General features: G+C 45.0%; 1 protein-coding gene across 1 annotated transcript; it reads right to left on the bottom strand.

Annotated features, from left to right (window-relative positions):
• Positions 1-20,075: 20,075 nt before the first annotated feature.
• LOC120936086 (galactoside alpha-(1,2)-fucosyltransferase 2-like) lies at positions 20,076-35,324 on the bottom strand. Its single transcript, XM_040348196.1, has 2 exons — positions 34,983-35,324; positions 20,076-21,273 (listed from the first exon to the last, which is right to left on the bottom strand). The coding sequence occupies exon 2, from the start codon at positions 21,247-21,249 to the stop codon at positions 20,212-20,214; it is 1,038 nt and encodes a 345-aa protein (XP_040204130.1). The 5' UTR covers positions 21,250-21,273; positions 34,983-35,324; the 3' UTR covers positions 20,076-20,211.
• Between the last annotated feature and the right edge of the window lie 36,765 nt (positions 35,325-72,089).

Genomic DNA, 72,089 nt, shown 5'->3' with positions numbered 1-72,089 from the left:
ACTTTTACTTAACACGCAGTAACATGAGATTAGCAAAAGCAGCCCCAAGGGTAGCGCCAGTGGAATCGAACTTCCCCTTTATAGTGCCGTTGTACGTCACCGCGTTTGAGAACGACAAGATTTTGTCTTGAGAGTGTGTATGCAAAGAAAGCTTGACAAGATTCTCGACAAGCCTGACAAGATCCTCGAAGAGGAAAACAACGTTTTCTTTACGACGAGATTCTCGGTCGTGTGTACGAGGCCTCGGTCTCTAAGGTTCACTATTAAGTTTGCCCATCCTTTGCAGCTATAACAGCTTCAACTCTTCTGTGAAGGCTGTCCACACGGTTTAGCAGTGTGTCTATGGGAATGTTTGGTCATTCTTCAATTTGTGAGATCAGGCACTGATGTATGACAAGAAGGCCTGGCTCGCAGTCTCCGCTCTAATTCACTCCAAAGGTGTTCTATTGGTTTGAGGTCAGGACTCTGTGCAGGCCAGTCAAGCTCCTACACCCCAAACTTGCTTTTCCATGTCTTTATGGACCTTGCTTTGTGCACTGATCCAAATCATTTGGTAGAGGGAGGATTATGGTGCGGGGTTGTTTACAGGGGTTGGAGTTGGGCTCGGCCCCTTAGTTCCAGTGAAGGGAACTTTTGTGGCATCAGCATACCAAGATAATTTGGATAATTTCATGTTTCCAACTTTGTGGGAACAGTTTGGGGATGGCCCCTTCCTCTTCCAACATGACTGTGCACCAGTGCACAAAGCCAAGCAAGGTCCATAAAGACATGGATAAGCGAGTTTGGGGTGAAGGAACTTGACTGGCCTGCACAGAGTCCTGGCCTCAACCCGATAGAACACATTTCGGATGAATTAGAGAAGAGACTGCGAGCCGGGCCTTCTCATCGTACAACAGTGCCTGACCTCACAGATGCGCTTCTGTACGAATGGTCAAACATTCCCATAGACACACTCCTAAACCTTGTGGACAGCCTTCCCAGAAGAGTTGAAGCTGTTATAGCAGCAAAGGGAGGGCCAACTCAATATTGAACCCTATGGACTAAGACTGGGATACCATTAAAGTTAATTTGTGTGTAAAGGCAGGTGTGCCAATACTTTTGGTAATATAGTTTATATGGCGTTCTATAGCAAACACAGGTTACCTATAGTTGAGCTCACTTAAAACAAGCCTTGGTCACAAGCATTCCAAATTTAGTACAGTATATTCTTGGGCATATGAACTGTTTGGTCCAACAAGTAATGGTACTTACCATTAGAGCCAGTGCAATGTAAATTTAGAGGAAGGATTCAGAGAAATAGTTACTGTATTTATTGGCGTATAACATTCACTTTTTTTACCCTGAAAATAGAGAGTAAACTGTGCCTGCGTGTTATATGCAGGGGGCTGTGGAAAGTTTTTTTACTGAAATGTCACTTTTTAAAGTTAGGGTGCGTGTTATACGCCTGTGCATGTTATAGGTAGCTCTGAGTTCATCTGATCGTTTAAATTTGGGTCTCTGCTCTAGCTTGGCTGTACTGTAGGCTGTCCTGTTGTCCGGGGACTCACCCCCGAACGGCAGGTGGCAGCAGTGTGGTCAAGTGCTCTGAGTGCCACTCCTTAGCGGCCAGTTGGGGGTTGGCTGCCTCGCTGTGCATGCTGGGGAAGGGTATAAAGGGGGCAGACGCCATTGCCTCGAGGTTCTTCCTCGTGTTGCACCCACCATTGAGGTAGCCATTCCACGACACCCCCGCATATGGCCCTCCTGGCCGGGGTGTGCGTCGGCAGCAGTGTTCCTGGTTCTGGGACCACGTTGGCCCGGAGCAATTGATCCACTGTGTGGGCCCAGTAGTCGACTGGGTCCCCAATCTAGAGGGGGTCCCGAGCTGTCTGTCCAATTGGAGAAAGCTGACCGATGAGGAGTCTGTCTGAAGAATACCAAGCACGAGGCTGGTGTTCCAGGAGGGGCCTGTCCATTCATAGGGGACCACCTGAGTTCTGACAGGCTGGATGTTGGTCGTCTGTCAGTTGCTGATTTTGCAAAACTACCTGAACGAGATCCGGGTGCTGAATCTACTGAGAGAGGATTCCGGACCACAATTGTCTTCAATCTTATAGGAAGGTCTGTGGCAGAGACTTAATCCTAAGTTCGAGTGACACTCTGGCTGCCAAGCTGGTGAGAGAGGCCTGTCCAGGTGTGCTATACCCACTCCGGCTGGAGTGGCAAGGTAAAGTGTTGTTGGGAGCAGGACTGTTTCCTGTATTCAATTACACCTGAATCTGCTGTCTCCTATTTGCTATCCCTTCACCTTTCTACTGTTTAATCGTTTTTACCCAGCTGGGTAATAAAAGCACAGAAAAGACATGTGGACATTCCCTTTACTACAGCTCTCATCAAATACCCTAGACGGCAGAGATACAGAGGTAACATGCCACCCAAAACAATCCAGCCACTCCTTTGGGGGTAGTGCTGCACGTGGGGGCTCGTCCAGGATTGGCTGTTACCTCTGGCAACGGAATTGAGCAATTTATTCTGCCATTAAGAGCCTGGAATTGTCATGGTGTTGGACTGTGTTGGTGAAGAAGGGGTTAACTTCAGGTACTAAAAGTCTGGGCGCACGTGCAGCAGAGTGACGTGTGCCTGCAACGTGCCCAGAAAAGAACTCAATGTGGGAGGAGCTACCCACCCCTGCGTGAGACGTAGGGCGAGTTTGGCACCAAAGAACAGAGTGATTGCCCGCCCACGAGAGAGGATCGTGCAAGCATGTCTGTGCCCCCGATGCCGTTCGAGAGATTGAGGCCTCCAATGTCCTCTGTGGGAGTCAGCCCGACTCCTGTTGCCACCGGAGCTCCACTGACCGATACTGGAATCTGGATGGGGACGCAAGGGTGGTTCGTGCTGTTCACCAGTGGCTTGTCTTGTCTCCGATGTGCAGAGCTAGCCATCAGAATTCTGCATTTTGCTTGATGTAAAAAATGTGGATAATATTTGTTTCAAATTAAGCAACCAACAGAGTCGCCCCCGCGAATATCGGGTCGATTGGATCACTGGAACGGTGACCGTGGAGAAAGTCATTCCCTGGCCTGCACCTGTTGTTACTACTACTACGGCCACTATGTCGTCGGTCACCACACCAATGGTGTCCCCCGAAGTGAGTGACTGTGATGCTAAAGAGATTGTGCCTGCTGTGAAGTTGGATGCTGCCACCGAAAGCGTGTATGGTGGTGGTCCCTGCTTGGCTCGCTTTGGGAAAGATGGGCCCCGTGAAGGTCTCCCAAGGCTGTGGTCGAGGCCTACCTATGCGCAGACCTGAACCAGACTCCAGGGAGGATGTTACCCCTGTTGAGGCCAAGGCCAAGAACAAGGTCAGTAAGCCAAATGTTTCACGTGTTTGTTTGTTTGCCCGTGGAGGAGTACAACTGCTCCGATACCAGCTACCCTGCCTGTGGTAAAGAGAGCTCCAGATACTCTTGTTATGCCGGGGCTGGGACACCCCTGTACGCTGCAAAAGTTTGCCCGTCTTCAGCGGATCGTCATGAAGAAGGTGGCCCTGGATTATGAGTGGGAGTTCCCGTATGTGCCCACAGATCTCATGCAGGAGATCGAGTCAAAACAGGAAGAATGGTACGCAGATGCTATTTAGGACTACTTGAAGGTAGATAAGCCTTTCGATTAGCACCGATTGTGCCTTTATAAGTGCTCACCGCCTGCTGGAAAGTTGCCTGGAGGACTGGAGTTATGGCTGGCACATTTAACATGACAGAGTGGTCCTCAAGAGTCCCGGTAAAGTTGATCGGGTTTATTCGGTTACCACGCTGAATGAAAAGGGGGACATTATCACTTTGCCGGACCCTAGGTTTTATCTATAGACCCACACCTATAGTGTTTGTTTTTGCTTGAAGAAGTCCCGAACAGGAACAATATTTTCTTTTCTTTTTGTTTGCTGTGGTGTGACTGACTTTGGGGGGGGGGGGGGTGAAAATGTTAGTCAGTTAGACTAGGTTCCTGCTGACTCCATTACTGGAAAAAATGATTTTTCTTGCCAATATGTTCAACATCCTGGTACAGACTTTAGTGCACTTGCTTGACCGGAACGCTGCCACTCTCTGCTTAAAGAGACTTGTTTGGGGCCTTTTACAGTTGCCAATGCCTAGCACTTAGTTTTTTTTTTGCTCCTAGGGGCAGGAAGGAAGTTTCGCCTTTGTTTTAAAAGGTGCAGCCTCATTCACCCTTAGTGACTGTAAATAATGTAATATTTGTGTGTGTGTGTTCTCTTTTTTCTGTTTTTCAGGTCCATCTGTCAAGGCTGTCGGAGAATAGGCAGACTAGATAGTTAGACACATTAATATCAGGTGTATTATAATGTGAATCTAAAAAAGTTTTATATTTTTGTATCATTTTATCTTCTCTTTTCTTCTACTTTACTTTACTGTTAATCAGATCCAGCTAGGTGTTCAGGATTGAACACCATTTTTTTTTCTGACACTGAGGATAGTGTCTATTTGACAGGGGGGAGTGTGTAGCACCTGGCTACTTTCAGAGCGGGTGCTATGTTAAATTTAGGGGAACACTATGTTTAGTGTTCCGCCAATCATGGACGTCTTTTCATCCTCAGACAAGAGAACGTCCATGATAGGCGTAAAACTGAACACAGTGCCTATTTTCTGTGCTATAAACAAAAAAAGACCATTTTGAAAACATTTAACAAAAAATTATATATTTTTTTACTTTCTGCTTTAAAACATATCCAATAAAAATGTAAACAAATCTAATTTCTTTGTGAATTTAGGCCAATATGTACTCTGCTACATATTTTTGGTAAAAAAAAACAACAAACGTATTGATTGGTTTGCACTAATGTACTAATGACACTGGCTGGGAAGGGCTTAAACATCTAGCACAATAAAATATGTGCCTAACCAGTGTTTTTGTGCTTACAGTGTGCTACTTTCACTCAGGGATGTGCTGGATTTTAATCCCTACATTGCAGGGTAGCACATACCCACTAACAGGGCAGAGCTCTGCATTGTTTACATATGCAGAGCCCCGTCTAGTCCGTCCCCTCACCGATCAGTGGGTGCCGGTGTCCTGTCGATAAATGCCCCTCCTGACGAATAATGCCTGCCCGGTACTGCACATGCACAGCACTTGTGCAGTACTGAGCCGCCGAAAGCCTCAGAACTTCCGAATTGGCGATCAGCTGTAGACGGTATCTTTGCACTATAGCCGACATTGTGCCACACGCTCCTCCTGATGCTCATGCAAGTCTGCAAGGGGAGGATTTGTTCATGATGGTCGCGAGTAAGGGGTGGATGGCAACAGAAGGGGGTGTATTTTATAATGATAGGCAGTGCTGTTAACATGGGGGCATAATTTGTCATGAAACTCAAACACATCACCTAAACAAATATATCTCTGCTATTCTTCCTACGTGTGTTGCCCTTAACAAGTGTAGGAAGAATAGCAGAGATATATTTGTTTAGGAGATGTGTTTGATTTTTGTGACAAATTCCACCCCCCTCTTAACGGCACTGCTCAAAATTACAAAATATGCCCCCTTCTGTTGCCATCCACCCCTCACTCGCACCAATGATGAACAAGTCTGCCCCTTGCAGCCTTGCATGAGCAACGCAAGCGTATTCCAATGTTCGACAGCTTTCAGCCGATCCGTACTGCGGAAGCCCTGCACATGCGCAGTACAGGGTGGGCATTATTCAACAGGGGGCATTTCTCGTCAGAACACCGGTGGTCATCCAGTGGCTGGCACCCGCTGATCAGCTTTTGCTGTGACTAATTACAGCAGACGTGGTGCTCCCTACCCTGGAGTGAGGAATCATGCATATAAATGTGATTCTTCCCAGAGTGGCCAACCTGTATCAGTAAAGCTGCTGTAGGGTAGCCGGCAACTGGATACATTAAATGCATTACATACAATTTAAAAACAAGTTATGTTTTCACAAATATAATTTACAGATGTCACATATCTTTTAACTCCTATAGGAAGATAAAGTACTCTTTTTTTCAACATTTAGTTGTGAAATTTGTGATATGATCCCTGGGAATCAGACCTTGCTGGGAGAATTTTTGTTGGTTGGCTTTTCTCAAAATGTTCAGCTTTGCAGATTATTTTTCATTTCCTTATTTCTAATTTATATAATGATCACTGTGGGAAACAATGTTCTGATCTGTGCTGTTTTTATGGGCCCTAAATTGCACACTCCAATGTACTTCTTTCTCTGCAATCTATCAGTTCTAGACTTATGTTACTCATCCATCTTTATCCCACATATATTACTTGTGGTCCTTTCTCAGAAAAAAGCTGTTTCTGTTTTAATCTGCATGGTGCAAATGAACATTGGACATTTTCTGGGAAGTTCAGAGAGCCTACTGTTGGCAGTTATGGCATATGATCGCTACATTGCTATATGTTTCCCTTTGTATTATACCATCATTATGAACTGGAAGGTGTGTCAGAACCTTACAGTCATTGTGTGTTTAGGGGGGTTCTTTACATCAGTTGTCCCCAATATATCAAAGCCTCTGATCTTCTGTTCTGAAAACAAACTAGATCATTTTGGCTGTGAGATATTAGCGTTGCTTAAGATCGCATGTGGGAACCTTACCATCTTCAAACTAAGACTATTAATTATGAGTCTATTTGTCCTCCTAGCACCATTTGTGTTTATCGTGGCGTCTTACGTTCTCATCATTTCATCAATATTAAAAATTCAGTCTAATGATGGACGATCCAAAGCTTTTTCCACTTGTGCTTCTCACCTGACAGTTGTCTCCATGTTTTTTGGGACAACTATCACTATGTACATGGGACAGTCCAAGCACCTATCTTCTATGCTAAAATATATTGCTTTAATTTATGGCGTTATTACTCCTGTATTAAACCCTTTGATATACAGTTTAAGAAATAATGAAGTTAAAAAAGCAGTTGTGAAAATATTTAAAAGATAGTGGTTGTCTTTAAATATACAAAGTCCAATAATAAGATAAGAATTGAAGGTTTTTTTTTGTTACTATATATTCCACACAAAAATAAATATTGGGTTGACCTTTTCTGCTTAGTGAGCCCAGTTACTGTTCATGCTTTAGACAATACAATCCATTTTCATTTTTTCATGTTAAAAATGTACGTAGCTCCATCCATTTCCTGGTGGTTATCTGGGACACATATTCTTTTATCAGTCCACCTTCTATTTCTAGCTGCAATGTTCTTTAGGCCCCTTTCACACTGGGGCAGGAGGTGCGGTGCCGGTATAGCCCTGCTAAAAATAGCGCCGCTATACCGTCGGAATTCCTGCAGGATTCGGTGTGGTATTAACCCCCCGCTAGTGCCCAAAAAAGGGTTAATACCGCCAAGGCGCATTGCCGGCGGTATTACCGTGGTTTCCCATTGTTTTAAATGGGAAGGAGCGGTATACACACCGCTCCTCTCACCGCTCCAAAGATGCTGCTTGCAGGAGATTTTTTTCTCTCCCGCCAGCGCATCGCCTCAGTGTGAAAGCCTTCGGGCTTTCACATTGAGAATTCTGGGCAGGAGTTTTTCAGGCGCTATTTTTAGCGCTAAACCGCCTGAAAAACTCCTCAGTGTGAAAGGGGCCTTAGCGATGTTGAGAGAAGTGTGTTGTTTGGTACTAAAAGTTGTGTCCACAATGTTGAAATCTGGTCCTGATGAAATGTAAAATTTGCATAGGGGCCTGCCTAGAATTGGCAATATACAGTATCTCACAAAAGTGAGTACATCACTTTTTTTGTAACTAATTTATTATATCTTTTCATGTGACAACACTAAAGAAATGACACTTTACTACAATGTAAAGTAGTGAGTGTGCAGCATGTATAACAGCAGGGCCGCCATCAGGGGGTACAGGCAGTACACCTGTAAGGGGTCCGGAGGTTACCAGGGGCCCGGAGGCCCACAGGGCCCCAGATGGCAACCCCCCTTTTTTATTTATTTTTTTAAATATTTATTTATATTTTTTATTTATTTAATTTTTAATTTAATTTTTAATTTATATATATATATATATATATATATATATATATATATATATATATATATATATATATATATATATATATATATATATATATATATATATATATATATATAATTATTATTATTATTATTATTATTATTATTATTAAAGGGCCCAGAGGTCCCCAGGGCCCCCAGATGGCAATCCCCCCCTTTTTTTTATAAAAACATTTTATTTTTATTTATTTTTTTTTTATTAATAATACATATGCTTTTTATTCCTAGTTGGGGCCTCAATAAACTGGACCATAAAATTGTCCTGCAATAGGTTTTTAAATTTTTGTCCTTTAACTGTCCCAGCAGTGCCATTATTCCAGTCAATTTCTGGGTAGTTAAAATCCCCCATTATTATCACCGTCCCAGCCCTTGCAGCCCTTTCCATCTGTGCAAGAAGCTGAGTCTCCACCTCCTCGTTAACATTGGGTGGGCTATAACAAACTCCAATGATTAACTTTGAACTACGCACATCTGTATGCAGTTCCACCCATAATGCTTCAGCCTCATCACACTCTCCATCAACCAGGTCCTCTTTCTCGCTTGCTTTGGGGTCACTTCTCACATAGAGACAGACCCCTCCACCTTTCCTTTTTACCCTGTCTTTCCAATAGAAAGCATAGCCAGGAATATTAATAGCCCAGTCATGTGAGGATTGAAGCCAAGTTTCAGCAATACCGATTACATCATAGCTCTCCTCATGCACCAGAGCTTCCAACTCACCTGTTTTGCTTGGCAGACTTCTGGCATTGGTGAACAAACACTTAAATGTATTGTTACATTTTTCTCTGGTGTTTTTCATATAATTTTTAGTAGTACAAATGGCACTATAATTTCCAATGGCTGTTTGCAACATGGGATCTTTCTTGTCACCTGCCATAACCCTCCCCCATCTATCCCCATTCCACTCTCCATTAATTGTATTTGTGCAAATATATTGCGCAAAACTAAAAAAGTGTATAAATTGGCCGCCAACACAACAAAATGTTTTTTTTTTTTTTTTTGCAATAGTGAATGTGATTATAAGTGTAGCACCAAGTCAACAAGTCCACTTTTAAGTGGAACTGCTTGAGACAGGGAAAACCCTGAGACACTGTGCTCAGAAAAACAGGTCAAACCCAATGAGGTGGGCCGTATGTGGTGGGAGAAAAAGAATGAAAATTAATTCCTCACAATATCTATGGTTGTGGACTACCATAAAAGATGAAATAGGTGACTATGGTACACTGACTCCTGTACATATAATCAAACAAAAATAAGTGAGTGATCACCCCAAATATATAAAATAGTGATAATCACAGTATAAAAATAAAGCTGTGATACATGAGTGAATATACTCCAGCAAGATATAAGTGTATCTCGGGTGTCCCAAAAGAGGCAACCGAAAAGCACAGTGCTGTGTTTATTATGTGAGAAAAAGTAAATATGAATTGGTGATTAGACCTCTAAGTAATCATATATGCATCCACACATACATGTCCCAAGACAACATCTTGGTATGTTGGTAAAAATATATTTTTACAAAAACGGTTCACATAGTACTGGAAAACAAGTTGGATCAATCATATAGTTACATAGTTACATAGTTAGTCAGGTTGAAAAAAGACACAAGTCCATCCAGTTCAACCACAAAAAAAATAAAAAAATAAAATAAATAAACAAACAAAATAAAAAACACAATGCAATCCCATACACCCAACTCCATACCCACAGTTGATCCAGAGGAAGGCAAAAAAACCCTAGCAGAGCATGATCCAATTTGCTGCAACAGGGGAAAAAAATATTTCCTGATCCCCCGAGAGGCAATCTGATTTACCCTGGATCAACTATACCTATACCTATATACCTATATATTGACAACAAGCCTCATGCATTAGGAAAGTTTGAAAAAAACTCCCCTCAAATCACTATATCAAAGTGAATGAGAACCAGATCATCAGTCCATCCACCCTAATGGTGGTATGAATGTAATCCTTCCACTCGGTGAGCTTGATTGAATATATATTCCTAGAAACACAATCCAGTATGCTTGGAAAATATTTAAGTAGGGTACTCTTACCAGATCCGGTGGACCCACAACTCACCGTACAGGGTGGGCGGGTCTCAAGGGCTTGTACGGGCCGATTGCCCTCTCTGGTTACCGTTCAGATGGTATCATCCGGGAGCCTTTCCAAGCTTGTAGGGTGCCCGAGTGGTTGCTGATTGTATTTGCAACCCGATGTTCAGGATGTTCCAGTAAACAAATGTGAACCGTAATGGTACCGGTAATCGATCACAACAATGAGGTAAAAAAGAATAAAGGAAAAAAAAACTCATCATAGTGTAAAAAAGTATGCAAATTTAATAAAATCACTATCAAAAAATGCCAGAAAGTTTTTCATATCTATGACAAAAACACTCCAAAGTACAAATTTCTAAAAAGTTCCAGGAGAAAATACACACTTGTATAGCAAGCACAAAAAACTTCACCACCCTGGATGGATGGACAGAAGTGTTTCCAATTTAGTGCAAAGATAGAGGTAGGACCTGTGTACCCAGGTCCTACCTGTGCTTGCTATACAAGTGTGTATTTTCTACTGGAACTTTTTAGAAATTTGTACTTTGGAGTGTTTTTGTCATAGATGTGAAAAACTTTCTGGCATTTTTTGATAGTGATTTTATTAAATTTGCATACTTTTTTACACTATGAGGAGTTTTTTTCCTTTTTTCTTTTTTACCTCATTGTTGTGATCGATTACCGGTACCATTACGGTTCACATTTGTTTACTGGAACATCCTGAACATCGGGTTGCGAGTACAATCTGCAACCACTCGGGCACCCTACAAGCTTGGAAAGGCTCCCCGATGATACCATCTGAACGGTAACCAGAGAGGGCAATCGGCCCGTACAAGCCCTTGAGACCCGCCCACCATACGGTGAGTTGTGGGTCTACCGGATCTGGTAAGAGTACCCTACTTAAATATTTTTCAAGCATACTGGATTGTGTTTCTAGGAATATATATTCAATCAAGCTCACTGAGTGGAAGGATTACATTCATACCACCATTAGGGTGGATGGACTGATGATCTGGTTCTCATTCACTTTGATATAGTGATTTGAGGGGAGGTTTTTTCAAACTTTCCTAATGCATGAGGCTTGTTGTCAATATATGATTGATCCAACTTGTTTTCCAGTACTATGTGAACCGTTTTTGTAAAAATATCTTTTTACCAACATACCAAGATGTTGTCTTGGGACATGTATGTGTGGATGCATATATGATCACTTAGAGGTCTAATCACCAATTCATATTTACTTTTTCTCACGTAATAAACACAGCACTGTGCTTTTCGGTTGCCTCTTTTGGGACACCCGAGATACACTTATATCTTGCTGGAGTATATTCACTCATGTATCACAGCTTTATTTTTATACTGTGATTATCACTATTTTATATATTTGGGGTGATCACTCACTTATTTTTGTTTGATTATATGTACAGGAGTCAGTGTACCATAGTCACCTATTTCACTCTCCATTAATGTCTGACCCCTAACTGACCTGTGTGCCTGATGTAATTCTAGTTCACCCTCCCCCCTCAAGTCTAGTTTAAATACTCTAATGCCGGGTACAGACGAGAGGATTGATCCGCGGATACGGTCCGCCGGATAAATCCTCTCGGGGATTTCCGCGGATTTGGATCCGATGGAGTGTACTCACCATCGGATCGAAATCCGCGCCGAAATCCCATCGCGATGACGTGTCGCGCCGTCGCCGCGATGATGACGCGGCGACGTGCGCGACGCTGTCATATAAGGATACCTACGCATGCGTCGAATCATTACGACGCATGCGAGGGAGGGAATCGGACAGATCGATCCGGTGAGTCTGTACAGACCACTGGATCGATCCGCTGAAGCCGATTCCAGCGGATAGATTTCTTAGCATGCTAAGAAATTTTTATCTGCTGGAAATCGGTCGGCCCGAAAAAAATCCGCGGAAAAAGATCCGCTGGGTTGTACACACCAGCGAATCTATCCGCTGGAACTGATCCGCAGATCAATTCCAGCGGATAGATCCTCTCGTGTGTACGGGGCCTAGGATAGACACCCATTATACATATGTGGACTCTATTTATTATATTACCACTGTTTTAGTGCTTTAACTTTTTGTTTCTGTCACTTGCCACTTGTTTTAGGCACTGTTTTTTTTTAAATCAAAGTATTTTTATTAAATACAAGAGATGGTACATATAAAAATATAATAAAACAGTGGCACAGCTAGTCGATAAATTCTTCTAGCAATATCATCCAACAACACTACATTAGGTCACATACATATATAGAGAACAGTATTATCGGTATCATTAGCAGGTGCATGTTATGCCATGATTGTACACCTTACCGCCAGAGGGCCCCTCCTCTCCATCCCACCCTTAAACCTCCCCACCTGGGCAACATAAGAAAAATAAAAGGAAGAACACAATGAAAAACAAAAGAGATATATAAAAAAGGAGAGAACAGCATTCTAGATACAGGTATCAGGAGCCTTAAGCCATTTGTCGAAAAATGTTTTCGTATTTGGATGGACATCCCCTGTGAGTGTATTCAAGTTTCTTATATGGCAATACCACATTAACCTCCGCAATCCAGTGTGAGATCCCAGGAGGATCTGCTCTCATTCACACTCTGGCAATTACCTCTCAAACTGAAAAGAGTGTCTCATGTAGGAATAGCTTAATAAATTTATTACAGTCTGGATTCGGGAAAATTCCCAAAATACATCGTTTCGGTTGGAGTGTTACAGGGGATCCCATCTTGTCATGCAGGAATCTCACAACCTGCGACCAGAATATCTGTATTTGGGACATTTCCACAGAAGATGGAAAAAGTTGGCCGCCGCCTGAGCGCACATGGGGCATGCAGTGGAATAGTCACATTTATATTTCGAGAGTCTGAGTGGCGTGAGGTATGATCTATGTGTTATAAAGATCTGGGTTAGCCGGTCTGACAGCTTTGGGGAAACTAGCTTGCACGCGTAGACCAGAACATGTGCCCAATCTTTCTTTAAGGGCCAAAGCCAAAGGCAAGGAGCTGTCTGATTCGTATACAGAAGAGTGTCATCTGCATATGTGCTAATTTTTTCCACCACCCCTCCTCTTTGTAAACCCACAATCCCTGTGTGAGCGTGGATTGCTATGGCGAGTGGCTCTGCCGCCAGTGCATACAGCAGCAGCGACAGGGGGCACCCTTGTCTAGTACCCCTTTGGAAAGAGAACTGATCCGAGGGCCAGCCATTAGCCAGAACTTTGGCCACCGGGCTTTGATAAAGGAGCTGTACCCATTTGATGAATCGGGGCCCCAGTCCAAACCTGCCCAAGCAGGTACAGAGGTAGCGCCACTCGACAGAGTTGAATGCTTTAGCAGTGTCCAAGGCAACAACTATCCTGGACCCGGAGTTATCATGGGGAGTCTGAAGATTAATAAATAACCTCCTGAGGTTAAAAGATGTGTTTCTGCCTGGCATGAACCCTGCCTGGTCTCTGTGCACTAATGAAATGATAACCTTGTTAAGGTGGATGGCAAGTACCTTTGCAAGTATCTTGACATCTACCTGGAGCAGGGAAATGGGACGATAAGACTCTGGGAGGTCAGGATTTTTACCTGGCTTGGGTATTAAAACAACGGTAGCCTCCCGCATGGAAACTGGCATATCAGAGGTCTCAAAAATTGAGTTGTACAACGCCAGTAACCTAGGCAACAACAGGTCCGAGTATGAGGAGTAAAACTCCACCGTCGGAGCCCGGCGCCTTGGACGTGGGGAATTCGGCTATGGCTTTAGCAATCTCCTCTAATGTCAAAGGTTCCTCCAGTTCCCCAGTCTGGGTCTCGGTCAGCTGTGGGATTTGTATCTTGGCCAAAAAGGACTCCATCAGAGAGAGGTCATCAGAAACCGTGGTAGCATAGAGGGAGGCAAAAAAATTCCAAAACATTCCCGCAACCTTAACAATTGCAGTCACCAGGGTATTGTCAGGGGAGTGCAGGGAGATCACCACCGGGGGTCTCTCCTCGCTGTGTACAAGGTAAGCCAGTAACTTCCCTGCTCTTTCACCATGTTCAAATGACCTCTGTCTAAGAAAGAACATCTTATGTTTGGATTTCTCATTTCTCAACTGGTCCAGGGCCCTAGAACATAACTTAAGGCCACCAGCCCTAGCCTTCATGGGATCGTCAAGAAATTCCCTTTCCGCTATCTCTAAGTCACACGTTGAAGTGTCCACAGCCATCGCAGAAGTTTGTTTAATTTTGTTAATGCGGGCTGTAAGGGTCATCCGAGCATGTATCTTAAATACCTCCCATCTGCGGCCGTGCTGAGCCCTCATTATTCGTGAAGAAGTGTTCCCAGTCAGTCCCAAGATCGTCATCCTCTGGTAATAAATTCAACCAAAAGGGGTTCAGTCACCACGACGTCGGTGGACGTGCATGGGGTAGGGACAGTTTAACCTGGTAGGGACAATGGTCAGACAGTGACCTGGGGTGAAAGCTCCACATCCCTCAGCCTAGGGAGAAGTGATCTGGACAAAGTATGAGGTCTATGCGGGACATAGAGTGATGGGACGCAGAAAAGCATGAATAGGCTTGTGAGGAAGGGCACTTATATCTCCATGTATCGACCATATTAAAATCACCAAGGAGGCACGCAAATCTTGTCGGGTGTGAGTGTGTCAGGGGTTGCGAGGGCCTGGTCAGTCTGTCAAGGGCTCTATCCAACACATTATTGAAATCTCCCAGCCATATAGCTGGTATAGCGGGGTGCAATGCTATAACATTAAATCCCTCAGTCAGTACATTAAGTTGAAACATGGGTGGTATGTAAAAAGCCAATAGAAGGACCACATCCCCGTGTAGCTTTGCCCTTACAAAAACAAATTTACCCATTGGGTCTAACACCAAGTCCTGGAGCTCGAAATGGGCAGTTTTAGCAATCAGAAGTGACACTCCTCTGGAATGTGTAGTGTGAACAGAGTGATAAGCCCAGCCTATCCAAGGCCGTTTGAATGCTCTCAATACTAAACCCTCTGCGTGTGTGTCTACCAGGGTCACCACATCCGCCCTTAGCTTTTTTAGTTGCCCAAATACCGCAGATCTCTTAATGGGGTCTCTCACCCCTCTCACATTCCATGTAAGAACTTTTAATGTGGCCATGGACAAAAATTAAACCAAGGTGGAACTCCAGGACTTGGGATACCCCCCCCCCCCGAGTTCGCAGCCAAGATGGCCGCCCCCAGCCGGGCGCGGCCTCCAACAACACCAATACATTTATTCAGTACCTATGTAAACCAATCAATATAAGAAAAAAAGACCATCTCTCAACAAAATAAACCCCTTAACCCCCCTCCATGCCCTGCACTGCCCCCAACTGGTGCAGGCACCAACCCCTAACTGCCAACATGGCATAAACAGTGTGCAACCTGTGAAGGAAAAACAAAGCAGTGTTATAGCATATACATAGGCTCTAGCAGTCAGAAATCCGACCATTGGCCCACCCTGAGTGTGCCAGCGGTGGCCACCCAGCAGGGTGTGGGTCTCCGCAGGTAATTGAAGGAACAGTCCCAAATCTGAACAGCCAATTCGGGCAAGGTCAGTCTAACTCTAGTGCTCTGGGCACTAACTCTCCAAGCAAAGGGGGGGGGCAAGAGTATCAAAGAGCTATGTTCTAATGCAGTCATGTGCCCTCCCCTCCCTGCAAGAGACACACAGGAACAATGAAACAGAATGTGCACGGGCTGGTATATGCTGTGAGCAGAAGTGGGAACACAGGAACATCATTGCCCATATTGAGATATGAGTTATCTCAGATCTCTTGACTAAGGGGCTGTGGAAACAGTGAGCAATGTCAGTATGCAGTTCCTTGTCCGCTCCCCAGCTATATACGGCTAGGATCTCTCAGAGGGGGGGTAAAGCATAGGGGAGCAGAGGGGGTGTAAGGGCATGTGAAGATGCGGGTATACTTATCAGTGTGCATCGCACTGCTCGAGCCACGCTATAGCCGCCTCTGGGTCTTCAAAAAAGTGTGCTCTGTCTTCTTCCTCCACACAAAGGCGGCTGGAAACAGCATAGCGTATTTCACATTCTTGATTCGCAGGCGACGCTTCGCCTCAATAAAGGTTTTGCGTTTTCTTCGTACCTCCGCTGAGAAGTCCGGGAAGACTGCAACCATCTTATTTCCAAAAGGGATATTGCCTTTTTCCCTGCTAAGGCGGAGGATGGCATCCCGATCCCTGAAGTTCAGGAACTTGGCTATGAAGGTGCGGGGGGGGTGCACCAGCAGGCGGTGGTCTGCTCGACATGTGGTGTGCACGCTCCACGACAAACGTGGGTGAAAACGACTCCCTTCCATATGTATCAGAAAGTAATGTCTCCAGAAACGTTGGGGGGTCTCGCCCCTCTACCCCCTCCGGCAGGCCAATGAAGCGGAGGTTACACCTGCGCAATCTGTTCTCAATATTGTCTTGCTTCTGGAGGCGTTGGTTCACCTCTAGCTGCATGGCTTCTGTGGAAACCTGCAGAGGGGAGAGGGAGTCCCCCACTGTGCTGATTCTAGTCTCAGCCTCCGTGACTCTCTCTCTAAGCTTCTGGAAGTCCTGCCTGACCAAGGATATGTCCACCTTCACCTCTTCAATCCTTGCTGTGAGGAATAGGACAAGTAATTATACAGTATTTAAGGTTGAATATATGTTTTATTATTTCCAAAGGTATATAGGTATAAACATGGAAATAAAGCAAGTATTGCAGGTAGGAAGTAGACATGGTCCAAACACTCTAAAGCCTTATACACACGATCAGATTTTCTGCGGACAAAGCGTAGGACTTTTGTCCGAAGTGTATTTGCCATGAACTTGTCTTGCATACAAATGGCACACAATTGTCGGCCAACAAACACAAAAGTACATGGTTTTTTAGCCCTTTAGCGCCACCCTTTGGGCAACTTCTGCTAATGTTGTGTCATGGTGAGCATTGCTTCCGAACATGCATGTTTGTACTTTGGAGTTTTATCCATGAGACTTGTGTACACAAGCTTGGAAAATCCAACAACACACAATTGTTGCGGAAAATTTTAAAGCATGCTATCCAACACAACAATTGTCCGACGGAGCATTTTCCGACAACAGTCTGTCAACACACAATTCCCAGCCGATCGTGTGTACAAGGCTTTAAAATGACTATAAACATACATGAGTGACAGATATTGCATTGTGAAATTTGTCCTTTGAAAAAATAGAAAGCATAGACATCCTAACAGTAGTATACATGTACAAAGAGAAGAATGATTGCAGATGATACTGTAAAAAAAAATTGTGGTCAGAATTCAAAAAGGACAAAGTTCAACAAAATAAGCAAGAGCAGCAAGACAGTATGGAACTGTTGAAAATCAAAAATAAATCACCTCTCCAATACTTTCTTGCTGACGGTAGACAACTTATGCCCCATACACACGAGCGTTTTTCTCGTTTTTCGGTGAACTTTTGACTGCCAAGAAAGCGGAGACGTAACAGGCTATGACGAGCCAAGAAAATTAAGCTCAATGCTACTGAGCATGCGTCAAATTGTTTCCGAGCATGCATAGGAATTGTGCGTGTCAGTATTTGTACACATGATCAGAAATTCCGAAGATTTTCCTGACGGGAAAAAAGAGATCCTGCTCTATATCTTTTTCCAGCAGTTTTCCTGTTGGAAAAAGTCTGATGGACCATACACATGGTCGGGATTCATGAACCCAAGGTTCTCATCAGACTTTTTCCAACAGGAAAACCAATCGTGTGTACGGGGCATAATACCTACCTTTTGGACAAGAAATTATATTTAACACAAATATATTATAGCAATACTTCCCTTATGTTTTGTGTACCCCACGAGGACAGGGCTGTCTTACTAAGCACCCCTGGGCACAGCCCAGGGGCCCCACATTCACCTAGGGCCCCATGAGAGCCGGGCAAATAGCACTAGCCGGGGGAGTGTCAGTTGGATGTGCTCGAGGGGCACATAAATTAGGATGCCGTGAAGGAGCTTGGTAGGGTGCCTGGCCATTTCTGTGTGTGCTGCGGATGTTCCGCGAGTGGAGGAAGGTGTTTCTGGTGCTGTGGAGAGCCTTAGTTAGCTGGTATCTTCGGCGGTGTACAGGTCCACATCAGCGCCAAAGATACTAGCTAACTAAGGCTCTCCACAACACCAGAAACACCTTCCTCTGCTCTGCTCGCAGAACATCCGCAGCACACCCGGGATTCGGGAATGGCCAGAAAAACATAGCTCTCCTCTCCTCCCCCTCCTTTCATGGCTGCTGAGCCGCTGAATCCTCACTGCTCAATGTGCAGTGACAAGCGGCTCGAGAGGTGTGGCTGTCCTGGAAGGGATCCCCACGCTGCTCCGTTCCGTTCCCTCCAGCATGACACACAGACATCCCTTCTCCCGCCCCTCTCTCCCTGCATGTGTGCCGCTACCACGCTACGTCTGAGAAGGGGATGAGGGGGAGGGAAGTTTAAGGAGCCAAAGACCACATTGAGAGAAGTCATTGACTGAAAGCCCCCGGGGACCATTCAAGTAAGTAAGCACTGTGACCAGACCCCCTCCTCCCCCCTTCTTCTCCCCCTTCCTTCTCTCCCCCCTTCTTCTCCCCCCCTTCCTATTCTCCCCCTCCTTCTCCCCCCTCATTCTCTCCCCCCTTCCTTCTCCCCCTTCCTTCTCCCCCTCCTCCTCTCCCCTTCCTTCTCCCCCTCCTTCTCTCCCCCCTTCCTTCTCCCCCTTCCTTCCCCCCTTCCTTCTCCCCTCCCTTCTCCTCTCCCTTCCTCCCCCCTACTTTCTTCCCCCTTCCTTCTCCCCCCTCCTTCTCTCCCCCTTCCTTATGTCTTTCCTTCTCTCCCCCTTCCTTCTCCCCTCCATCTCTCCCCCTTCCTTCTCTCCCCCCTTCCTTCTCCCCCTCCTTCTCCCCTCCTTCTCTCACTCCTTCTTTCTCCCCCTCCTCCTTCCCTTCCTTCTCCCCCCTGCTTCTCTTCCCCCTCCTCTCCCCCTTTCTTCTCCCCCTCCTTCTCTCCCCTTTCTTCTCCCCCCTTCCTTCTCCCCGTCTTCCTTCTCTCCCCCTCCCCCATCCTTCTCCCCCCCCATCCTTCTTCCTTCACCCACCCCTTCCTTCTGCCCCTTTCCTTCTCCCCCACCTTCCTTCTCCCTCATCTTCCTTCTCCCCCCTCCCCCTTTCTCTCCCCTCCCTTCTCCCCTTTCCTTCTCTCCCCCCTCCTTCTCTCCCCCTCCCCCTCTCTCCACCTCCCCCTTCTTCTCTTCCCCCATTCTTCTTCCTTCCCCTATCCTTCTCCCCCTCCTTATCCCCCCTTCTTTCTCCCCCCTTCATTCTCTCCCCCCTCCCCCACCTTTCCCCCTTCCATCTCCCCTCTTCCATATTCTCCCCCTTTACCCACCCCTTCCTTCTCCCCCTCTTCCTTCTCTCCCCACTTTCCTTCTCTCCCCCTTCTCCCTCCACCTTCTCTCCCCTTTACTTCTTCCTCCCCTTCCTTCTTCCTCCCCCCATCCTTATTCCCCCCCTTCGCCCACCCCTTCTTTCTCCCCCTTCTTTCCTCCCCTTCCTTCTCCCCCTCTCCTTCCCATTGGCCAAAAAAAAAGGAGAACAATGGAGTCCCAAGGACTAGCAAGCCCCAGCAATCCAAAGAGGGAAACTGAAGCCCCCAGCATGCCCAGCTAAAGGGGAGGGAGACAGAGCCAGGATATAGGTGGCAAGTGACACGCTGAATCTGGTGGCAGGGGGCAGGTGGCAAATGACACGCTAAATCTGGTGACGGGATGGGTGGCAAGTGACACACAGAATCTGGTGACAGGTTGGATGGTAAGTGACACGCTCAATCTGGTGACAGGTGACGATGGTAAGTGAAACACTGAATCTGGTGGCAGGTCACGGTGGCAAGTGACACGCTGAATCTGGTGACAGGGGACGGTGGCAAGTGACACGCTGTAAAGTAGAAATATTGTACTTCGATTCTTGAGAGTAGGTGCGTAAATTGGGGCAACCTTGTAGGGGACCCATAGCATTACTTTGTCCAGGGGCCCATGATGCTATTAAGATGGCCCTGCACAAGGAGATTGACATTTAATTTACTGTAAATAAAACAGCAATGACATCTGCAGGAAAAATAAATGAAGGATTTCATTTTTTCAAAAGTGGAGACAGGTCTGCAGGAATTCCAATCCATTCTGGAAGGAATGCGGCTTCATATTTGAAAATGTTAAGATAAGGAGAATCTGGCAAAGTGAAGTTTGTAAGATAGATGGTTTCACCACCAACCAAGTATGAAGCCCAATAGCCAAATGTCCCTATGGTCATTATAGTGTGGTTACAATGTGCCAGGAGGGCAAAATCACCGGCAGGAGAACCTTCCTTACCATCTCCAGCAAAATGTACATCTCCTAGAGAAGTATTAATGTTCTGTTTACACCAATCCATCCCATTACTGGTCACCACAAAGAGGGGGTTATCATATGTATTTCTGAAATAGTCCATAGCTTTTTGCATATAGTTTTTGTCAGCTACCACTCCTTTCCGTTCCTGAGCCATGACTCTTAAATAGTCCCCCCTGCGAACATGAACTCCGATAAAGGTCACATTTGTTCTATTCCCTTTCAGGTTCGCAAGGTATGAATTTGCTTCTTCCTTAATATAGTCTTGAAAAGTGAATTCTTGTAGAATCTCTTCCCTTATATGATGATAGAATGTCCATGAACACGGAGTACCAAACAATTTAACATATTGTCCAGAGATGTTGGAATATTCTGGTAACATCCAGTCTTTCAGATTATATTTCCTCCACTTAATTCGGTCAGCAACGTCCTGATGAAGAACGGGCAATTTTATCTTAAATATCCTTCCTAGCTCATTGTGCATCCCTGGTAAAATGTACGCTTGGTGTCCATTAAGCTTTGCCAGAGCATAAAGTGCTGCATACTCCCCCATTTTGTTTCCCAGGCGTGCAACTGGATGTGTAGTCCACATGACAGCATCTGATTGTATATTAATGGAAAGTGATTTTTTTTTGTCAGCTAGATTCATGAGGGAGCTACTCCCATGGATTGCATAGTAAAATGTTGTTCCAAAACTTGATTTGTAGAAAACATAATACCAGACGATTAAAACATTCAAAGTAAGCATCATAAAAAGCACACTCTTCTTCTTTAAATGTTGGTCCATTTCTAAACAGGTACTTCGAAAGTCCTAGATATAAATAAGACAATAAGAAAATTACAAAATGCTTTTAGACATGACATTGTTAGGATGCATATACCCTATATAACCAAAAGTATTGGGACACCTGCCTTTACACGCATACAGTATAAACTTTAATGGCATCCCAGTCTTAGTCCGTAGGGTTCAATATTGAGTTGGCCCACAATTTGCAGCTGTAACAGCTTCAACTCTTCTGGAAAGGCTTCTCACAGGGTTTAGGATGAGTCTATGGGAATATTTGACCATTTTCTTCCAGAAGCAGGCACTGATGTTGGACATGAAGGCCTGGCTTGCAGGCCTTCTTATATTTTAACTTATATTGCTTAGGCAAACATTGAAACAGTAGTGTGTTTACTACAGCTTGGGCACTGAACAAAAATCTTTTGGGAATAGTTTATGTATTGATGAATGTCAATTTTAATGTCCGTTAATTTAAAATAAATTTTGTAATAAGCTTTATGTATTTTTTGGTTGTCTTTGCCAGTTCTATGGGTCTAGACCCTTTTAAAATTTAAATATGTTAAAGCGGGGGTTCACCCTATAAAAAAATAAAAAACTTTTTTTTTCTTCTAGCATAAAATTCGGCATAGTAGCGCGAGCTACAGTATGCCTGTCTTAATTTTTGTATCCCCGTACACACTGTTATATCGTACATAGAAGATTCCGACTGCCCACGGGGAATGGGAGTTCCAATCAAGACGGAAGGTGATTGACGGCAGGCTCTGGCGCGTCACGCTTCTCCGGAAATAGCCGAAATAGGCTTGGCTCTTCACGGCGCCTGCGCATAGTCCTAGACCTACTCCAGCTGTCTTCGGGGAGCGTGACGTGCCAGAGCCGGCCGTCAATCACCCTCCCTCTTGAAAGGAACGCCCATTCCCCGCGGGCAGTCGGAATCTTCTATGTACGATATAACAGTGAGTACGGGGATAAAAAAATTAAGACAGGCATACTGTAGCTCACGCTACTATGCCGAATTTTATGCTAAAAAGTTGTTCTGCAGGGTGAAACACCGCTTTAAATTTGGGGTGTGGCACTAAAAAAAGGCCAATTAAAGGATAAGTTCACCTTTTTTTTTCTTCCAAATTTCAGCCCCACTCTGTACCAATATAGCATAATATACTGTACTTATTTTGCAAAAATATCAAAGCTTTCCAATAAATCTACAGACACTTAATTTACTTGTCCTCATCCTTGTTTCCAAACGTATCCATTAGTAATGTCTTCCTGTACAGACTTTAGGTCATGACACAGGAAGGAGTGGACCAGGTGACCTCATTAGCATACACCCTATACCCACCTATTTCCAGGTGCACTTTTTTAACCACCTCAATACAGGGTACTTTCACCCCCTTTCTACCCAGGCCATTTTTCAGCTTTCAGCGCTGTCACACCTTGAATGACAATTGCGCGGTCATGCAACTCTGTACCCAAATTCATTTTTTTAACTTTTTCCTCACACAAATAGAGCTTTATTTTGGTGATATTTATGGGATTTCTATTTTTTACAAAATAAAAAAATAAAAAAGACAATTTTTTTTTGTCAATACATTTTGTAAGTAAGTAATTTGTCTCCTTCACTGATGTGCGCTGATAAGGCGCTGATAAGGCAGCACTGATGGTCACTGATAGGCTGCACTGATGGCACTAATGAGGTGGCACTTATGGGCACTGATTAAATGGCACTGATGAGGAGGCACTAATATGCTGCACTGATGGGCACTGATAGGTGGCACTGATATGCGTGAACTGATGAGCACTGATAGGCGGCACTGGTGGGCACTGGTAAGTGGCACTGGTGGGCACTGGTAGGTGGCACTGGTAGGTGGCAGTGGTGGGCACTGATGGGCAGCACTGATGTGCACTGATGGGAGGCACTTATGGGCATTGATGGGCAGCACTGATGAGCAGGTACTGATTGGCACTGACTGGCATCACTGATGGGCACTGATCGGTGGTGCTGATGGGCACTGATCGGTGGTGCTGATGGGCACTGATTGGTGGCACTGATAAGCACTGATTGGTGGCACTGATGGACACTGCTAGAGCTTTCCTGTAATCAGGGCACTGACAATCAGTGTCCTGATTACCAGCCCAGATCTCCTCTGCAAGGAGATTCCCACAGCTGAGCGTTTCTGTCGACTCCCTCATATTTATTTGCATAAAGATAGACATACACTAGGTATTCTGATGGTATATTGTGTATTTAGTGAAAAGGGTGATCACTGATTTATTGCATTTCATTAAAAAAACATGCAGATGAGAATGGGTGTGTAGGTAAGAGGGTGGATGATGCAGGATGCGTGCTAATGAGGTCACCTGGTCAACTCCTTTCTGTGACTTGACCTCTAGTCTGCCCAGGAAGTAAGACAATACTAATGTATACGTTAGGAAACATCGATTAAGACAAGTGAAGTAAGTGTCTGTAGTTTTTAATGGAAAGCTTCGATATTTTTGCAAAATAAGTACCGTATTTTCCAGCGTATAAGACGACTTTTTGGATGCAAAAAAATGCATCCAAAGTCGGGGGTCGTCTTATACGCCGGGTACGGTCTCCGTACAGCTGCGATCGTTCATAATTTCAAAGCCGCGCCGTCTTCTCAGCTTGTCCTGTGATTGGCGGAACACAAAACTTCCCAGCAGCACCTCTGTTCTGTGTTCCGCCTATCATGGATGCCTTCTCATCCTCGGACGAGATGAGAAGGCATCCGTGATTGGCGGAACACAGAACAGAGGCGCTACTGGGAAAATTTGTGTTCCGCCAATCACAGAACACGCTGAGAAGACGGCGCGGCTTTGAAATCATGGACGCTCGCAGCAGACGGAGACTGTCACCGGCCTGCAAAACGTGAGTGATGGCACAGTGGGGGGGAAAAGTGGGGGCAAGTGATGGCACTGTGGGGGCAAGTGATGGCACTGTGTGGGCAAGTGTTGGCACTGCGGGGGCAAGTAATGTGATGGCACTGTGGGGGCAAGTAATGTGATGGCACTGTGGGGGCATGTAATGTGATGGCACTGTGGGGGCATGTAATGTGATGGCACTGTGGGGGCATGTAATGTGATGGCACTGTGGGGGCATGTAATGGCACAGTGGGGGCATGTAATGGCAATAGTGGGGCATGTAATGGCACAGTGGGGCATGTAATGGCATAGTGGGGCATGTAATGGCATAGTGAGGCTTGAAAAAAGCCTGTATCTGTCAGCGGTTGTTTCTGTCAGCGGTTGTTCTGGCTAACCCTCAGCTTCCAGAAAGACTAGTAGGAAGGGGGTAGTCTTATACGGCGAGTATATCCCAAAACCAACATTTTTCCTGGAAAATTAGGGGGTCGTCTTATACGCCGAGTCGTCTTATACGCCGGAAAATACGGTACATTAATGCTATATTAGTACATAGGGGGGCTGGAATATTTAAAGAGAAAAAAAAAAAAAACGTGAACGAAGGTGAACTTATCCTTTAAATTGATGAAATTCACTTATGGGTAAGTCATTAATGTTGTTATAGGTGAAAAGAGGGAGAGATCAAAAATAGATAAGATGCAGTCTTGAAAAATGTAAAAAGACTGTTGTGGGTGAACACTGTGTAATCCAGATGTGTTAAAGTCCTTCACTACTCATCAATGCTTTCATGTTCCTTCTGGGACACTTACACTTTCCTATACTTTTTATAACGATATGACTTTAGCTTTTAACATTCTGAAAACTCAAGCCATGGATGGTCCTTCAATCACCACCCAGCACAACAATACAGTAGTTATTATAAATGGTGCTATTTGGCACCACTATTGTATTTGGGCAATCACAGGTTGATCTATTTAAGGCAAACAATTTGTACTTTAAAACTAACTAATTTTAAACCATTTTATGATTTAGATTTTTGGTTAATAAAAATAGTTTTGGTTTTAATATACATGGTGTGTTCTTTGGGGTGCCAATAAAATCCTAAACATATTCCACACAGAATATAACATGGCATGTGGTGCCCCTTTAATACATTACTAGATAAGCCTCTACTTTTACCACCCTGTAGAGCAGTGGTTCTCAACCTTCCTAGTGCCATGACCCTGTGATAAAATTTCCCAAGTTGTGGGGACCCCTAAGGCCTCGTACAGACGAGAGGATATCTGCTGGAAACGGTCCGCCGGACCGTTTCCAGCGGATAAATCCTCTGGCGGATTTGGATCTGATGGCTGTACACACCATCAGATCGAAATCCCCACGGAATACATCCGCGGTGACGTGCGCCGACCCTGGAAGGTAAATACTTCCACGCATGCGTCGAATCATTACGACGCATGCGAGGGAGGGGAGCGGACGGACTTATCCGGTGAGTCTGTACAGACGACCGGATCAGTCCGCTGGACTGGATTCCAGCGGATAGATTTCTTAGCATGCTAAGAAATTTTTATCCGCTGGGAATCCGTCAGCTGGATTTTAATCCGCTGGGAAATGTCCGCTCGGACATACACACACCCGGATCTTACTGCTGGAACTGATCCACGGATAAATCCCAGCGGATAGATCCGGTCGTGTGTACGGGGCCTAACAGTAAAATTTTCGTAGTGTAGGTTGTCAGCATCCAAGGCAAGGCAAGTAATTTGCACCCCTAACCCACGGACATTTAGCGCTCCCTGAGTCCCTTCTACTCGTACAGTATTAAAACCCCTTATGGCACATTTTAGGATGTACCACTCTTTCTCTTTGTTCTCCTTTCTTTGCCTTTCATCTCGCTCTATCCTAATCTCTTGTTTTTTTTCCCCCATCTCTCTCTCTAGTCGTGCTTCTTGTTCTTTCTCTCCCTTTTTCGTTGTTGCTTCCACTCCTTTTCCTCTCCCTTTCATGTATTCTCTATTTTTATTCCTTCTCTTACTCCTTGGTGGGGGGTGGGTGTCAGTGCTTGTGGGTAGTTCTGATCAGCCAACTTAGGTGCTCTTGTTCAAGGTCATCTGCTGATCTGAGAACTGTAGTGGGGACTTTTAATGACAACTCTAATCAAAGGTAGTGTTACTCACTGTGTCTCCAGGTTCACTGTGCCTCCAGCTCTGTGGTGTCTCGTAGCAGCAACGGCCGATCCAGGGGCGGGGGCAACAGGGAAATTGCCCCCCCGAGACAATCATGTCACACTCGTTTTTTTTTTTAATCAGGCTTTTTTTAAACTGCCCTGCTGTGCATGTCAATTGCCCCCCCCCCCCCGAAAAAATTGTTTGCACTGCAGGCAGTGCTGATGCCGACCCCATCAGCCATTGCTGACAGGCTCTCTGTGAAGGGACACAGGCAGAGCTGCAGCTGTGGGGGATTTCCACCCCTCGCTCTCCTTCTTGAGCCCAGTAACTCTCATTCACCAGGCAATGCCTGATGCTATTGGCTACATTCAGAGCCAATGGCTGGTAAAACACACAACCAATAGGATTATGGGACATGTAGTACCAGCAGGCCCCATGATGATTCCCTGAGAGGACTGCAGACCCCAACATGCTGAGCAGGAGGGGGGGGGGAGAGAAGAAGAGAGACCATGAGGCTGTAGGGTGGAGGAAGTCAGTTATTCCATTATCATTCAAGGTAAGAACTTATCTCCCCTTCACCTGGCTGCAACCCCCCTGTCCTCCCTTCCACCTGGCTGCAACCCCTCTGTCCTCTGCTTCACCTGGCTGCAACCCCCTGTCCTCCCTTCCACCTGGCTGCAACCCCCCTGTCCTCCCTTCCACCTGGCTGCAACCCCCTGTCCTCCCCTTCACCTGGCTGCACCCCCCTGTCCTCCCTTCCACCTGGCTGCAACCCCCCTGTCCTCCCCTTCACCTGGCTGCAACCCCCCTGTCCTCCCTTTCACCTGGCTGCAACCCCTCTGTCCTCTGCTTCACCTGGCTGCAACCCCCTGTCCTCCCTTCCACCTGGCTGCAACCCCCCTGTCCTCCCTTCCACCTGGCTGCAACCCCCCTGTCCTCCCCTTCACCTGGCTGCAACCCCCCTGTCCTTCCCTTCACCTGGCTGCAACCCCCCGTCCTCCTCTTCACCTGGCTGCAACCCCCCTGTCCTCCCCTTCACCTGGCTGCAACCCCCTGTCCTCCCCTTCACCTGGCTGCAACCCCCCTGTCCTCCCCTTCACCTGGCTGCAACCCCCATCCTCCCTTCCACCTGGCTGCAACCCCCCGTCCTCCCTTCCACCTGGCTGCACCCCCCCTGTCCTCCCCTTCACCTGGCTGCAACCCCCTGTCCTCCCCTTCACCTGGCTGCATCCCTCCACCCTCCCCTTCACCTGGCTGCAAACCTCCCCGCCCTCCCCTTCACCTGGCTGCAACCCCCCTGCCCTGCCATCCACCTGGCTGCAACCCCCCTGCCCTGCCATCCACCTGGCTGCAACCCCTCTGTCCTCCCTTCCTCCTGGCTGCAACCCCCCTGTCCTCCCTTCCACCTGGCTGCAACCACCCTGTCCTCACATCCACCTGGCTGCAACCACCTTTTCCTTCCCTCCACCTGGCTGCAACCACCTTTTCCTTCCCTCCACCTGGCTGCAACCCCCCTGTCCCCCCCTCCACCTGGCTGCTCCCACACAGTAATAATTGAAATTATGTGCTTCAATCATCCTGACACCATATTAACCACGGTGCCGTGATGATTGAAGCGCCAACACCAGCCATTGCCCCTACAAATTGCCTGCAGAAATTTTGACAGTGCCCCTCCCGAGATTAGACTCTGGATCCACCCCTGCATAGCAGTGACACCTATGCCGAAAAAAGGAGATATGGTCTCCTCCAGCCCCTCCCACTTTGTATTCCTCACCAGTCAGCTGAGCTCTAGTCTCTGCCCCCCAGCCATGCCGTGAACTAAATTGGCGGCTGCAAAGAGGCTGGGTGGGTGGTCGTGGGCCCATGTGGACGGCCGCGAAAAGGCTGGGAGAGAGGTGCGGGCTTCAGGAACAGCCTAGGATTCAGTGACCACTGGCAAATCGTCATTCGACCCCCAGGTTGAGAACCAGTGCTGTAGAGACTCAGCATCCTCTAATCAAGGGTAACCAGCAGAAGAGATTCCTCTATCCACACTGTAAGCATGTATGGGGGTATCGATGAATTTTCTCATAACTGGCTGAGTTTTAGCTGCTTATGAACCTGGCAAATGATTGAAAAAAATCACCAAATGATTTAAAGTGCATCTAAACTAAAAAAAAAATGTATAGTATTAGATACTGAAAATAATAAAACTGTAAAGCCTCGTACACACGATCGGATTTTCCGCAGACAAAGCATCTGACTTTTGTCTGAAGGGCGTGTGTCTGGATTTTGTCTTGCATACAAACGGCAGACAATTGTTGGCCAACAAACACAAACATACTGTAGTGACGTACTAGATGTACTACGTGTTTTTTTTAGCTCTTGAGCGCCACCCTTTGGGCACCTTCTGCTAATGTTGTGTTTGGTGAGAATTGATTCAGAGCATGCGTGTTTGTACTTTGGACTTTTGTCTGACGAACTTGTGTACACATGATTGGAAAATCTGACAACAGACCATTGTCCGTGGAAAATTTTTGTGAAAACCTTCCACCTTCCATCCACAGAAAATCCGACAGTCCGATGGAGCGTACAAACGGTCAAATTTTCGGCCAACAGTCTGTCAACACACAATTCCCGTTGGAAAATCTGATTGTCTGTAAGAGGCTTAAAGCGGAGTTCCTACTACAATAAAAATATTAAAAGTCAGCAGCTACAAATACTGCAGCTGCTGACTTTTAATAATCGGACACTCACCTGTCCCAGGGTCCAGCAGTGCCCCGCTCATCTCCCCCTCCTCTCCGTGGCACCAGAATCACTACTGTGGGCATGCATTGCGCATACGTCAGAGGCACTGCGCACCGCGATTGGCCGAGCAATCATCTGGGACCTGTGACGTGTCCCAGATGATTACAGAGAGGGAGAGGTGACCTTCCTTCTGGCATCGCGGTGCCCAGGGAGGAAGTGGGAGCGGAAACCCTCTTAAAAGAAGGTTTCCGCTCCCCCCCATAAAAATTACATGCCAAAAGTGTCATGTCAGGGGATCACATTCCCTTAAAGCAGAAGTTCAATTTTTGAGTGGAACTTCGCTTTAACTCCTGAAACTACCAGTAAATTTGGTGAACAAATGAAAAGGTCAACAATAAAAATGATACAGTCAGGTCCATAAATATTGGGACATCGACACAATTCTAATATGTTTGGCTCTATACACCACCACAATCACCACAATGGATTTGAAATGAAACTAACAAGATGTGCTGTAACTGCAGACTTTGTCACTTTAATTTGAGGGTATTTACATCCAAATCAGGTGAACGAATTAGGAATTACAACAGTTTGTATCTGTGCCTCCCACTTTTTAAGGGACCAAAAGTAATGGGACAATTGGCTGCTCAGCTGTTCCATGGCCAGGTGTGTGTTATTCCCTTATTATCCCATTTACAAGGACCAAATAAAAAGTCCATAGTTCATTTCAAGTGTGCTATTTGCATTTGGAATCTGTTGCTGTCAACTCTCAATATGAGATCCAAAGAGCTGTCACTATCAGTGAAGCAAGCCATCATTAGGCTGAAAAACAAAACAAACCCATCAGAGAGATAGCAAAAACATTAGGTGTGGCCAAATCAACTGTTTGGAACATCCTTAAAAAGAAAGAACGCACCGGTGAGCTCAGCAACACCAAGAGACCCAGAAGACCACGGAAAACAACTGTGGTGGATGACCGAAGAATTATTTCCCTGGTGAAGAAAACACCCTTCACAACAGTTGGCCAGATCAAGAACACTCCCCAGGAGGTAGGTGTATGTGTGTCAAAGTCAAAAATCAAGAGAAGACTTCACCAGAGTGAATACAGAGGGTTCACCACAAGATGTAAACCATTGGTGAGCCTCAAAAAACAGGAAGGCCAGATTAGAGTTTGCCAAACAATATCTTAAAAAGCCTTCACAGTTCTGGAACAACATCCTATGGACAGATGAGACCAAGATCAACTTGTACCAAAGTGATGAGAAGAGAAGAGTATGGAGAAGGAAAGGAACTGCTCATGATCCAAAGCATACCACCTCATCAGTGAAGCATGGTGGTGGTAGTGTCATGGCGTGGGCATGCAGGGCTGCCAATGGAACTGGTTCTCTTGTATTTATTGATGATGTGACTGCTGACAAAAGCAGCAGGATGAATTCTAAAGTGTTTCGGTCAATATTATTATCTGCTCATATTCAGCCAAATGCTTCGGAACTCATTTGAAGGCGCTTCACAGTGCAGATGGACAATGACCCGAAGCATACTGCGAAAGCAACCAAAGAGTTTTTTTAAGGGAAAGAAGTGGAATGTTATGCAATGGCCAAGTCAATCACCTGACCTGAATCCTATTGAGCATGCATTTCACGTGCTGAAGACAAAACTGAAGGGAAAATGCCCCAAGAACCAGCAGGAACTGAAGACAGTTGCAGTAGAGGCCTGGCAGAGCATCACCAGGGATGAAACCCAGCGTCTGGTGATGTCTATGCATTCCAGACTTCAGGCTGTAATTGACTGCAAAGGATTTGCAACCAAGTATTAAAAAGTGAAAGTTTGACTTATGATTGTTTATCTGTCCCATCAGGGTCATCTTAATAGCATCATGGGCCCCTGGGCAAAGTAATGCTCTGGGGCCCCTACAGTGATGACAGTGCAGGTAAACAGACATCAAGTAGGTAGGAGGTAGACTGCCTCCCCTGTGTATCTATCACTCTCAGTGCCATCATGGGGCCCCCAATTTCAGGGCTCAAGAACCAGCTGCTTTGGGGAAAGTGCAGGGGCCCCCCATGCAGCTGGGGCCCCTGGGAAGTGCCCATGTGTGCCCTCTCATTAAGACAGTCCTGTATCCCATTACTTTTGGTCCCTTAAAAAGTGGGAGGCACATATACAAACTGTTGTAATTCCTACACTGTTCACCTGATATGGATGTAAATACCCTCAAATTTAAATTGGAAGTCTGCAGTTAAAGCACTTCTTGTTTGTTTCATTTCAAATCCATTGTGGTGGTGTATAGAGCAAAAAAGATTAGAATTGTGTCGATGTCCCAATATTTATGGACCTGACTACATATGTATTGTTGATTTTCAGTTGCCGCTAACACTATTGTTTTGCCACGATACCAGCTAAAAAATATAAAAAAATGCATTGCGCTACTGACTCTTAATCAATGTGTGCTCTCAACTCATTAACCTCCCTGGAGGTATGATTCTTTCTGGCTTTAGGTGCTGAAAGCGGTACAATTATTTTGCATGAAAATTTGGCGTTTTACATTGTAGCCCTGTAATTCTTAGGAATAACTCACTTAAATCTGTCCAAACAAGAGTCTAGTAGACATCTCGGGTATGATGAAGTTTGAAAAACAAAATCATAAATTATAATATAATAAATAACTATAAATTATTATAACACATAATAATGTAATTATAATAATTTAAAAAAATTATTCAATAATGTAATCAAATAAAATATCACTGAAATTTGCTCAGTTGCAGAATTGTCGCCGTCACTACTTTTATTTTTTTATGACAAATTTCCCCACAAATCGCTATCTCTCAATTCTGCAAGTGATTATAATTTATTATCGCTGTTTTCTAGCTGCTCTAAAATCACTTTTGACATAAAGGGACACTTTTGGTTGCTATGGACAATCTCCAGTTTGCAGGCAGAAAGAACAGTTTTTATTATACAAAAGTACATGTAGGACACTGGGCAGACCACTAGGGACAAGGGGGGTGTGTATTTTTTACATACAGTACTGTAATCTATAAGATTACAGTATACTGTATGTAATGTGTTTATTTACTTTTTTGAATTTGGCGCCGTTCCCCGCCCCCGTGCCGGAGATCGGCGGCACACGGGCACTGTGAATCGAGCGAGGAGACACCGCTCGCTCACACAGCGAGGAGGCATCGCAGGATCCAGGGACAAGGTAAGTAAACCATGCCTGTGGCTGCTGCGAGGCGATCCTGAGTCTGGCTCGGGGATACCGCTTTTGGTATTGAAATCTTACCCCAAGCCAGACTCAGGAATACAGCCAGGGGGGTTATTAATATACAAATGCTGTTAACAGAACAGGTGAACCACACTTCTGAACTTCGCTTCACTGTATTAAACAAACCCTTCATACAAATCCAAAGTGACTACAATGCACCCATCAAAGACTACTTCACATATCACAGAATACAACAATGCTTAGCTGCACAACCCCTTCTAGAAGGAACACTACCTACAAAGATTTGGAACTTCTTTTTTACCAATAATAGAGATTCCAAAGGTATCTCACTGATATATTCTACCCTACAAGAAAAGAATGTGTTTCATAAATCCAAACCCATTACTGATTGAGAAAATGACTTACAAGAGCATTTCTCTGAACAGTAATGGCAAACTGCTATAAAATCTATATACAAAGCTACTAATTGCACTTCCTTATAGGAACTAATGCAAAAAAACATGATGAGATGGTACTTAATGGCCCAGAGGGTTGCTAAATTTCAGATGCACTCCTCATCTAATTGTTGGAGGGAATGCAACCAAACAGGCACCCTTCCACATACCTTCTGGTCTTGCCCACTTCTAAGAAAATTCTGGAAAGAGTCAGAGATCACACTGCAAAATGTACTTTATATTTCTATTACCCTAACCACATCTCTGGGCATACTAAACCTAACCATTGAAACAATCCCGCCTAAGCTCAGACTATTTGCCACACACATACTAGTGGCAGCAAGACTTGTAATAGCTAGATGATGGAAGACGAAAGACATTCCCCAACTTACGGAAGTAATTGCCTTAGTACAAAAACACTACATGTATGAATCTCTACTTACAAAATGTAAACCCACATACTCTCGACTTCATGAGTTATGGCTCCCTTGGGAACATTGGTACACACAAAGACATATATAGACTCTTGTGATATATGAATGTATAGTTAGCTACTCGTTGCAATAATGTTCCCTGTGTGCTCTTTCTCCATCTATTTCGCCTTCTCCTTCTTCTTCTCCCTCTAAATCTCCTTTCCCCCTTCTTCCCCTCCAACCTCCCCCTCTAACCTACCCCATTTCCCATCCCATTCTCCATAATATAATATTTCTATGCTTGTTCTATACCCAGAATTGACTGTTATTGATGTTATTAATTGTTGCTACTATAGTTCAAAACGACAACCACGCACCCTGTTTTGTGCGTACTCCTGCCAACGTAAGTTTAAGTTTACATAATGCAAGTTATCTGTATTGCCTATTACCATACATCTACAAGACTTTCCTACTGTATCATCAAAAACTATTGTGAAAAAAAAAAAATATATATATATATATATATATATATATATATATATATATATATATATATATATACAGTATATACAAATGCATACATGCTCATACAGTATGTGTATCATTATAACCATATTTCATGCAATGAAAAAAACATAATATACCGTATATACTCGAGTATAAGCTGAGTTTTTCAGCACATTTTTTGTGCTGAAAATGCCCCCCTATACTCAAATCACCTTTTTGCGTCTGATATCCCGGAATTTGGGGAGCCAGTACCGGCCGGCCCTAGGTCTACTGAACCCCAAACTTGGCACAGATGTAGCACCATTATTCTTCTACAAGTGTGTAAAGTTTGTTGTCCAGGGGACATACAGCCGGGGAGCACCCCTTCCATAGACTTCCATGTTAAACAGTAATTTCTCCGGTGACTTTGGGGACCCTTTACTGGCTGATCGTAGGTCCCCTGGACCCCGAACTTGGCACACATGTAGCTCCTCTACAAGTGTGCAATGTTTGTTGTCTGGGGGACCTACAGCTGGGGAGCACCAATTTTTCAAATCCGGGCACCCCTTCCATAGACTCCCATGTTAAACGTCAGTCTAGTCATGGACACAGTGAGGCATGGGCACAGTGAGGCATGGGCACAGAGAGGCATGGGCACTGTGAGGCATGGAGACAGTGAGGCATGCACATGAACACAGTGAGGCAAAATGAGGCACAGTGAGGCATGCAGATGGACACCCTAGGCTTATACTCAAGTCAATAAGTTTTCCCATTTTTTTGTGGTAAAATTAGGTGCCTCGGCTTATATTTGGGTCGACTTATACTCGAGTCAATACGGTAATGTGGAAATTAAAAGTCTCTCTTTAAACTCTCAGTGTTGTTGAGATTAATGACAGTTTAACCACTAGCTGTCATAACCATATTATATGCAATCAAAAAACATAATATAATGGAGGTTATTTACTAAAGGCAAATCCACGTTGCACTACAAGTGCAAACTACAAATGCAAAGTGCACTTGAAATTGCACTGAAAGTGATTTTGAAAGTGCATTTGTTGTAGATCCGAAGGGGACATGCAAGGAAAATAAAAAACAGCATCTTAGCTTGCACATGATTGGATAATAAAATCAGCAGAGCTTCTCTTCATTTCAGATCTACCCCTTAGATTTACAGCGACTGCACTTCAGTGCAATTTCAAGTGCACTTTGCACTTGTAGTTTGCACTTGTAGTGCAAAGTGGATTTGCCTTTTGTAAATAACCCCCATTGTGTCTCTCTTTAAGCTCTCAATCTCGTTGAGTTCAATGACAGTGATTATCTTCAGCGTTGCTAAATCCCCATACCGAGGATAATAGCTAAACTTATGCGACTATAGATACAATCCATGCCACCTCCGTGCTCACAGAACTCTCACCTCCAGAGCGATAGTAAATCGAGGTATTCCAACTTCTTCGATCGGACACACCTAGGTCTCCTGACCACTAGGGTTCCCCCTTGGTGAGATCAATAATGGCTCCAGGGAATAAATGGTGCGGTCCTTTTAAATATCGTACATAGTCATGCAGCCCATTGCCTTGCCTGATTTTAGTGGCTGAATTCTATGACAACAATTCAGCTGTTGCCAGCGATTGCTAAAACAGCATTTCGAAAATGAATACGTTGCAAATAAGGACATTCTGCCTGGGGAAATATACGGCACTTCACTGATACTGTGGCTGGTTAATAATTTGTTATCTTCTATGTCTGTCTATCTGTATGTCTTATAAAACATAAGCTGCCTGCACCTTTCTTGCTTCCTTTCTTGTTTTATAAGCTACATAAATACCAAAAAACAAATCATTAACCAGCTGCAGTATCAGTGAAGTGGCATATATTTCCCTAGGCAGAATTTCCTTCAAAAATTAATTTTTGAAAAGCTATTTTATCTTCCTGCGGTCAGCTATCTGCGATTACTTGCAATAGAGTGCAGAGACCGCCCTGTCTCTGCTCCGCTCTCCCCTATGGGGGATCGGATGCAGACGGACCGTCTGTCTGTCCGTCTGCATCCGATCCGTTCCGCCGAACGGAAGAAAAATAGGGTTTCTTCCGTTCGGAAAACCGGATCCCGACTGACGCGGACGCTAGCGGATGCTCCATCCGCTAACGGACGCGATCCCATAGGGATTCATTACAAGTCCGCTAACGGACTTGTAATGAGCGGACGAACGGTCCGCTAGTGTGAAAGGACCCTTACTTTTTGTCTCTTGCAGTCAGCTGTTTTCAGTTAACTGTGATAGCTGATGGGAGGATCTTGCTATAAATACAGAGCACTCATACCTTTAGGCCCCGTACACACGACCAGTTTCCTCGGCAGAATTCAGCTTCCGACCGAGTTTCTGGCTGAATTCTGCCGAGAAACCCGGCCGTGTGTACACTTTCGGCCGAGGAAGCCGACGAGGAGCTCGGCGAGGAAATAGAGAACATGTTCTCTATTTCCTCGTTGTTCTATGGGAGCTCTCGCCCCGCCGAGCTCCTCGCGGCTTCAGTGCTGAACTGGCCGAGGAACTCGATGTGTTTGGCACGTCGAGTTCCTCGGCCGTGTGTACGAGGCCTCACACCAGCATTCTTTGCTGGGTTAGCAAGCTGTGATGTTGCTCCTGTCAAGTAAGGCTATATTACCTGCTTTAATGATATTATGCAACAGTATTCTATAGCTCAGGGGTCTCAAACTCAAATTACCTGAGGGCCACAAGACAAGTTTTCGTATGCCATGGGGGGCCGCATGCAAACTTTCAAACTTCAAAAACAACAGTACTGGTGTCAGCGAGCGCATTATTACCACCAGCACTGGTGTAAGGCAGGGTTTGACAAATTTGCTTGGAGTCTCGGAGCCAGCTAAAAAAGTTAGGAGCCAGAAAACGCACCCCGTCCCGACGAGCTTGCGCGCAGAAGCGAACACATACATGAGCAGCGCCCGCATATGTAAACGGTGTTCAAACCACACATGTGAGGTATCGCTGCGATTGGTAGAGCGAGAGCAATAATTCTAGCACTAGACCTCCTCTGTAACTCAAAACATGCAACCTGTAGATTTTTTTTAAACATCACCTATGAAGATTTTAAAGGGTAAAAAAGTTTGTCGGCATTCCACAAGCGGACGCAATTTTGAAGCGTGACATGTTGGGTATGAATTTACTCGGCGTAACATTATCTTTCATAATATTAAAAAAAAATGGGGATAACTTTACTGTTGTCTTATTTTTTAATAAAAAATGTGTAATTTTTTCCCAAAAAAGTGCGCTTGTAAGACCGCTGCGCAAATACGGCGTATCAGAAAGTATTGCAACGATCGCCATTTTATTCTCTAGGGTGTTAGGATAAAAAATATATATAATGTTTGGGGGTTCTAATTAGAGGGAAGAAGATGGCAGTGAAAATAGTGTAAAATGACATTAGAATTGCTGTTTAACTTGTAATGCTTAACTTGTAATACCAACGGCCACCACCAGATGGCGCCAGCTCACATCTGGTGGTAATAACTTGTAATACCAACGGCTCACCAGCAGATAGCACCAGCTCACAAAAAAAACAAAAAAAAAAAAAAATTTTTTTTTTTTTTTTTTTTTTACTCTTTGCTCCCCCCACTTCCACCCTGCCTGCGGGCCATTTATAACTGGTCCGCGGGCCGCAAATGGCCCGCGGGCCGGTACTTTGAGACCACTGCTATAGCTCTTATGTTTACTAAACCAACACCTCTATGCTCAGATACTCCCTAGTTTGGATTTAGTTATTTAAACGTATTTGTTTATGTTATCCTCTATGAACAAATATAAAACAGAAAATATCATTATATAGTACATATATTTGATTTAGCACCCTCCCTTTTTTTCCTTTTGTATATAATATTAATTTAAATAGCTCTATAAATACTTTTCTTTTAAAAATAGAGGTTAAAATTAAGGCTAGATAAATCCCTATAGTAATGTCATATCTTTTTCTATCCCTGTAGTAATTCAGTGTACTCTTTGACAGCGGACATTATTAGGTTTGCTGCGGATCTCATATAATCAGGTACATATAATATAACTTTTCATTAACATATGAACTGCTATTTTACCAAATTATTACTCTATCTATACTGTATAATATGTACTATTTAGCCTTATTTGGGTACAATCTATCATTGGTATTATCTTATATAATTTTAGGGACCTCCAATCCAGTCCCAGTATATCCCTTCTGGCTGATCCACCGGCATCTTGATCTTTGGAATAATTTCTGGATGAACATCCAAAACTTGCATTAATTGTACATCCTGATACCTTTTTTGACTGGCAACCCCATTGCTTGAACCCAGCGTGCTGTATATTTTCAATTCTTTTAAAACGTATCCAATGAAATATTCACCACTATCTATATATATAAAACTCAACGTGTGTGTGTGTGTGTATGTATGTATGTATGTTCCAGCATCACGTCCAAACGGCTAAAGATATTAACATGAAACTTGGCACACATGTTACTTATATGTCAGCAACAAACATAGGATAGGTGGTTTAACCCTTACTCACCCCCATTTGCCATAGTCGGGGTTTTTCTTTAAAGTCCCATTCAACTCTATGGGAAATACATGTTACTTCATAACTTCCAAACGGCTGGTCATATTTCGATAACACTTGGTCACATGTTACTTATATGTCCACTTAAACTATAGGATAGTTAATTTATCCCTTAACTACCCCCATTTGTGAGGGTCGGGGTTTTTGTTTTAAGTCCCATGCAAATCAATGGGAAATGTATGTTCCCACATAACTTCTGTACGCCTGGAGATATTTCAATAATACCTGCTACACATATTACTTATATGCCAAATAAAAATATATGACTGTTAAATTAACCCTTACCTACACCCTTATATAAAAGATGGGTATATTTATATTACTATGATTTTCCTCCCCAAAAGGTTAAGATAGGAAGACCGGGCAACGCCGGGTATTCAGCTAGTATATATATATATATATATATATATATATATATATATATATATACATAAGAACTTTTTGTATATATTTAATAATGCTATAAATGCATGTAATTAACTCTATGTATTCTTACGCTCCAGATGAACCAATTGTCCTTCTCTACACACCCCTGAAGAAGGTTATTCCGAAACGCGTCGGGTGTAAAGAAGGTTCTTCTTGTATTTACCTATATGGTGACAATCTTTGGAACTCTGTATTTTTATTTAATATTTAATTTTTTTTTGATGAATATGTACAATTGTGAATAGAGCCTTTTTTACTCTCAATATCCTGTATATTTTGAAATATTATTAGTGCCTTAAAAGTCCACCCAGGAAAATCCCCCTTTTTCTTTTCTCATCCCAGCCACTACTCCACTTGTATGCTGAAAAGATCCACTTGCAAGGAAATGGAGTGTTGCCAGTACCTTGACCAGTGGCTGCACTGCATGTGAGCGTTGTGTCTGGCTGGTGATGTCATCATGCAGGGTTGTGGCTAGTTCCTGGATGGCTTCAGGGCCGAATCTGAAGATGCGATACACTTCCAAATCACCCATGCCAAAGATGTTCATACGCGTTCGGTATATCCTCTCCCATGCCCTCCTCCGTGCCCTCCTACGTGGCGGTGGACCCATTAGTAGTGCTAGGACCACGGCTGCCATGTGTTGTCCTGCAAGTGTGGTTGCTCAGCTCGTCCGTAATGGTGCTGCTGAAGCTGCTCTCCAGCTGACTTATGCAAGTCTGGTGCCAGTCGCGCGTATGTTCGTGAATCGGCGGATCTCCCTCATTAGTATATAAAATCAATGGGTGCGCCAAAGATACATTCGGCGTAAATATGCGCCCGTGCTCCGCCGGCGGAGAAAAGTTACGTCGGTCGGGAGAAGCCTATTTTCACATATACATATCTAGTTCTGTGGGTATGGCGCAAAGATACGACGGCACACATTTACATTTACCTCTACCCCACTGTATATATTGAAATATAGTGAATTCAAGTATAGTGCTATGTAAACTGTTGGCTCTTTAAAATAATAAATTCACAAAAATACAACAAATTTTTACTTTTTCGTATTAAAAAATAATTGAGCAACACTGCAATAAGATGAAGCATATATTATATAGGTAAAACATGTTTAAAAATGATTGCTGCCTAAACATTCAGTTATATTTACATTTACATGATAATTATTCAAATACATAAATGAATAGGAATGAACAAAATGCAAAATGTGAATTAAATGAACACCACAATATTGTTTTCAGACAGACACAACAAATTGTAAAAAATTATGTATTTTATTGGGTTGAGCTTTTATTGCTGCTCATTTATTATATATATATATATATATATATATATATATATATATATATATATATATATATATATATATATATATATATATATATATTGTGAGGGATTAGCTCGTGGGGATCACCTTTTCTGAAATCACAGTCTGTAAGCAGGCACTTTCTTTTAAGTCTGGCGGATGCCAGATTTTATTTATAAACGGTTTGCAGATTAAAATAAACAAAACAATAAATTAAATCCTTGCCGTCCGGCGCTAAACTAAACAAACAGGTTCTCCTCTCTATACAGTGTGGGGCTAGTCCCTGACACCCACAAAACATGTAGTAAAGCAAACCTTTTCAGTCCAGCACTCAGCGCTCCCCTCACTCAGGTCCCTTCCTGAGTTTCAAGCCAGAGCCCTGTTGTGCTCTCTTCCTGGACATTTAAAGTCCAGCTGATTGTGGACTCCAGTGGACCCAAACATCCGGACCGGAATCCTAGCCAGGCACAGAGGCTGTAAAACCCGGAATGGATTCCGGTTCAGTCTCTCATGACAGAACGTATGCGAGGTGAAATGTACCTATGATCATGTATCGCACCTCGCATAGCGTCACATATCCTCCCCCTCTGCTCAAGCCCCTGCGGCTGAGCACTTGACCCAACCATACAGTGCACACGGGAGAGGGCATCTGCATTATTTTGGAGTTTCCCTGGCCTGTGCTCCACCGCAAATTTAAAAGGCTGTAGAGCCAGGAACCACCTTGTCACACGAGCATTTTTCTCCCTGTTATCACACATCCACTTCAAGGGAGCATGGTCTGTGACCAGCTTAAATGACCTCCCCAGTAGGTAATACCTCAGGGAGTCTAAGGCCCACTTAATGGCGAGACACTCCTTTTCTACGATGGCATAATTTTTCTCGTGCTTGTTCAGCTTCCTGCTCAGGTATACCACTGGGTGCTCCTCACCATCCCTGATCTGTGACAGTACGGCCCCTAGTCCCACCTCAGAGGCATCCGTCTGTATAACAAACTCCTGGCTAAAATCCGGGGTTACTAGTACGGGTACCATACAAAGAGCCTGTTTTAACTTCTGAAATGCCCCCTCGGCTTCGGGGTTCCATTTGACCATGACCGACCCCTTACCCTTCGTTAGATCGGTCAAGGGGGCGGCAATGGTGGCAAAATTGGGTATAAAACGCCTGTAATACCCCGTAATGCCCAGGAAGGCCCTCACTTGTTTTTTATTGACTGGTTGGGGCCATTTTTGAATTGCCTCAATCTTATTGGTCTGCGGCTTGACCATTCCCCGGCCAATAATGTACCCAAGGTATTTGGCCTCCTCCAGGCCTATGGCACATTTCTTTGGATTGGCCGTGAGATGTGCTTCCCTAAGGGAATCTACGACCGCTTGTACACGGAGCAGGTGCGATTCCCAATCTGGGCTGTGGATGACCACATCGTCCAAGTACACCGCTGCATACGAGCGATGTGGTCTCAAAATTTTGTCCATCATTCGCTGGAATGATGCAGGGGCTCCGTGCAGACCAAACGGCATCCGCTTATACTGAAACGAGCCCTCAGGAGTGGAAAAGGCAGTCTTCTCCTTGGCCGATTCAGTAAGCGGTATCTGCCAATAACCTTTCGTTAGGTCTAGGGTCGTTATGTAGCGAGCCTGTCCCAACCTGTCCACAAGTTCGTCGACCCGGGGCATCGGGTAGGCGTCAAATTTGGACACACTGTTAAGTTTTCTAAAATCATTACAAAACCTAATACTGCCATCAGGTTTTGGGACCAGCACTATGGGACTTGACCACTCACTGTGAGACTCCTCGATCACATCCAACTCTAACATATTTTTTATTTCTTCCGCAACTGCCTCTCGCCGGGCCTCTGGAATTCTATATGGTTTTACATTTACCCGAACCCCTGGTTCCGTCACTATGTCATGTTGGATCGTGTTGGTCAGTCCGGGTAGGGGGAAGAAAAGTCTCTGTTTTTCTGCACGAATGCCCTAATGTCACTTTGCTGTGCTACAGACAGGGAATCCGTGATGGGAACGTCAGGTATCACGGGTATCCGGTCTGTTGGAAGTGGGGACGTGGCCAGTAAAGTCTCTCGGTCCTTCCAGGGCTTTAAGAGATTTACATGGTAAATTTGGTGTGGTTTCCTTTTCCCTGGCTGGTAGACTTTGTAGTTTACCTCCCCCACCCTTTGGACAACCTCAAAGGGACCCTGCCACTTGGCTAAAAACTTGCTTTCTACCGTGGGAACCAGTACCAACACTCTGTCCCCCGGGTTGAAAGTACGGACCTTGGCACCCCGGTTATAGACCCTCCTTTGGGCCTCCTGGGCTCGCTCCATATGTTCCCGTACTAGGGGCAGAACGGCTGCGATTCGGTCCTGCATCAAGGAGACATGCTCTATGATGCTCCTATATGGGCTGACCTCTCCTTCCCACGTTTCTTTAGCAATATCTAGCAGGCCCCTGGGATGCCTACCATACAAGAGCTCAAAGGGGGAATAGCCTGTGGAACCTCTCGTATGGCAAACATGAGATATGGTAGCAAAAAATCCCAGTCTCTCCCATCCTTGTCAACCACCTTTTTCAACATACTCTTCAAGGTTTTATTAAACCTTTCGACCAGACCATCTGTCTGGGGGTGGTAGACAGAAGTACGGAGATGGGAGATTTTGTACAATCTACACAATTCCTTGGTAACCCTTGACATAAAAGGGGTGCCTTGATCGGTCAAGATCTCTTTTGGGATCCCTACTCGACTAAACACCTGGACTAATTCCTTGGCAATAACCTTGGCGGAGGTGTTACGCAAGGGTATGGCCTCAGGATAGCGAGTCGCATAGTCCAGGATCACCAGAATATGCTGGTGACCTCGGGCAGATTTCACGACCTGCCCCACCAGGTCCATGCCAATCCTTTCAAAGGGGACCTCAATTATTGGTAGAGGAACAAGGGGGCTGCGAAAATGGGGCGATGGTGCTGACATTTGGCACTCGGGGCACGATTCACAGTACTCCTTGACCTCTGCATGCAAACCGGGCCAGAAGAATCTTTGGGTGATTCTCTCCCTGGTTTTTTCGACCCCGAGATGTCCCCCCATTACGTGACCATGAGCCAGGTCTAGCACCACCCTGCGAAAGGGTTTGGGAACCAGTAGCTGTTCTACCTCTTCCTCTCCATGTTTTATCACCCGATATAACAAATGGTTTTTAATTGCCATGTAGGGAAAGGACACCACCCAATTAGGATCCACCGGTTCCCCATCCAACACCTTAACATTTTCCCTGGCATTCATGAGGGTGGGCTCTCGCAGCTGCTCGGTACAGAAATCCTCCCTCCTGACCTCCAAGTCGGGTACCACATTTTGGCTACTCTCCATGTCAGGGTCAGGCGAGGTTTCCTGTTCGTTACCCTCAGGCTGGGTGCTAGCTTCTAAGTCCTCCGGTTCCCAAGCCATGGCAGGGAATGGTGGAGGATCTCCGGCCTCCTCGATCCCACCAACAGCATGCCCTTCCCTTTGGCAAAACGGGTCTGGTGAGAGTTCTCGAGTTTCCCCAGGAGGGGGAGCGCTATCTACGGGCCTCCCTTCACTCTCCCATAACTTCCAAAAATGAGGAAAGTCCCTTCCCACTAAGGCTTCATGGAGCAGTGAAGGTACCACCCCCACTGAATGTGTTACACAGCCCCAGGGGGTATCAACCTCAACCACCGCTGTCTGGTAGTCCCGAGTGTCCCCATGGATGCATATTACCCCAATACAACTGGGGTGTAGTTTTGCGGGGTCTACACACACACTCCTGACTAAGGTCACCACACTACCAGAGTCTAGCAGGGCTGTAAGAGACTTGCCATCTACTGAAATAACGCACATTTGTTTTTCCAGGCGACGCTGACCTGTCGCAACACATGCGACCTGTGCAAACAGAGAAAGGCGTCTTACCCTATCAACATAATCACATTGCATAGGTTCATCATTTAGAGGGCAGTTTGCAGCAATATGGCCTAATGCATGGCAACGAAAACACCGTATTTGCCCTACCCCCAGTCCTCTTACCGGTCCCAAAAACCTTCCTGGCTTCTTTGGCCAGTCTCCAGGTCTAGGACCTACAGTCTCATCTGCTGTAACAACAGTCTTATCCACTCTCCCCAAACTCTTGAACCCCGGAACAGTCTTACCCGAACCGTTGGGAGATCTTGCACCCCGAGACACTCCGAAGTGGGGCGTGGGTGGGTTTATTAAGTCCTCGGTAGCACTGTACCTCTCCACTAGGTCCACCATTTGGGCTGCAGTGTTGGGGTCCCCCTGTCCGACCCACTTTCTCAGGGTAGCAGGGAGCGCACGCAGGTACCGGTCCATTACCACACGCTCCACAATCTGAGGGCTGGTCAGAGTCTCTGGCTGCAACCACTTCCTGGTGAGGTGGACCAGGTCAAACATTTGTGACCGGGGTGGCTGGTTGCTGGAATAGGACCACTGATGCACGCGCTGGGCCCGGACTGCCATGGTGACACCCAAGCGTGCGAGTATTTCTGTCTTTAGAGTCTCATAGTCCTGGGCCTTATCTGGTTCTAGGTCAAAATAGGCCTTTTGGGGTTCTCCTGTTAGGAATGGGGCCAATAGTCCCGCCCACTGCTCTTTTGGCCATCCTTCGCGGTCAGCGACTCTCTCGAAAGTCGCCATGTACGCCTCAACATCATCCGCCGGTGTCATCTTTTGCAGGTGGTAGGAAGCACGTACAATCTTTGGTTCCGCTAACACCGGAGGTGCGGACCCCTTTTTCAGTTCCACCAGAGCTTCGGCAAACTGTCGGTTCATCTCCTGCTGGGCAGCGTGTTGTGCTGCAACGGCCTCTGCGACTTGGCGGTGTTGTGCTGCAGCGGCCTCTGCGACTTGGCGGTTTATCTCCTGCTGGGCAGCCTGTTGTGCTGCAGCGGCCTCTGCGACTTGGCGGTTGGTTTCCCGCTGGGCTGCATTGGCCTGTAGCAGGGCCTTTAACATTTCTTCCATTTTCAGAAAAGTGCCCGCTGAATCCACCACGTGTGAGGGATTAGCTCGTGGGGATCACCTTTTCTGAAATCACAGTCTGTAAGCAGGCACTTTCTTTTAAGTCTGGCGGATGCCAGATTTTATTTATAAACGGTTTGCAGATTAAAATAAACAAAACAATAAATTAAATCCTTGCCGTCCGGCGCTAAACTAAACAAACAGGTTCTCCTCTCTATACAGTGTGGGGCTAGTCCCTGACACCCACAAAACATGTAGTAAAGCAAACCTTTTCAGTCCAGCACTCAGCGCTCCCCTCACTCAGGTCCCTTCCTGAGTTTCAAGCCAGAGCCCTGTTGTGCTCTCTTCCTGGACATTTAAAGTCCAGCTGATTGTGGACTCCAGTGGACCCAAACATCCGGACCGGAATCCTAGCCAGGCACAGAGGCTGTAAAACCCGGAATGGATTCCGGTTCAGTCTCTCATGACAGAACGTATGCGAGGTGAAATGTACCTATGATCATGTATCGCACCTCGCATAGCGCCACAATATATATATATATATATATATATATATATATATATATATATATATATATATATATATATATATATATATATATATATATCAGGGGTCTTCAAACTATGGCCCTCCAGTTGTTCAGGAACTACAATTCCCATCATGCCTGGTCATGTATATATATATATATATATATATATATATATATATAATTACACACACATTTATTTATTTTATTTATTTTACAAATTAAATGTATCATATAAGATATAAAAGCAAGTGATGTTTTCTAAAAAATTAGAACAAAAATCAAATTTACAGATGCCACTTATACTTTTTAACTCCTATAGGAAAATAAAGTACTTTTTTTTTTTAACATTAATAGGTAGATTCAGGTACCTGGGTGCAAACTTGCGGCGGCGTAGCTTAGCCTGTTTAGGCTACGCCGCCGTAAGTTAGCTAGGCAAGTACATGATTCTCAATGTACTTGCCTGCTAATATACGGCAGCGTAGCCTAAAGCGGGCGGGCGTAAGGGCGCCAAATTCAAATGTCTTGGAGGGGGGCGTGTTTTATGGTAATGAGGCTTGACCTCACGTTTTTGCCTTTTTTTTTTTTTTTACTGCGCATGTGCTTGGGGACTACATTTCCCAGTGTGCATTGCGGCTAAGTACGCCACACGGGCCTATTGATTTCGACGTGAACGTAAATCCCGATTCGCGGACGACTTACGCAAACGACGTAAAAAATTTGAATCTCGCGGCGGGAATGGCGGCCATACTTTAACATTGTTATTCCACCTAATAGATGGAATAACTTTAGGCCTGCTAATGCCTTACGGAAACCGCGTAAATCGACTGCGGCGGCCGGGCGTACGTTCGTGAATCGGCGTTTTAACTCATTTACATATTCTACGCCGACCACAATGGAAGCGCCACCTAGCGGCCATCCAAAATATTGCAATCTAAGATAGGACGGCGCAAGCCGTCCTATCTTAGATATGTTTAAGCGTATCTCTGTTTGAGCATACGCTTAAACATAAGATTCTGAGTTAGGTCGACTTATCTACTGATAGGTCGGCCTAACTCTACCTGAATCTACCTATTAGTTGTGAAATTTGTGATATGATCCCTGGGAATCAGACCTTGCTGGGAGAATTTTGCTGGTTGGCTTTTCTCAAAACATTCAGCTTTGCGGATTATTTTTCATTTCCTTATTTCTTATATATATAATAACCATTGTGGGAAACGGTTTTCTGATCTGTGCTGTTTTCATTGCTTCTAAATTGCACACACCAATGTACTTCTTTCTATGCAATCTGTCAGTTCTAGACTTATGTTACTCGTCCATCTCTGTCCCGCACATATTACTTATTGTCCTTTCTCAGAAAAAAACTATTTCTTTTTTAAGCTGCATGGGACAAATGAACATTGGGCATTTTCTAGGGAGTACAGGCAGCCTATTGTTGGCAGTTATGACATATGAGCGCTACATGGCTATATGTTTCCCCTTGCATTGTACCATAATTATGAACTGGAAAGTGTGTAAAAACATTACAGTCATTGTGTGGTTAGGGGGGTTCTTTACATCAATTGTCCCCAATATATCAAAACCTCTGATCTTCTGTACTGAAAACAAACTAGATCATTTTGCCTGTGAGATATTAGCACTGCTTAAGATCGCATGTGGGAATCTTGACATCTTTAATCTAAGACTATTAATTGTAAGTATATTTGTCCTCCTAGCACCATTTGTTTTTATTGTGGTGTCTTATGTTCTCATCATTTCAAAAATATTAAAAATTCAGTCTAATGATGAACGATCCAAAGCTTTTTTCACTTGTGCTTCTCACCTGACAGTTGCCTCTGTGTTTTTTGGGACAACTATCACTATGTACATGGGACAGTCTAAGCACCTATCTTCTATGCTAAAATATATCACTTTAATTTATGGTGTTATTACTCCTGTATTAAACCCTTTGATATACAGTCTAAAAAAATAATGAAGTTAAAAATGCATTTCTGAACATTATTAAAAGCTTTCATCTGCTGGGGCCATGTAGTTGTCTAAAAATGCGCACAATCTAATGATAAGGTTAGATGTGAAAGGTTTTTATTTTATTCAATACTAAACAAAATAAATTTCGAGTTGACCTTGAAGAACATGTCTTTTTCAGCCTAGTCAACCCAGTGACATGTCTAAAAGGGTACAATTAATTAATATTTTTTCATGTTTTAAATGTACTTGGCTCCATTTGTTTCAAACTAAAGGACAAACATGAGGACAATACAACCAGAATTATCCTAAAATTTTCAAATGAGCACAAGGATGTCAGGAAAAAAATCACTAAATATTGGTCCATTCTAAAGGATGACCCCAACCTAAGGGAATTTATCCCTGATGTACCAGCCATTACTTTTAAAAGAGCAACTTCATTAAAATACTATTTGACACAAGGTGAGTACAAAAGTGACAAATCAGGAGACTCATGCACAATCTGGGGTACCTATCCCTCTTGGAATTGGCCCCATTGTCAATTTGTACCCAAAAAAAAAAAATCAGACTACCAGATGGAAATTGGTTTGTTTCCAAACACTGTGTAAACTGTAACAAGAAAGGCATTGTCTATCTGCCCCAGTGTAAAAGCAGGGCCTACTATATAGCCAAATCCTGGAGTTCTGGAGACGAATATCCAAAGACATCTACTCCATGCATATTGACAATTTATATCTCCCAGTGGGGAGGCATGTGACCAAGAATCATGGGTATAAAATGCCTAAAGTGACATTTGTGGTCCTAGATACAGTACACATACCCTTTAGGGGTAGTGATTGGGACAAAACCTTGTTGCAGAAAGAATTACAGTGGATTTATGCCCTGGGACCTACAATACCCCAGGGCTTAATAAATAAAAAAGTGTTAGACACTTCCTTGAATGGTTTATTTTAAACAAGAATGACTGAGATTAGACAGAAAGGACAAATGAGAAGATGCCTTTCCCCTATAGGTATACCATCTAATCGAAAACAGGTTGGCCCGGATTCACATACATTGGCTCATAGTTAAAGCGGCTTAGCGTATCGAATATAAGCTACGCCGACGTGAGGCGTGACCCCATGTAAATGATGGGCCGAGCGCCATCAAGATACGAATAACGAGCGGTGCATGCGCTGGCTCATGGAGGTATCCCAGTGCGCATGCTCAGAATCACGTCGGAACGAACGCCTAAGATACGTCAAATCACTGCCTACGATGTGAAGGTAACCTACGCCCATCCCTATTCACGTACTACTACGTAAACTACGTAAAATACGACGGCTGTTCCCTGGTCCATACTTTGCATGAGTTGGGCCTCATAGATGGGGAATAGCTATACACCGCACGTAAGCTTTACGTAAACCGCGTATCTTAATGCGCCGGGCGCAAGTACGTTTGTGAATCGGCGTATCTCACTCATTTGCATATTCGAATCGTAAATCAATGGGAGCGCCCCTTGCGGCCAGCGTAAATATGCGCCTACGATACGACGGCGTAGGAAAGTTACGTTGGTCGAAGGAAGCCTATTTTCAGGCGTATCTAGTTCTGTGGGCACGGCACACAGATACGACGGCGCACATTTACACTTACGCGGCGTATCTCGAGATACGTCGGCGTAAGTGCTAAGTGAATCCGGGCCGTTGAATTTAAAACAAATCATGTGAGGGTTGGAGTTTTCTAACATAATAGTATAAAAATGTAATAATTTTTGAGGGGGAGCTGCTGCAGGACTTTGTGTCGGTGGTTGTCCAGATACATCTCCGGTATCTAGGTAGTGTCACTCAGAACCGGAAGTATGTGGTCATGCCGGAGCACATGCATGGCAGAACATGGGGATAGAGGCACCTGCTATTCATTATTGGAGGTAGGTGAGGGATATGTGTACCCCCACACTGATGGAGAGGCTCATACACAGCCTCAAACCACCAAGCAGGAACATACTAGCAAAAACAACATTTGTCTAAAGAGGGATGGTGAGTAGAGATGGACTGAACACCCCCCCTGTTCAGGAGTTCTCCTCAAACCGCTAACTCCATTGAAGTCTACTGGAGTCGAACATGAAAAATCCAAAGTCCCCATTTTGAAGGCTTATATGCAAGTTATTGATGATAAAAGGATATGGGGGTCCAGGGACTGACATGTATCAATGCAAAAAAATATTAAAAAAATTATTGTTTTTAACAGATAAGTTATTTTATAGATGCTTGCTTGCAGTTAAACAATACAAATCTAAAATTCCTTTACATATAGTGCCTGGGGTCCCCTTAGTCTGACTGTAAAGGGGTGTACCTGTAGCATGTATAGAACATTCTGCAGAAAAAAAAAATTGTAAAGGAAAAAAAGAGTCAAATCACATTTAAATTTACTTGTGATTGCAATTGCCAACACCCGGCTATTTAAAAGAAAAAGAGAAAAAAACGGCATGGGGTCCATAAAATCCATACCAGACCCTTATCTGAGCCTGACAGAATAGGAAAGGGGGGGGATGAGCGAGTGCCCCCCTCTTGATCCACGCCACATGCCCTTAACATGGAGGGGGTGAGGGCCTTGGGGAGGGGACTCCAAACCACGATGCCCGCCACACAGTTGGACCCCAAAAACAAAAAGCAATTTGCACTTGTTGAAAGCAAACTGCCAAATGCCTTCTCTGTTGTGTCAAATAGATAAAGGGCAGGGCCCCTTGATGACATCACATGGTGCCCCCCGTGACAGTCACAGGGGGCACGATAAGTTATTTTAATGATGCTTGCTTGCAGTTAAACAATACAAATCTAAAATTCCTTTACATATAGTGCCTGGGGTCCCCTTAGTCTGACTGTAAAGGGGTGTACCTGTAGCATGTATAGAACATTCTGCAGAAAAAAAAAATTGTAAAGGAAATAAAGAGTCAAATCACATTTAAATTTACTTGTGATTGCAATTGCCAACACCCGGCTATTTAAAAAAAAAAAGAGAAAAAAACGGCATGGGGTCCATAAAATCCATACCAGACCCTTATCTGAGCCTGACAGAATAGGAAAGGGGGGGGATGAGCGAGTGCCCCCCTCTTGATCCACGCCACATGCCCTTAACATGGAGGGGGTGAGGGCCTTGGGGAGGGGACTCCAAACCACGATGCCCGCCACACAGTTGGACCCCAAAAACAAAAAGCAATTTGCACTTGTTGAAAGCAAACTGCCAAATGCCTTCTCTGTTGTGTCAAATAGATAAAGGGCAGGGCCCCTTGATGACATCACATGGTGCCCCCCGTGACAGTCACGGGGGGCACGAGGGGTGGTGGTGAAGTCACGAGGGGTGGGGCAACCAGGTAACTTCACCAGGTGGCTCCGCCTCTTACCTATTTAACCACTTCCATACCAGGAACTTACGCACCTTCCCGCCCAAGCCAATTTTCAGCTTTCAGCGCTGTCGCACTTTGAATGACAATTGCGTGGTCATGCTACACTGTACCCAAACAAAATTGGCGTCCTTTTTTCCCCACAAAGAGAGATTTATTTTGGTGGTATTTGATCACCTCTATGATTTTTTTTTTTGCGCAACAACTAAAAAAAGACAGAAAATTTTGAAAAAAAATACATTTTATTTGTTTCTGTTAATTTTTTTGTAAATTAGTAAGTTTTCTCTTTCAATTATGGGCACTGATATGGCGGCACTGATGGGCACTGATGAGGTGGCACTGATGGACACCGATGAGGTAGTACTGATGGGCACCGATGAGGTGGCACTGATGGGCACTGATAGGCGGCGCTGGTATGCGGCACTGATGGCTACTCATAGGTGGCACTGATGGGCACTCATAGGCGGCACTGATGGGCACTCATGGGCGGCACTGATGGGCACTCATAGACGGCACTGGGCACTCATAGGCGGCACAGATGGGCACTCATGGGTGGCACAGATGGGCACTGATAGGTGGACACTGGGCATGGATGGACACTGAGGGGTGGCACTGATGGACACTGTGGGGTGGCACTGATGGACACTGAGGGGTGGCACTGATGGATCCATGTTGCCAGTCAGTGCCCATTTGTGGGCACTGATTGGCATCTTCTTTTTTTACTGCCCTTTTTTTTTACTGCCTTTTTTTTTATTGCCCCTTATTTATTTATTGTTTGCCCTTCCCTGGTGGTCCAGTGTGGGCTTCCCTGGTGGTCCAGTGTGGGCATATGAGGGGGGGCTGCACTGATAAACAATCAGCGTGAACCCCCCCTGTCAGGAGAGCCACCGATCGGCTCTCCTGTACTCGCGTCTGTCAGACGCAAGTGAGGAGGAGCCATCAACGGCTCTTCCTGTTTACATCGTGATCAGCCGTGATTGAACACGGCTGATCACGTGGTAAAGAGCCTCCGCCGGAGGCTCTTTACCGAGATCGGAGATGCAGGGTGTCAGACTGACACCCCGCATCATCGATCACCCACGGGCGCGCGCCAGTATGAAATCCTGCAGGACGTCAATAGACGTCCAGTTAGGATTTCAGAACCACTTCCCGGACGTCAATCTGCTATTGACCGGGCGGGAAGTGGTTAAGGACTGTCAGATGGCGGAGGAAGCATTTGGCGGCTCCCTTGCCTCAAAGCACCCCCCTGTTAAAGGCATGTAGCCTGTTATGGTTCAGAAGAGGGGATGCTCGCTCACCCCTCCTTTCATGGCCTGCCAGACTGCATGCTCGAATAAGGGTCTGGTATGGATTTTGAGGGGGGCCCTATGCAATTTTTTATCATTTTGGTCTGGGGTTTCCCTTAAAATTCATACCAGACCAGAAGGGCCTGGTATGGATTGGGTGGACCCCAATCCATGCTGTTTCTTATTCACTTTTCTATAGCCGGCATTGTTTTTTTTTTTTTATTCAACTGTGAGTGGGGAATCCCATTGACAGCTGATGACAGCTGATAACCTTAACAAGAAGCTAATACACTGTGCAGCAAGCCAAACGAGTGAACAGGCGATGTTCGGGCCAAACTTTTGCTAGGCCCAAACTGTTCACCCAACTCTAATGGTGAGTATTCTGAGTAGGCCCTAACTTTGACTGATACAATTGTCATGGCACTTTAGAGATGGCCTGAGCTGCTTGGTGGGATTATATCTCATCAAAACAGGAATAAGGCCATTCTGGGTTTTTTCCCCTTTTTCTTCCAGCCATTTACTGTTCATTAAAGAGCCCGTGTACCCACTTGTACCAATATACATATACAGTACATCTTTTGTAGGTTTAATATCTCAGTTCCACTGCCTGGAGATGTGTCCTGTTCTCCCCATCTCTTTGCCTGTGGTCTGTGCACAATTCTGGGGGTCATAGATTAAAGCGGTTTTCCACCCCCCTCCAAATATTTAAGTCAGCAGCTACTATAGATACCCTAGCTGCTGACTTTTAATATTAGGACACTCTCCTGTCCTAGAATCCAGCGATGTCGGCACCCCAGCTGATGTTTCCATGGGCTGTCGGGTGCTGCTGCCACCATTGGCGGTAAGGAAACCCGACAGTAAAGCCTTGCGGCTTTATAGCCGGGTCCCTTTTGCGCATGTGTGAACCACGCTACGCTCTCTTACTGGCCTGGCAGCAGGGGATAGGGGAGGGGGCCGAACTTGTGACGTACCTCGCAGCAGCAAGGTCTGACGAAAGTGGGGACAGGGTACCTGTCAAGAACAGGTACCCGCTCCCCCCTCCCTCCCAAAAGGTGTCAAATGTGGCACTGGAGGAATCAGATAAGTGGAAGTTCCACTAGGTGGAACTCCGCTTTTAATTCTTATGATTCTTATGATGTAAGCCAGGGGACTCAAACTGGTGCCCTGTCAGCTGTTGCAAAACTACAAGTCCCATCATACCTCTGCCTGTGGGAGTCATACTTGTAACTCTCAGCCATGCAATGTCTCATGGGACTTGTAGTTTCTCAGCAGCTGTAGGGCCGCTAGTTTGAGACCAAGGAGTTTACACATTTCACACTTACATTGTGCTTTATCAAAACCAAACTGTCAAACCCTTTGACTCACATATACAGATATACAGGTCCATAAATATTGGGACATCGACACAATTCTAATATTTTTGGCTCTATATACCACCACAGAGGATTTGAAATGAAACCAACAAGATGTGCTTTAACTGTAGACTTTCAGCTTTAATTTGAGGGTATTTACATCCAAATCAGGCGAACGGTTTGTATCCGTGCCTCCCACTTTTTAAGGGACCAAATGTAATGGGACAATTGGCTGCTCAGCTGTTCCATGGCCAGATGTATGTTATTCCCTCATTATCCCATTTACAAGGAGCAGATAAAAGGTCCAGAGTTCCAGTCCTCGCTCTGAAGTTACTCCACCGCGGTCAGCTTTCTTTCCTCCATCAGCGGTGTATGATGATCTCCAGCAGCACAGCGCCCCATCAGGACTAGGATCTGATTGACTGACCTGATGATCCCCTTTCACATTTGGAATTCATACCATGCCTACTTTTACCTTGCTAAATGTGAGTTGCCTGTACTAAAACCTCTGTATTAAATAGTTTTAAACGTCTACACTGAGAGGCGCCTCTTCCCTTGCTTCCACTTCTCATAAGCCCCACCCCTTATGTAATAGAAGTATATACTACTAAGAGTATACAGCTCAGTCTCATTGCAGATCAGGGCATACCGCCTGGGTATACAGTCAAGGGTATACAGCTCAGCACCCCAGGGCTCGCCTCAAGAACAGGGCTTGCCTCTGAGAGCAGCAACCACCCCACCGCGGGTCTCGCAGCTATGACAGCACCCCCTGCAGATCTTGCGGCTCTGACCTGACAGCAGCCACCCCAAGGCTTGTGGCTCTGACGGCACCCCCCCCTTCCCCGTGGGTGGTCAGGCACTTACCACCAGGCTGTGCTATCATTTCCAGGTGCTCGTGCTATGTCTCCACCAGAGCAGCAGCGGTGGCGGACAGAGTTATCCTTCCTCCTTCCTCCAGTCCAGCGTGCGTCTCTTCTGCTGGTGCCTCTTCTTTCTGGCGCTTTGACCAATCGGAAACGGGTCTCACTGACCTGCCTCCTGATTGGCGGGAGGAATTCGCTATCATTACACAATTGAGTGCAATCGGGGCACACTCTCTGCACCCCAAGCCCACCCTATTTTGAAGCCTATCAGGTTCTAAAAAAAAAAAAACTGCCCGCCATAGGAGTTCATAGGTCCGGTGTCCAGAAAGGGGCCGGGCGCATGGATAGGAGGGGCGCAGCCAATGCACGGGCCGACACTGGTCTCTTATGTTATGGCAGCTGTGTACAGTATATGTGTTTTTGTCTTCAACATTGTTTCTTGCAGTGTCAAAATTACAAAACAATAAAAACTATTTTAAAATATACAGTCAGGTGGCTGATAACAATCGTTATTGTTGCATTAAAGCTTTGTGAATTGGGACAATGTATCTTGAGTCCATTTATGTGTGTATTTTATTGCCAAAAGGGAGACAATTTGTAGCAGCCAATCACAATGTGATGTGCTATATCACAGTGTACTGCATTTGGTAGAACTGCTTATATATACTGACAATTTAAATAAACAGAAGGCAATTTCTTATAATATTGTGTCACTTAGAAATTTCATTTGATGCTTTCTTCTTTTGACTATAGGCATATTGATTTTTTTATTTTATTTCTAAAAGCAATATAAAAAAGTTTCCAGATTAATAATCATTTTATTATTTGGTAGCTTTAATTGGATTTCATTAGCTGCAAGAATTACTGACATCTCAGGCAACCTATGAAATTATGTGTGTCACTGTAGCAAAAAATGTAATCTTATTTCAAGACCAAAAAAATTGTGTGCTGTTAAAATACTGATAACATTGACAATTTACAAGGTGAGACTACCAAAGATAACCTACTTTGTCACAATTCTATCAATATATTAATATATTGTTCCAGGAAATACTCTCATTGTCATAAATATCCATATGAAAGATGTGAAGTTTTTCACTGGTTATTATAGTCACTATTATATAGGAGCCTATTGTGTAATCTACTCCATACACTTTTCAGCAATAATAGATAATTATGCTCAACGGTTCTCTTCATGCATATCACCAAAAAAAAAGAAAAAAGATGCCTTAGACATTACTGCCCTTTCTATATAACACAGCTGCAATTAGATCTATATGGTGTCATTTTGTAAATTCAGGCCTACACTATATTGCCAAAAGTTTTGGGACACACATGAACTTTAACCACATTTCAGTCTTATAGCTGGATTCATAAAGGCCGCTGCATATTTAAGGCAGCGTAGCGTATCGTATTTACGCTACGCCGCCTTAAGTCAGAGAGGCAACTACTGTATTCACAAAGGGCCAGATTCACGTAGAAGTGCGGCGGGCGTAAAGTATCGTAGATACGTTACACCGCCGCAAGTTTTCATCGCAAGTGCCTGATTCACAAAGCACTTGCAATGAAAACCTACGCCGGCGGCCTCCTGCGTAAGCCCGCGTAATTCAAAGGGGCGTGTGCCATTTAAATTAAGCGCGCTCCCGCGCCGGACCTACTGCGCATGCTCCCTTTTGAATTTCCCGCCGTGCTTTGCGCGAAGTGACGTCATTTTTTCGAACGGCGACGTGCGTGGCGTACTTCCGTATTCCCGGACGTCTTACGCAAGAAGGAAAAATGTTTACATTTCGAGGCGGGAACGACGGCCATACTTTATACAGCACATACGTGTGCTGTGTAATGTTGGGGCACCAAAAACGACGACTAACTTTGCAACGGGAAACTAGACTAGCAGCGACGTAGCGAACGCGAAAAACTGTTGTGGATCGCCGTAACTCCTAATTTGCATACCTGACGCTGGTTTACGACGCAAACTCCCCCCAGCGGCGGCCGCGGTATTGCATCCTAAGATCCGACAGTGTAAAACAATTACACCTGTCAGATCTAAGGGCTATCTATGCGTAACTGATTCTATGAATCATGAATCAGTCGCATAGATACTCTGAGAGATACGACGGAGTATCTCTTTTGTGAATCTGGGCCAAAGTACTTGCCTCCTAACTTACGGCGGCGTAGAGTAAATGTGGCCGGCGTAAGCGCGCCTAATTCAAATGAGGATGGGGGGCGTGTTTTATGTTAATTATTCGTGACCCGACGTGATTGACGTTTTTTACGAACGGCGCATCTGCCGTCCGTGTACATATCCCAGTGTGCATTGCTTCAAAGTACGCCGCAAGGACGTATTGGTTTCGACGTGAACGTAAATTACGACCAGCCCTATTCACGGACGAATTACGCAAACGACGTAAAATTTTCAAATTTCGACGCGGGAACGACGGCCATACTTAACATTGACTACGCCTCCTAGGGGGCAGCTTTATCTTTACGCGGTGTATCTCTTACGGAAACGGCATATCTTTACTGCGACGGGCACATGTACGTTCGTGAATCGGCGTATCTATGCATTTACATATTCTACACCAAACTCAACGGAAGCACCACCTAGCGGACAGCCTAAATATTGCACCCTAATAGGTAGATTCACAAAGAGTTAGGCCGGCTTATCAGTAGATAAGCCGACCTAACTCAGAATCTACGCCGACTTATGTTTAAGTGTATGCTCAAACAGAGATACGCTTAAACATATCTAAGATAGGACGGCTTGGGCCGTCCTATCTTAGATTGCAATATTTTGGATGGCCGCTAGGTGGCGCTTCCATTGCGGTCGGCGTAGGATATGTAAATGAGTAGATACACCGATTCACGAACGTACGCCCGGCCGACGCATTACTTTTACTCCGTTTACGTTAGGCATTATCAGGCCTAAAGTTATTCCATCTATTAGATGGAATAATAATGTTAAAGTATGGCCACCGTTCCCGCTTCGAGATTCGAAATTTTTACGTTGTTTGCGTAAGTTGTCCGCGAATATCAATAGGCCTGTGCGGCGGACGTAGCCGCAATGCACACTGGGAAATGTAGGCGCCCGGCGCATGCGCAGTAGAGACAAAGTAAAAAACGTAAAGTCAAGCCTTATTAACATACAACACGCCCCCCTTACACACATTTAAATTTGGCGCCCTTACGCCCGCCCACTTTAGGCTATGCCGCCGTAACATAGCAGGCAAGTACATTGTGAATCATGTACTTGCCTAGTTAACTTACGGCGGCGTAGCCTAAACACGCTAAGCTATGCCACCGCAAGTTTAGGCAAATGTGTGTGAATCGACCTATAAGATACGACGGCGCAAGCCGTCGTATCTTAGATAGGTTTAAGTGTATCTCAGTTTGAGAATACACTTAAAGGGGTTGTAAAGACAAAAATATTTTCCTCTTAAATTTAAGTCTAACAGTAGCTGATAAAGTAAAAAGTAATGTTTTGCATTATAACTAGTTTGATACCTGTTGAAATCAAGCTGTTTTATTCACCTCCGTCACTCCTGAATCGTTATTCTCACTGACTTCCTGGTTTGCGGTGCGCATTCATTCTTGCTACATCGCGGCCTAATGGGAACTACAGTTCCTACTAGGCTTAGCCTCCATGCCTGTGAGGGATAAGAGAGCATCTTCACGCAGGGCTGTAGTCATAGGGAGGGGGTGAGCACATTCTGCTTTCCACCATGCAAAACGGCTCAGATGCTGGTGGAAAGCAAGAAGAGGACAGACAGGAAATGTCATTTTCAAACCTGGATTACTGTATTTTGGAGGTCAAAAGGAAAAACGAGGTAAGTGATATTTACATTCTCTAGCTTACAGCAATCAATTGATCTAATAAAAAACGAACCTTTAGTGTTCCTTTAAACTTACGACGGCGCAGATTCAGAGTTGCGTCGGCGTATCTACTGATACGCCAACGTAAATCTTTCTGAATCTAGCTATGAGTCTCAATATTGAGTTTGCCCATCCTTTGCAACGATACCAGCTTCAACTCTTCTGGGAAGGCTGTCCACATGGTTTAGTAGTGTATCTATGGGAATGTTTGGTAATTCTTCAATTTGTTATGTCAGGCACTGATGTATGACGAGAAGGCCTGGCTCGCAGTCTTCGCTCTAATTCATTCCAAAGGTGTTCTATTGGTTTGAGGTCAGGACTGTGTGCAGGCCAGTCAAGCTCCTCCACCCCAAACTTGCTCATCCATGTCTTTATGGACCTTGCTTTGTGCACTGATCCAAATCATTTGGTAGAGGGAGGATTATGGTGCGGGGTTGTTTACAGGGGTTGGAGTTGGGCTTGGCCCCTTAGTTCCAGTGAAGGTAACTTTTGTGGCATCAGCATACCAAGACATTTTGGATAATTTCATGCTCCCAACTTTGTGGGAACAGTTTGGGGATGGCCCCTTCCTCTTCCAACATGACTGTGCACCAGTGCACAAAGCAAAGCAAGGTCCATAAAGACATGAATAAGCGAGTTTGGGGTGAAGGAACTTGACTGGCCTGCACAGAGTCCTGACCTCAACCTGATAGAACACAGTTCGGATGAATTAGATAAGAGTCTGTGAGCCGGGCCTTCTCATCGTACATCAGTGCCTGACCTCACAGATGCGCTTCTGTAAGAATGGTAAAACATTTCCATAGACACACTCCTAAACATTGTGGACTGCCTTGCCAGAAGAGTTAAAGCTGTTATAGCAGCAAAGGGAGGGCCAACTCAATATTGAACCCTACGGACTAAGACTGGGATGCCATTAACGTCCCTGGCGGTATGATTATTTCTGATTTTAAGTGCTGAAAGCGGTACCATTATTTGCAATTAAATTTGGCTTTTATACTGTAGGCCTGTAATTCTTAGGAATAACTCACTTAAATCTGACCAAACAAGAGTCTAGTAGGCATCCCGGGTATGACATTTTTTTAAAAACAAAATTATAAATTATAATATAATAAATAAGTATAAATAATTATAACAAATAATAATATAATTATAATAAAAATTATTCAATAATGTAATCAACTAAAAATCACTGAAATTTGATCAGTTGCAGAATTGTCGCTGTCATTACTTTTATTTTTTATGACGAATTTCCCCAAAAATCGCTATCGCACAATTCTGCAAGTGATTATAATTTATTATCACTGTTTTCTAGCTGCTCTAATACCATTTTTGACATAAAGGGACACTTTTGGTTGCTATGGACAATCTACAGTTTACAGGGAGAAAGAACAGTTTTTATTATATAAAAGTACATGTAGGGTACTGGGGAGACCACTAGGGACAAGGGGGTGTGTATTTTTTAAATACAGTACTGTAATCTATAAGATTACAGTAAACTGTATGTAATGTGTTTGTTTACTTTTTTGAATTTGGCGCCGTTTTCCACCCCCGTGCGTCGTAACGTCGCAGGGAAAGGAGATTTGCGGCACACAGAGGCACTGTGTGAATCGAGCGAGCACCCGCTCGCTCACACAGCGCGGGGGCATCGCTGGATCCAGGGACAAGGTAAGTAAACCACGCCTGTGGATGCTGCGACGCGAGCCCGAGTCAGACTCGGGAATACCGCCAGGGGGGTTAAAGTTCATTTGTGTGTAAAGGCAGGTGTCCCAATACTTTTGGTAATATAGTGTATATGGCTTTCTATAGCAAACAAAGGTTACCTATAGCTGAGCTCACTTAAAACAAGCCTTGGTCACAAGCATTCCAAATTTAGTATAGTATATTCTTGGGCATATGAACTGTTTGGTCCAACAAGTAATGGGGGCAACTGGATCAATAACTGTTCATAGGTCATTCAGATAGACATTCAGATAACACATACTGTATGTAGGGCCTGGCTACTTTCAGAGCCGGTGCTATCTTAAATTTAGGGGAAGGATTCAGAGAAATAGTTAGCTCTGAGTTCATCTGATCATTTAAATTTGGGTCCTTGCTCGCTAGCTTGGCTGTACTGTGGGCTGTCCTTTTGTCCGGGGACTCCCGTTACCCCCGGGTGGTAGGTGGCAGCAGTGTGGTCAAGTGCTCTGAGTGCCACTCCTTAGCGGGCAGTCGGGGGTTGGCTGACTCATTGTGCATGCTGGGGAAGGGTATAAAGGGGGCAGACCCCATTGCCTTGAGCCTCTTCCTCGTGTGGCGCCCACCATTGGGGTAGTCATTCCACGACACCCCCGCATATGGCCCTCCTGGCCGGGGTGTGCGTGGGCAGCAGTGTTCCTGGTTCCGGGACCACGTTAGCCCGGATGCAATTGATCCACTGTGTGGGCCAAGTAGTCGACTGGGTTCCCAATCTAGAGAGGGTCCCGAGCTGTCCATCCAATTGGAGGAAGCTGACCGATGAGGAGTCTGTCCGAAGAATACCAAGCACGAGGCTGGTGTTCCAGGAGGCGCCTGTCCATTCATCGGGGACCACCTGAGTTCTGACAGGCTGGATGTTGGTCGTACTCTGGCTGCCAAGCTGGTGAGAGAGGCCTGTCCAGGTGCGCTTTACCCACCCGAGTGGCGAAGTAAAGTGTTGTTGGGAGCAGGACTGTTTCCCGTATTCAGTTAAACCTGGATTTACTGTCTCCTATTTGCTATCCATTCACCTTTTTACTGTTTAATCGATTTTACCCGGCTGGGTAGTATAAGCACAGAAAAGACACCTGTGGACATTCCCTTTACTACAGCTCTCATCAAGTACCCTAGACGGTGGAGATACAGAGGTAACATGCCACCCAAAACAATCCAGCAGCTCCTTTGGGGGTAGTGCTACATGTGGGGGCTCGTCCGGGATTGGCTGTTACCTCTGGCAACGAAATTGAGCAATTTATTCTGCCTTTGAGAGCCTGGAATTGTCGTGGTGTTGGACTGTGTTGGTGAAGAAGGGGTTAACTTCAGGTACTAAAAGTCTAGGCGCACGTGCAGTGGAGTGACGTGTGCCTGCAACGTGCCCAGAAAAGAACTCAACGTGGGAGGAGCTACCCACCCCTGCGTGAGACGTAGGGCGAGTTTGGCGCCAAAGGACAGAGTGATTGCCCGCCCACGAGAGAAGATCATACAAGCATGTCTGTGCCCCTGATGCCGTTCGAGAGATTGAGGCCTCCAATGCCCTCTGTGGGAGTCAGCCCGACTCCTGTTGCCACCAGAGCTCCCCTGACCGATACCGGAATCTGGATGGGGACGCGAGGGCGGTTTGTGCTGTTCACCAGCGGTAGCGTGGAGGCCCTTGGCTTGTCTTGTCAACGATGTGCAGAGCTAGCCATCAGAATTCTGCCTTTTGCTCGATGTTAAATATGTGGAGAATACGTACGCTGCCAAAGTTAGCCCGTCTTCAGCGGATCGTCATGAAGAAGATGGCCCTGGATTATAGGTGGGAGTTCCCGTATGTACCCGCAGATCTCATGCAGGAGATCTAGTCAATATGGGAAGAACGGTGGGCAGATGCTATTTGGGACTACTTAAAGGGAGATAAGCCTTTGATTAGCACCGATTGTGCCTTTATAAGTGCTCACCGCCAGCTGGAAAGTTGCCTGGAGGACTAGAGTTATGGTCGGCACATTTACCATGACAGATTGGTCCTCAAGAGTCCAAGTAAAGTTGATCAAGTTTATTCGGTTACCACGCTGAATGAAAAGGGGGACATTATCACTTTGCCTGACCGTAGGTTTTATCTATAGGCCCACACCTATAGTGTTTGTATCTCATTCACCCTTAGTGACTGTAAATAATGTAATATTTGTGTGTGTGTTCTTTTTGTTTCTGTTTTTCAGGTCCATCTGTCAAGGCTGTCAGAGAATGGGCAGACTAGATAGTTAGACACATTAATATCAGGTGTATTATAATGTGAATCTAAAAAAGTTTTATATTTTTGTATAATTTTATCTTCTCTTTTCTTCTACTTTACTTTATTGTTAATCAGATCCAGGTAGGTGTTCAGAATTGAACACTGTTTTTTTTTTTCTGACACTGAGGATAGTGTCTACTTGACAGGGGGGAGTGTGTAGCGCCTGACTACTTTCAGAGCGAGTGCTATGTTAAATTTAGGGGAACACTATGTTCAGTGTTCCGCCAATCACGGATGTCTTTTCATCCCCGGACAAGAGAACATCCATGATAGGCGGAACACTGAACACAGGGCTTGCTGGGAAACGGAGTCCGAGAATGAGAGGACCTCGGTGATAGGCGGAACACTCACTTTCTGGAAATGCCTATCACGGAACGGGACCAGGAGGAAGCCGCGATATTTAAACAATGGATGCCGCCTGCAGTCTAAGAAGATTTTCAGGTACACTGACTCGAGTATAAGCCGAGGGGTGTATTTTCAGCCCTAAAAAAGGGCTGAAAAACTTGGCTTATACTCGAGTATATACGGTACATTATGTAGGTAAAACTGAAAAAAGAGTGCTGCTTAAACATTCAGTTATATTTAAAAATGTGCATTTATATGATAATTATTTGAATACATAAATAAATAAGAATGAACAAAATGTAAATGTGCATTGAATGAATACCAAAGCAATGTTTTCAGATAGACACCAGAATATAACTTTATTTATAACTTTATTTTTTTTTTTAAAGATTTTTATTTTTTTCGGGTTTAGCTTTTATTATTGCTAGGAATTTCATTCATTTATTCATTCTTTATTTATTTTCTCCTTTATTTCTTATTGTATCTGTTTGCTTACTCATTCATGCATTACTCTTGTTTTTTGTGTGTATAACCACTTGACCTCTGAAAGATTTACCCCCCTTCATGACCAGGCCATTTGTTGCTATAAGACACTGGGCCAGATTCACAAAGAGATACGACGGTGTATCTACAGATACACCATCGTATCTCTGACTTACACTGGTCCTATCTATGCGCCTGATTCATAGAATCAGATACGCATAGATAGGACTAAGATCTGACAGTGTTACACTGTGTTACACTGTCGGATCTATTTTTCAATTTAAAAATGGCGCCGGGGGCGTTCCCGCTGATTTACGATAAATAATATGTAAATCAGCGAGATACGCAAATTCACGAACGTACGCGGACCCGACGCAGTCTTCTTACGACGTTTCCGTAGCGGCGTACCCGTCGTATACTTACCCCTTCTTTTATCAGGTGCAGCCAATGTTAAGTATAGCCGGCGTTCCCGCGTCGAATTTGAATTTTTTAACGTCGTTTGCGTAAGTCGTTCTCGAATACGGACGGACGTCGTTTACGTAAGCGTCGAAACCACTGACGTCCTAGCGACGTCAGTGGGAGCAATGCACGCCGGGAAATTTCGCAGACGGTGCATGCGCATTTAAATCGGCGCGGGCACGCGCCTGATTTAAATAGTACACTCCCCTAGCCACGGAATTTGAATTCCGCCGGGGGATTTAGGATCCGCCGTCGCAAGTTTGGAGGTAAGTTGTTTGTGAATTAGCCACTTGCCTCCTAAACTTGCGGAAGCGGATCTTAATTCACGTAGATCGAGCGGATCTATAGATCCGCTGAGCTACGTGAATCTGGCCCATTGTGTTACTTTATAGGACGGTTGTGCAGTCATGCAACACTGAATAAATTAAATAAAATTAAATATATGCCATTTTTCCCACGAATAGAGCTTTGTTTTGGTGCTATTTGGTCACCACTGAGTATTCTATTTTATGTGCTATAAAAAAAAAAAAAATGTTGAAAACATTTAAAAAAATATATATATTTTTTTACTTTCTGCTATAAAACATATCCAACAAAAATGTAAACAAATCAAATTTCTTTGTGAATTTAGGCCAATATGTATTCTGCTATATATGTTTGGTAAAAAACCCCAACAAACGTATTGATTGGTTTGCACTAATGTACTAATGACACTGGCTGGGAAGGGGTTAAACATCTAGCACAATAAAAATGTGTGTCTAACCAGTGTTTTTGTGCTTACAGTGTGCTACTTTCACTCAGGGATGTGCTGGATTTTATTCCCTACATTGCAGAGTAGCACATACCCACTAACAGGGCAGAGCTATGCATTGTTTACATATGCAGAGCCCCATCTAGTCCATCCCCTCACCGATCAGTGGGTGCCGGTGTCCTGTCGATAAATGCCCCCCTGACGAATAATGCCTGCCGGGTACAGCGCTTGTGCAGTACTGAGCTGCCGAAAGCCTCAGAACACCTGAATTGACGAATAGCTGTAGACGGCGCCTTTGCACTATAGCCGACATCGTGCCACGCGCTCCTCCCGATGCTCGTGCAAGTCTGCAAGGGGAGGATTTGTTCACGATGGTCGCGAATAAGGAGTGGATGGCAACAGAAGGGGGTGTATTTTGTAATGATGGGCAGTGCTGTTAACAAGGGGGCAGAATTTGTCATGAAACTCAAACACATCACCTAAACAAATATATCTCTGCTATTCTTCCTACGTGTGTTGCCCTTAACAACTGTAGGAAGAATAGCAGAGATATATTTGTTTAGGAGATGTGTTTGAGTTTTGTGACAAATTCCGCCCCCCTCTTAACAGCACTGCCCATAATTACAAAATACACCCCCTTCTGTTGCCATCTGCCCCTCACTCGCACCCATGAGCAACGCAAGCGTATTCCAATGTTTGGCAGCCTTCAGCCGCTCCGTACTGCGCAAGCATGCATGCGCAGTACAGGGTGGGCATTATTCAACAGGGGGAATTTCTCGTCAGAACACCGGTGGTCATCCAGTGGCTGGCACCCGCTGATCAGCTTCTGCTGTGACTAATTACAGCAGACACGGTGCCCCCTACCCTGTATTGAGGAATCATGTATATAAATGTGATTCTACACAGAGTGGCCAACCTGTATCAGTAAAGCTGCTGTAGGGGAGTCGTCAACTGGATAAATTAAATGCATCAAATACAATTTAAAAACAAGTTATGTTTTCACAAATATAATTTACAGATGTCACATATCTATTAACTCCTATAGGAAAATAAAGTACTCTTTTTTTTTCAACATTTAGTTGTGAAATTTGTGATATGATCCCTGGGAATCAGACCTTACCGGGAGAATTTTTGCTGGTTGGCTTTTCTCAAAACGTTCAGCTTTGCAGATTATTTTTCATTTCCTTATTTCTAATTTATATAATGACCATTGTGGGAAACAGTGTTCTGATCTGTGCTGTTTTTATGGGCCCTAAATTGCACACACCAATGTACTTCTTTCTCTGCAATCTGTCAGTTCTAGACTTATGTTACTCATCCATCTTTATCCCACATATATTACTTGTGGTTCTTTCTCAGAAAAAATCGGTTTCTGTTTTAATCTGCATGGTGCAAATGAACATTGGACAGTTTCTGGCAAGTACAGAGAGCCTTCTGTTGGCAGTTATGGCATATGATCGCTACATTGCTATATGTTTCCCTTTGTATTATACCATCATTATGAACTGGAAGGTGTGTCAGAACCTTACAGTCATTGTGTGTTTAGGGGGGTTTTTTACATCAGTTATCCCCAATATATCAAAGCCTCTGATATTCTGTTCTGAAAACAAACTAGATCATTTTGGCTGTGAGATATTAGCGTTGCTTAAGATTGCATGTGGGAACCTTGCCATCTTCAAACTAAGACTATTAATTATGAGTCTATTTGTCCTCCTAGTACCATTTGTGTTTATTGTGGTGTCTTACGTTCTCATCATTTCATCAATATTAAAAATTCAGTCTAATGATGGACGATCCAAAGCTTTTTTCACTTGTGCTTCTCACCTGACAGTTGTCTCTATGTTTTTTGGGACAACTATCACTATGTACATGGGACAGTCCAAGCACCTATCTTCTATGCTAAAATATATTGCTTTAATTTATGGCACGATTACTCCTGTATTAAACCCTTTGATATACAGTTTAAGAAATAATGAAGTTAAAAAAGCAGTTGTGAAACTATTTAAAAGATAGTGGTTGTCTTAAAATATACAAAGTCCAATGATAAGATAAGAAGTGAAGGGTTATTTTGTTACTATATATTCCACACAAAAATAAATATTAGGTTGACCTTTTCAGCTTAGTGAGCCCAGTTACTGTTCATGCTTTAGACAATACAATCCATTTTCATTTTTTAATGCTAAAAATGTACGTAGCTGCATCCATTTCCTGGTGGTTATGTTCTTTAGGCCCCTTTCACACTGGGGCGGGAGGTGCGGTGGCGGTATAGCCCTGCTAAAAATAGCTAAGCTATACCGTCGGAATTGCCGTGGGATTCGGTGTGGTATTACCCCCCGCTAGCGGCCGGAAAAGGGTTAATACCGCCAGCATTGCCGGCAGTATTACCACGGTTTCCAATTGTTTTAAATGGGAAGGAGCGGTATACACACCGCTCCTCTCACCGCTCCAAAGATGCTGCTTGCAGGAGATTTTTTTCTCTCCCGCCATGGCATCGCCTCAGTGTGAAAGCCTTCAGGTTTTCACATTGAGTATTCTGGGCAGGAGTTTTTCAGGCGGTATTTAGGCGGTATTTAGGCGCTATTTTTAGCACTGAACAGTCTGAAAAACTCCTCAGTGTGAAATGGGCCTTAGCAATGTTGACAGAAGTGTGTTGTTTGGTACTAAAAGTTGTGTCCACAATATTGAAATCTGGTCCTGATGAAATGTAAAATTTGCATAAGGGCCTGCCTAGAATTGGCAATATACAGTATCTCAAAAAAGTGAGTACACCCCTTTTTTTGTAAATAATTTACAGTGGGTGACCGCGATATTGTGTCAATCTCGCTCCCTTTCTCGGCGAGATTGAGCACCTACGAGCCCCATCGCCGAGCTGGCTTGCCGCGATGGAGACAAAGCCGTCATAGAAGCGACGGGAGATCCGACTTGGATTCCCGCCAATTCTAGCGTCGGCATTTGGTATGCATTCCCGAGAGGGAGAACTCCCCGCCGGATTTTAAATAAAAATCCGGCATGGGTTCCCCCCTCAGGAGCATACCAGGCCCTTAGGTCTGGCATGGGATGTAAGGAGACCCCCCTACGCCGAAGAAACGGCGTAGGGGTCCCCCTACAATCCATACCAGACCCGTATTCAAAGCACGCTACCCGGCCGGCCAGGAAAGGAGTGGGGACGAGCGAGCGCCCTCCCCTCCTGAGCCGTGCCAGGCTGCATGCCCTCAACATGGGGGGGTCGGGTGCTCTGGGGCAGGGGGGCGCACTGCGTGCCCCCCTCACCCCAGAGCACCCTGTCCCCATGTTGATAAGGACAGGGCCTCTTCCCGACAACCCTGGCCGTTGGTTGTCGGGGTCTGCGGGCGGGGGGCTTATCGGAATCTGGGAGCCTCCTCAAATAAGGGGGCCCCCAGATACCGGCCCCCCACCCTAAGTGAATGAGCATGGGGTACATCGTACCCCCTACCTATTCACCTGCAAGAAAAGTGTTAACACAAATAAAAAACAACACAGGGTATTAAAATATTTTATTAGTCTGATCCGGAGGCTCCCCCTGTCTTCTTTAGCTCTTTTTGCAGGGGGGGCTTCTTCTTCACCGCCGTCTGATTCTCTTCCGCTCTCCGGGGGGGGCTTCTTCTTCTTCCGCTGTCCGGGGGTCTCCTCCGCTCTCTTTCTGCTCTCCGGGGGTCTTCTCCGCTCTCCAGGAGTCTTCTTCTATTTTCGCCGCTCTCCGCTGTTGACTCGGCGCACCCCGGTTCTTCCTCCCGCTGTACGGTGCCTTCTCCTTCAGGGCTGGCTGCCGCTATACTAGCGGCAGCCAGTACGCTCTTCTGTGACGTCATCTTCTTCAGCCTTCTCCCGATGTTGACACGCCGGCTCTTCTCGCTGCAATGACGGGTGCGCGGCTTGCATCCGACTTATATAGGCCTCACAGTCCCATCATGCTCCGGTACCTACCCACGTGGGTAGGTAACATGTGGGTAGGTACCACGTGGGTAGGTACCGGAGCATGATGGGACTGTGACGCCTATATAAGTCGGATGCAAGCCCCCCCCCTGTCATTGCAGCGAGAAGAGCCGGCGTGTCAACATCGGGAGAAGGCTGAAGAAGAGAAGTGAAGAAGATGACATCATAGAAGAGCGGACTGGCTGCCACTAGTATAGCGGCGGCCAGCCCTGAAGGAGAAGGCACCGGACAGCGGGAGGAAGAACTGGGGTGCGCCGAGTCAACAGCGGAGAGCGGTGAAAATAGAAGAAGACTCCTGGAGATCGGAGAAGACCCCCGGAGAGCAGGAGAGCGGAGGAGACCCCCGGACAGCGGAAGAAGAAGAAGCCCCCCCCGGAGAGCGGAAGAGAACCAGACGGCGGTGAAGAAGAAGCCCCCCCTGCAAAAAGAGCTAAAGAAGACAGGGGGAGCCTCCGGAGCAGACTAATAAAATATTTTAATACCCTGTGTTGTTTTTTATTTGTGTTAACACTTTTCTTGCAGGTGAATGGGTAGGGGTACGATGTACCCCATACTCATTCACTTAGGGTGGGGGGCCGGTATCTGGGGGCCCCCTTATTTGAGGGGGCTCCCAGATTCCGATAAGCCCCCCGCCCGCAGACCCCGACAACCAACGGCCAGGGTTGTCTGGAAAAGGCCCTGTCCTTATCAACATGGGGACAGGGTGCTCTGGGGTGGGGGGGGCCCGCAGTGCGCCCCCTGCCCCAGAGCACCCGACCCCACCCATGTTGAGGGCATGCAGCCTGGTACAGCTCAGGAGGGGGGGGAGCGCTCGCTCGTCCCCACTCCTTTCCTGGCTGGCCAGGTAGCGTGCTTTGGATACGGGTCTGGTATGGATTGTAGGGGGACCCCTACACCGTTTTTTCGGCGTAGGGAGGTCTCCTTACATCCCATGCCAGACCTAAGGGCCTGGTATGCTCCTGAGGGGGGAACCCATGCCGGATTTTTATTTAAAATCCGGCGGGGAGTTCTCCCTCTCGGGAATGCATACTAAACGCCGCACACGTGTAGAATTGGCGGGAATCCAAGTCGGATCCCCGTCGCTTCTATGACGCGCTCGCTGGAATGTGCTTTTACTATTCCAGCGAGTGCGAGATGTCGGCACCATGTCGCCGAGAATCAGCGCGATGCTGTCTGCTAAAAACACATTCTCAGCGGCAGGCACTGTATTATATCTTTTCATGTGACAACACTAAAGAAATGACACTTTACTACAGTGTAAAGTAGTGAGTGTGCAGCTTGTATAAGAGTGTCAATTTGCTGCTTCCTCAAAATTACTCAACACACAGCCATTAATGTCTAAACCTTTGGCAACAAAAGTGTGTACAACCCTAGGGAAAATGTCCAAATTGGGCCCAATTAGCCATTTTCCTCCCCGGTGTCATGTGACTCGTTAGTGTTACTAGGTCTCAGGTGTGAATGGGGAGCAGGTGTGTTACATTTGGTGTTTTTGCTCTCACTCTTACTTACTGGTCACTGGAAGTTCAACATGGCACCTCATGGCAAAGGACTCTCTGAGGATCTGAAAAAAAAAGAATTTCTGCTCTACATAATGATGGTCTAGGCTATAAAAAGATTGCCAAGACCCTGAAACTGAGCTGCAGCACATGGCCATACAGTCATACAGCGGTTTAACAGGACAGGTTCCACTCAGAACAGGCCTTGCCATGGTCGACCAAAAAAGTTGAGTGCACGTCCCCAGCGTCATATCCATAGGTTCTCTTTGGGATATAGACCTATGAGTGCTACTAGCATTGCTGCAGAAGTTGAAGGGTTGGGGGGGGGGGGGGGTGATTCCAGAAGAAAGCCTCTTCTAAAGATGATGCAAAAGAAAGCCTGCACACAGTTTGCTGAAGACAAGAAGACTAAGGACCTGAATCACGTCCTGTGGTCTGATGAGACCAATATACACTTATTTGGTTCAGATGGTGTCAATCGTGTGTGGTGGCAACCAGGTGAGGAGTAGTGTTGCTCAAGAATATTCGTATTGCGAATATTCGTTACGAATATTGCATATTCGAGTATTCGCGAATAACTGGAATATCGCGGTCAAAATTCGCTATTACAAATATTCGTATTTTTTCAAATTTATTTTTAAAACAGATCACATCCTAGTGATCTCCATCGACGTCTAAAAGCATTGCTGGTATGATTAGAGACCCTGGGCCGAGTAGCTGAGGCGATCCTTTTATGTTGACGAATATTCGCTTTCGCGAATATTCGTATTGCGAATATTCGCGAATACTTTCTCCGCCCTTCTTTTGCATCAGAGCCAATCAGAGTTCTCCTATCACAGTTGTCAGAGGTCAGCAACCTCCATAGCAACCAATAGGAACCTGCCTGCACGACCAGTATATAAGATCACTCCCAGCAGTATTTCAGTGCAGATTCACAAGGTGGCTAGAGAGAGTGGAGTGTTTCTGTGCGTTTTTCCAGTGTATTGCGATCTTAGAGCTTAGAGCATTGTGCTTCCTATAGTGCTTTCAGTTCTGAGTTTCCTGCTTCTATAACCAACTGCTTTTTTCAAAGCAAAAGACCCAACAGCTTTTCTAAAAGCTCAGATTTGTGTTGTTTTGTCCAGGTTAGTGTAGCTTAGTGTTAGATAGATTTCTGTGTAGTTAGTGTAAGTGTACATTTCTTTAAGGTAGCTTAGTTTAGTGTGTGTTTAGTCTCTGTGTTTTGTGTATAAAAAAAAAAAAAAAATTGCTTTAGTTTAGTCATATACGTTTGTGTAAGTAGAGTTAGTGTTTAGTGCATATTAGTTTATTATTTGTAGTCCTCGTCTTTGTCCTTGTCAGTCAGTGTAAAAAAAAACAAAAAAAAATGTAGCTTTAGTTTAGTCATATAAGTTTGTGTAAGTAGAGTTAGTGTTTAGTGCATATTAGTTTAGTATGTGTAGTCCTCGTCCTTGTCTGCGTCCTTCAGTCTAAAAAAAAAAAAAAAAAAGTTTTAGCAGTAGTATTTTAGTTCCCGTTTAGTAGCTGTCTGTGTCGTAGTCTACGTCTTTGTCCGTGTAAAAAAAAAAAAAAGTTTTAGGTGTAGTAGTTTTATTCTAGTTTAGTAGCTGTCTACGTCTTTGTCTGCGTCTTTGTCTGCGTCTTTGTCTGCGTGCCTGTCTTGCTAAAAAAACAAAAAACACTCCTTTCTCACATTTCCCCCCCCAATAAAGTTTACCCCCCCCCCACATCAGCAAGCTGTCCAGGCATGCTGGGAGTTGTAGTTTTGCAACAGCTGGAGACACACTGTTTGGAAAATACTAATATCTGATCTTATATCCTAACTTTTAAACTAGTCTAAAATGCAGTTAAAGATAATGAAATAACAGTGGTGAAATTACTTACACTAATCAGCAGTTTTTCCTCACTTGATGAAAAGTTACTCCCCACCATCTTCGCTTCACTGGGCAGCACAAAATAGCGATCCGAAAATCGACTGGCAAAGATCCAGGAAATGATCTCCGTTCTCGCGTGTTCTTAGCGCGCATGCGCGGACGAGAATTTCGCAATCAATTTCGCATTCGCATTAGCGAAATTTCGCAAACATTTTTTTTTTATAAAATATCACGAATATTCGATTTTAACGAATATTTCAGGAATATTCGTCTATATATTCGTGATATATCGCAAAATCGAATATGGCGTATTCCGCTCAACACTAGTGAGGAGTACAAAGACAAGTGTGTCTTGCCTCAAGCATGGTGGTGGGAATGTCATGGTCTGTCGCTGCATGAGTGCTGCCGGCACTGGGAAGCTACAGTTCATTGAGGGAACCATGAATGCCAACATGCACTGTGACATACTGAAGCAGAGCATGATCCCCTCCCTTCGGTGACTGGGCTGCAGGGCAGTATTCCAACATAACAACCCCAAACACACCTGCACGACAACCACTGTCTTGCTAAAGAAGCTGATGGTAAAGGTGATAGACTGGCCAAGCATGTCTCTACACCTAAA

Source organism: Rana temporaria, chromosome 4 (genome assembly GCF_905171775.1).
Source record: "Rana temporaria chromosome 4, aRanTem1.1, whole genome shotgun sequence".
NCBI lineage: Eukaryota > Metazoa > Chordata > Amphibia > Anura > Ranidae > Rana > Rana temporaria.
Note: the sequence above shows the minus strand (reverse complement) of the source record. Positions and strands in the feature narration are given on the sequence as shown.

Coding starts and splice junctions, on each gene's coding strand:
- LOC120936086 (XM_040348196.1), bottom strand. CDS start 21,249: ATGGACCAACATTTAAAGAAGAAGAGTGTGCTTTTTATGATGCTTACT.